The sequence below is a fragment of the Magallana gigas genome, chromosome 8 (genome assembly GCF_963853765.1).
Source record: "Magallana gigas chromosome 8, xbMagGiga1.1, whole genome shotgun sequence".
NCBI lineage: Eukaryota > Metazoa > Mollusca > Bivalvia > Ostreida > Ostreidae > Magallana > Magallana gigas.
In genome coordinates, this window is record NC_088860.1 from 9,693,582 (window position 1) to 9,765,670 (window position 72,089).

The 72,089-nt window shown below is 33.4% G+C and overlaps 5 protein-coding genes and 1 long non-coding RNA gene across 21 annotated transcripts; 3 read left to right on the forward strand and 3 right to left on the reverse strand.

Annotated features, from left to right (window-relative positions):
• Window positions 1-2,615: 2,615 nt before the first annotated feature.
• Window positions 2,616-10,315, forward strand: LOC105333558 (asparagine-rich protein). Of its 2 annotated transcripts, XM_011436599.4 has the most exons (7): window positions 2,616-2,782; window positions 6,018-6,311; window positions 6,709-7,740; window positions 7,875-8,266; window positions 8,482-8,572; window positions 9,069-9,148; window positions 9,611-10,315. In XM_011436599.4, the coding sequence occupies exons 1-7, from the start codon at window positions 2,722-2,724 to the stop codon at window positions 9,683-9,685; spliced, it is 2,025 nt and encodes a 674-aa protein (XP_011434901.3). In that variant the 5' UTR covers window positions 2,616-2,721; the 3' UTR covers window positions 9,686-10,315. The 2 variants fall into 2 exon arrangements, with proteins under 2 accessions (XP_011434901.3, XP_011434902.3); XM_011436600.4 differs by lacking the exon at window positions 6,018-6,311 and having other exon boundaries at window positions 2,618-2,782.
• Window positions 10,316-12,079: 1,764 nt separating this feature from the next.
• On the reverse strand, window positions 12,080-16,012 carry LOC136270794 (uncharacterized). Its single transcript, XR_010708654.1, has 3 exons — window positions 15,698-16,012; window positions 15,318-15,486; window positions 12,080-12,222 (listed from the first exon to the last, which is right to left on the reverse strand). It is a non-coding gene; the product is annotated as an uncharacterized lncRNA (long non-coding RNA).
• Window positions 16,013-17,128: 1,116 nt separating this feature from the next.
• On the reverse strand, window positions 17,129-27,398 carry LOC105333557 (uncharacterized). 9 transcript variants are annotated; one of them, XM_034473330.2, is made up of 4 exons: window positions 27,250-27,384; window positions 26,521-26,697; window positions 26,293-26,329; window positions 17,129-18,583 (listed from the first exon to the last, which is right to left on the reverse strand). In XM_034473330.2, exon 4 carries the CDS (start codon window positions 18,076-18,078, stop codon window positions 17,287-17,289), a length of 792 nt encoding a protein of 263 aa, XP_034329221.2. In that variant the 5' UTR covers window positions 18,079-18,583; window positions 26,293-26,329; window positions 26,521-26,697; window positions 27,250-27,384; the 3' UTR covers window positions 17,129-17,286. The 9 variants fall into 9 exon arrangements, with proteins under 9 accessions (XP_034329221.2, XP_065924134.1, XP_011434896.3 ...); XM_066068062.1 differs by lacking the exon at window positions 26,293-26,329; XM_011436594.4 differs by lacking the exons at window positions 26,293-26,329; window positions 26,521-26,697 and having other exon boundaries at window positions 27,250-27,398.
• A 7,741-nt stretch (window positions 27,399-35,139) lies between these two features.
• LOC105333556 (uncharacterized) lies at window positions 35,140-36,942 on the forward strand. 6 transcript variants are annotated; one of them, XM_011436586.4, is made up of 2 exons: window positions 35,140-35,269; window positions 36,029-36,942. In XM_011436586.4, exon 2 carries the CDS (start codon window positions 36,047-36,049, stop codon window positions 36,812-36,814), a length of 768 nt encoding a protein of 255 aa, XP_011434888.3. In that variant the 5' UTR covers window positions 35,140-35,269; window positions 36,029-36,046; the 3' UTR covers window positions 36,815-36,942. The 6 variants fall into 6 exon arrangements, with proteins under 6 accessions (XP_011434888.3, XP_011434889.3, XP_011434890.3 ...); XM_011436587.4 differs by having other exon boundaries at window positions 35,167-35,269; window positions 36,032-36,942; XM_011436588.4 differs by lacking the exon at window positions 35,140-35,269 and adding an exon at window positions 35,376-35,454.
• A 142-nt stretch (window positions 36,943-37,084) lies between these two features.
• Window positions 37,085-43,976, reverse strand: LOC105333555 (protein FAM204A). Its single transcript, XM_011436585.4, has 7 exons — window positions 43,669-43,976; window positions 40,344-40,437; window positions 39,419-39,542; window positions 39,068-39,266; window positions 38,429-38,485; window positions 38,267-38,316; window positions 37,085-37,189 (listed from the first exon to the last, which is right to left on the reverse strand). The coding sequence occupies exons 1-7, from the start codon at window positions 43,819-43,821 to the stop codon at window positions 37,147-37,149; spliced, it is 720 nt and encodes a 239-aa protein (XP_011434887.3). The 5' UTR covers window positions 43,822-43,976; the 3' UTR covers window positions 37,085-37,146.
• Window positions 43,977-44,101: 125 nt separating this feature from the next.
• Window positions 44,102-56,023, forward strand: LOC105333554 (tRNA (34-2'-O)-methyltransferase regulator WDR6). Of its 2 annotated transcripts, XM_066068067.1 has the most exons (24): window positions 44,102-44,316; window positions 44,757-44,852; window positions 45,358-45,557; window positions 45,837-45,946; window positions 46,526-46,673; window positions 47,849-48,088; window positions 48,425-48,487; window positions 48,601-48,648; window positions 48,857-48,967; window positions 49,073-49,140; window positions 49,346-49,503; window positions 49,758-49,870; window positions 50,224-50,391; window positions 50,896-51,132; window positions 51,570-51,749; window positions 52,169-52,223; window positions 52,353-52,412; window positions 52,546-52,936; window positions 53,857-54,416; window positions 54,699-54,830; window positions 55,123-55,217; window positions 55,338-55,408; window positions 55,600-55,655; window positions 55,967-56,023. In XM_066068067.1, exons 1-24 carry the CDS (start codon window positions 44,196-44,198, stop codon window positions 55,972-55,974), a joined length of 3,489 nt encoding a protein of 1,162 aa, XP_065924139.1. In that variant the 5' UTR covers window positions 44,102-44,195; the 3' UTR covers window positions 55,975-56,023. The 2 variants fall into 2 exon arrangements, with proteins under 2 accessions (XP_065924139.1, XP_065924138.1); XM_066068066.1 differs by lacking the exon at window positions 55,967-56,023 and having other exon boundaries at window positions 55,600-55,940.
• The last annotated feature ends 16,066 nt before the right edge of the window (window positions 56,024-72,089 follow it).

The following is a 72,089-nucleotide window of genomic DNA, read 5'->3' on the forward strand; positions in this document are numbered from 1 at the left end:
TAAGATGTTACTCCATCATGTCGATAAAAGGAGGATAAATAAAAAGAGGGAGAAAAAAAAAAAATGGCATTTAAAAAAAAAAGAAAGAAGATTTTAATGTATATTAATTTTGTACTAAAGTCTATGATGCCAACAAGACCTTGCTGTATGCACTTTCCCTAGATGTACATGTATGAATTAAATTCGACTTGGCTTTATGCGCATTTTTCTGTACGCTGGTGAATTTTTTACTCAAAAGTTTAATATACTGGTTAATTACAACTGCGTAAATATCTTTTTTTTAAAATCCAAACAAGCAAACCAAACACAGCGTTGTATACCTTGTATGGAGTTTTTACATACAATGCAGACCTCCAGCCTTTTGCAATACATTAAATTTGCAACTGTTTCTGGAAAATAGAAATCATATCGCTTTTGTTGTATATATATGAAAAGCATTGAGAAACTAGCATTTTTGAGTTTGTTCGCCGAATCATTTAAATCAAGGCATAACTATTTAAATGAAATTTAAATGAAAAATTGTCATTAATATTACTGCCGGTTTCGTGAAATTGAATTATGCGCATTTTTTGTTTCAGATTAATTCTCTCGGGGCTAAAGAGTATTGACACTCAGTGGTTTTGAGTTTAATTTTCGTTGGTTATTAATGATAATTTATTTAATTTTGTCATTATGTTTCACGTAATGACTACTGCAAGTTGATGCACGACTGACTATATGTGTTACATTGTGGCCATTGGTTTTTGTAATATACATGCGCGGATCCAAAACATTATCCGAAGGGGGTGGGGGGGGGGGGGGGGGTCCAAGGGATATTTGTGATGATGGGAGAGGGAGGGGGTGCGAGGCCTATTTCCAATAACTTTGCTTTGGAAATTGACATTTTATTTTTATGGGGAGGGGTGTACCCAGATCCTCGAATGTGAATAGAAGTCGACGATAATACGTGGCAATGTAGACTTTAAACCGCGTTGAAAAAATCTGTGTTGCGAAAGATAGATGTATAATAAATCCATTGTAAACCTAGCCATGCCTGTTAAAGTGTCATTATTATAGGTGGAACATAAGACAGGCTCCTTAACGTGATAATGACGATTATAAGCTGGAAATAGACGGAGAATTTACGGCAACTCTTCAACGAAAGACATAAAATATAAAGCAAAAATACCTTTCTATTTAACGCTTACTAATGGCAAAGGAGTATTGGACAGACATAAATCTTGCACAAAATGCATTAGTTTTAATGCCAACTATGACTTAACTTTTAGAATGGCAACTGAGATCTGTCAGGTTTCTTGTAGTTTTTTTTTACTTCAGAAAAACAATTTACGCGTTTTAAACATGAGCCGAATATATTATCGATATAAATTAACATATCTACTGAACTTTCCTCACCAGACATGACAATGTTTCATTAGCAATTCGACTGTTTTTGTACAACTATTTTTTATGCTGTAAAAAAAATTACGATCTTAGTAGTTTTAAGTAAACTTGCCCGTGTTTGAATACATGTATTTCGTGAACTTAAAAAAAGTTTTGTACAAAACCGATAAACGGTGGAACGAGAGTATCTTGTGTTTGAAAATAGGTACATGTATACTTACATGTACATACATGTTTATGTAATAGTTTCTAACTTTTACATCAATGTCTGTTATGACCGCCTTTAGTGATTATTTGAATAGAAAATTTCATTTGACGATGAAAATATATCGGACAATGTAGACAATAATAAAATGAGTAAAATTGTGTAAAACTTGTAGATTATAAGGAATATAAATTTACAAAATTATAACAGCCGTGCACACGTGAATGCTATTTTTAGACCTTTATCTAAAGATATAGTAAAATACCCGAATTTAAAATGTAAAATTTATTTATTTTTCCTTACTTAATAATAGTTTATAGCTGAACAAATCATACTTTAGAATTTAGTATAATGAATTAAGGTAGATCTGATGGTTAATTTGTTGACCATACAGCCAGTAACTTTCTATGGTACACGCAATCGGAAATCACTGTGACAAAAAAATCTATCTATTGTTGATGCTGGGTTTGTTTCTTTTTTATCATTTCGTCAACCTATATCGACTGTTAGTCTCATTAAACTCTTTTTACGTATATCAATCTCTTTGTTTTCCTTTTTGCTGAATATATTAATGAATACACGTAAGAATTGTCTCATTCATAAAATTAAAAAAACAAAATAAGACTATTTCTTATAGGGGCGGCAGTGGCCCAAACATCCTTGAATCTGTTTATTTATCCTACACAGTATGTAAATATACCTATAACATGTCATCGAAATCCTGTTGAGGTCGATGACAATTTGACTATTTGTTGCAAAAAAGTTAGAAATGACGCTGTGACAGGAAACCTCAAAGACAAGTTACATGTTCCGTACGAACACCCCAATCACCACGCATTTAGTACGCATTACAGCGAATAATTAGCATGCGTCTTAATCAACTTTATTAAGTTGTCGGCAAAGAATTACCATTGTTTTAAGATGGTTATCATATTATTCAAATGCAAATCTCTGAACACGCCCTATGGTTGAATTTTAAGCACCTTGTCACTGCTAGAATGACACGATCTAAATTACTTATATTTTGAGGCCGCTAGTCGGTCATTCACAACGCAAGAGACTCGAGCCGTCTCTACAGGTCTGTTGTCAGCGGAGAATATCTCAGGAATCGGACTCTACTCCTTTAACCAAAGATGAAGCGAGGGATACTCCTAGTTCTGTTTTGCGGATTTTTATCATACTCCTATGGACAAGGTAATTCAATAAATGCTTAAATTATTGACGAGCTTTAAAGCTCGTAATCGTTCTCTAAGGTTCAAATTTTTAAATATTTTTCTTCTAGGGAAAAAGTTGTTTTAATGATTTTTTGTTCTAAAATGTTAAATATTTTCATTCGTAATTCATATTGATGGTAAAAGATTGGGTTTTTTTAACACTGTATGTTTAGTCTCTAAATAATAAATCAAAACGGCCTTTTGGAAAAAAGCCACTCGTGTCATTTTTCAAAATGTATGACTTTATTTGTTGATTACTCATTTACGTTTTACATCGAGGAATAATCCTTGATTATTAATTGTTAATTTATTGTTTGGTTTAAATTTGTGTGATACTTAATATCTTACTTCAAATGATAATATTGTATGTTATATGTTTTCATCTCCAATTCCCCATTGTAATACATAGATAACTAAGAATCAAGACAAGATTCGCCATTATTCAAAGTACTTTCTTATATTATATTTCCTGTGGGGAAAAATGAAACATTACGCCTGTGATAGCACAAAATGTAAATTAAAAACATAATATAGAAAGCTATGTGGTCAGATGATCAAAATTGACAATATATCTATTTGAATTAAAAATTTGTTAACAGTTCCGCTCAAAAGATTCATTATATATGCAAATTTAATTTGACCCTGTGGGATGTTTACGTTTTCAAGCTCAAGGAACGATTTGCGTTTTTAAAAAAGTAGACATTTATTTCACTATTTTTTTACCTATTGACTTTAAAAGTTCAAGGCCATATCATCTTTCTGTATAACCGATAATTTAAAAGGGTATTCAAGAAGTTGTATATATACATGTAGTGTATATACACATACGTTTGAAAATACACGTACACACATAGCAGCACGCATACACATGCATATATAAACGCATTACACACCGAAATAGTTTCTCACGCATTGCTATTCACTAAGTGTGCTAAATTAAACATTTTTTCATTGTTTAGACTTAAGTGAAAAAAAATATGAGTATTAATTCTTGGAAAGAACAGGTGCAGTTAATCATTAAGGACAGTCGCGAAAAATTACAAACTTAACTTTCATAAGTTTGAATAATAATTTTTTTTTCTGGAAAACGACAATGAGTGCAATATACCTTCTAACATCTTAAGACAAAGAGGCAGGGCATGTAATAAATAAAAGATGTATTCAAATTGCCTTTGCCACAATACCACTCTGTGTCTTGCGGCGTAATTAATAAAAGATGCAAAACAATCGTTCGCTTGATTATTACAGAAACCATTAGTTTTTTTCTCTCATAAGTTTGACACATTTTATAGAATTTTGACAGACTTTGACACACATGAAAACGATTGACAAGTGAAGACATCTGCCCCTGATTCGATAGATATATTGCATTTATGACAATACCTTCAGATCAATCCGTAATTTTAATTGCCTAATTTGAATAATACTAATTAGGAACAATAAGGTTTCAATAAATCACTGTAACTGAAGGTCTCCAACGCCTGTCACGTTTAACAATACATTACTGAGGGAACAAAACGCTTTATAAGACAACTTCTCTATGTTTTCACTTTTTTCCCTGTAGGGAGCGATAAACGCATATTATTTCATTTTCTGATACAATAAATAAATGAAAGAGAACAATGAAACAACAAGAAATCTAAAAAAAAAAGAACACTCTTATTAAAACGCAATTCATGTACAAGTGTTAAAAAAAAATATTCAAAACTTTAGCGCATGAACATTAACAAATAGCCAAATAACAACACGACTTATAATGTGACTGGAATAATTAACGAATTTTAATACAAAGAGGCTATATGAGAGGCTTGTCATTTTATAAAGTATGTTTCAATTTTAATAACAAATAAATCACAATGTCAGTGTTCTCTCTTTAACTACCGAGTAATTTAAAACATTCGTGACATGAAATTTTGACCCCCTCCTCACGACAGTGAACACGTGATGTAATTTTGGAACATCTAGACTTGTCTATTCCAATCAGGCCATGATGACGTCATTAGACAATACAGGATTGACTTTATACCAACACTGTTTACTTGTATTATTTAATTAAGTCAAATTTCAACTTCCTCGAGATAGTACTGTAACATCGACCCAAATAAGACTCATTCATTGCCCGATTAAACTAATAACCCATATGTTTTAGCGACCTGAATCAGACATTACTAGTATTAGAATTTTGTTACACATCTGCACTGTTCTTTGCTATCAATACACATCCCTGTTTCAGGACCGGAAGGCACACAAGTTGTGCAGGTTCCAGCGGGCACATTCTACGCTCTCGTTTGCCCTGTCCCATCGAATGTGGGAGACAGAGTCACGTGGTATAAAAATGGCGACATTATATCCGATGCGACCTTTTCTAATTTGATTATATACGATGATTTTATCGGATTTCCAAGTATTAGCGAGTCTGATAGTGGGGAATACACATGTGCAGTTAATGATGACTTTACGACTGCGCAATCAACTATTATAAACGTTATTGGCACCCAAGGTCCGGGCTCTGCTGGCCCCGGTCAAGGTAACACTGCACTGTGGTGAAAGAGCTTGAAGGAGCGTTCGAACAGACATTCTTGCTTAGAATTCTACGGTTTCAAGAGAACAATGAAACAACAAGAAATCTAAAAAAAACCACTCTTATTAAAACGCAATTCATGTACAAGTGTTAAAAAAATATTCAAAACTTTAGCGCATGAACATTAACAAATAGCCAAATAACAACACGACTTATAATGTGACTGGAATAATTAACGAATTTTAATACAAAGAGGCTATATGAGAGGCTTGTCATTTTATAAAGTATGTTTCAATTTTAATAACAAATAAATCACAATGTCAGTGTTCTCTCTTTAACTACCGAGTAATTTAAAACATTCGTGACATGAAATTTTGACCCCCTCCTCACGACAGTGAACACGTGATGTAATTTTGGAACATCTAGACTTGTCTATTCCATACAGGCCATGATGACGTCATTAGACAATACAGGATTGACTTTATACCTACACTGTTTACTTGTATTATTTAATTAAGTCAAATTTCAACTTCCTCGAGATTGTACTGTAACATCGACCCAAATAAGACTCATTCATTGCCCGATTAAACTAATAACCCATATGTTTTAGCGACCTGAATCAGACATTACTAGTATTAGAATTTTGTTACACATCTGCACTGTTCTTTGCTATCAATACACATCCCTGTTTCAGGACCGGAAGGCACACAAGTTGTGCAGGTTCCAGCGGGCACACTCTACGATCTCGTTTGCCCTGTCCCATGGAATGTGGGAGACAGAGTCACGTGGTATAAAAATGGCGACATTATATCCGATGCGACCTTTTCTAATTTGATTATATACGATAATTTTATCGGATTTCCAAGTATTAGCGAGTCTGATAGTGGGGAATACACATGTGCAGTTAATGATGACTTTACGACTGCGCAATCAACTATTATAAACGTTATTGGCACCCAAGGTCCGGGCTCTGCTGGCCCCGGTCAAGGTAACACTGCACTGTGGTGAAAGAGCTTGAAGGAGCGTTCGAACAGACATTCTTGCTTAGAATTCTACGGTTTCAGAGAATATTATGTTTCAGTTTGCACCTTAGATGTGACTTTTTTGAAAGCAATTACTAGTATTTGCACAAAAAGAGGAAAAATCCTTAGCTGTTTCGAAAAGTCTTTGTTTCAGAACACCAGCGCATATCACCGGGGTTTTAACTACTAACCAATTTTGTCTAATATAACATGTATATGGAGTTGGATTCTCTAGCTTGTTATCAACATTGCACTTATTATTCCATCGCATTTTCAAGTTTTGAGTGATTGCCTATAAATACTTTGATTATCGTTTATTATCTATTTATTTTCTTAATCTTGTTCTCTCTTCTTCATTTTAAGGGGGAAATTTTGACAACATGGCAAACGATCCATCTTTACTGATGGAACCAAATCCATCCGGAGGACTTTTACCCCCCAACCCCCCGCCAAAGCCCAAGAAGAGGAAGCAGGGTCTTCTGGACATGGTTGATACTCCTCCAAGGCCGGTGGACGTGTTGAATAACGAACCACCAGTCGATCTAATCGAGCAACCCATAGGATTACAGGAACAACCCATAGGATTACAGGAACAACCAATCGGATTTCTGGATCAGCCCATGGAGATCCCAAACCAACCTATGGGACCAACTAATCAAGAAATGGCAGCGATAGACCAATCTATGGGACCAGCAATCCAAGATACTATGGGACAAATGGAGATCCCTGTGGAGCCAGTAGAACAGATTGGCGGATTTCTAGATCCACCACCGGCAGTTCAAAGAGGAAGTAACCCCCAGTTTTCATTGGCTGGATCGGAAGTTGTTAAAGAATGGCTTCCTTCTAATTTTGCTGATAACATACCTTCCTTCGACTCAAACCGAATGGTAGAACCCGCACCTGGTACCCAGTCTAAATCAGTAAATCAAATTTTCAACTCTAATTTGGGCTCTGTTCAGGTTGGCGATGCTGGCATGGGAAATGTCCCCTCAATGGGAATGTCTATCCCAAGACAACCGATAGTTGACTCGCAGTTCCGGGTGCCTGACAATATGAATATGGACCCTATGGATAATGCTGGTGTTCTAGATTTCCAGGAGTTTGGAAACGCTATTGACCTCAAATCAACGGCTGACAAAGGCGCGGAAATGCTTGATATGGCAATGGGCATAGTAGATAGAGATCCCAATGTAATTCCAGGGAGCCAAAGAAACGAGAAAGAATATACATTTTTTCACGAAACTCAGTGCCGCATGAGAGCCCATTTTACAGCCGCAGGAAAATTGGACGAAACAACGTATGAAGAATACCTTAATGGAAAGTGGGAACAAAGGCTCTGTGCTCCTGGTTCCGGTTACAACGTCACAACTTGCGGCTGCACCAATATGCTGCCAGGTAATACATAAAATGATACACATATATTTCTTAAAAAGCCGTATTTTATAAGATCCTCGTGCAAATCAAAGTTTACTTGTCATTTGACCATAAACTTCTGTAACAAGGCTGTAAATTCCCATCTTTTGTTGTAGTTGGATATAATGCGGGCAGAATGAGGGACGGAGTCTGTACACCAGACATCTCTCTTAAGTTCCAAGGGGGCGTGCGTGACACTTCCGGTAACGGGGCCGCGGTCGATTACTACGGTGTTGACGTAGCCGATGGCACGGCGTACTTTGACGGAAGCAACCGTTTGTACATTTGGAGATACCAAAGTTACGACTACAGGGATAAGTTACAGATCAGCTTTAAATTCAAGCCCAAGCCTGGCCCCAGAGCAGAGCCCTACACACTGGTCAGCAACTGTGAGGGGGAAGATGAACCATCATATGGCATTGTTCTGAACAGCTTCTCCAACATCACGACCATCTTCTTAAAGACATACGAAATTGAAAGTCAACGTTTCATGACCTTTGACATTAACGTACGTATTTATTTTTACAGGTATATCAGTAATTGAAAATGAATGGAATATAATCATATCTACGAATGTCTGCCAGTAATGAATCGTATGAATAAAGATATTTAATTCAAATGGTAAATTTATACTGCGAGATAATGGATATGATTTTTAAAATTCTGAACACGCTGTAGTGCAAGGTTCTAGTCACTGCAGTAACTATTTAATCTCTTTTGCAGCCCACCCAATGGAACGATGTATATTTTAGGTACGAAAATGGTACAATGATAGGACGAGTGAACAATGAAATCAAAAGCAGACCTCTGACAGGTAAGTGGCTAAAAACGTGTCTCTCTTAAAATACAGGAAATGGCGCCAGAATCTCAAAAGTTTTGATTATTTGGGGGTGGGGGGTTGGTTGGTCATGAATGGCTTTTTATTGTTTACGCTATAAATACAGCGAGTCGTTACAATGAATAATAACGTCTTTGTATGTATGTGAATTTATTTGAATGGATCACTTATATTATTCATTTATCTTGGTTGTATTTGACCATTGTTATCACTGATTCTTTTAATCTGTGGGGGTTTTTCATTTTGTTTGTCTCTTTGAATTTCTTTGTCGTAGGGGTGATTATTATAGGGAAATACAGTACATTATAACATACAGTGTATTAAAAAATAGGCATTCTTAGAATTCGTATAATTGATACAACCCTGATTCATTTTTCAAAATCTATGGAATAAAGTAAGTGATTTTTGCAAACATTTAAATTAATTCAAAAAACTCTCCAAAGCTTACAACTGTATTTCTTATGATCTATAGGAATCATCCAGAAAAGACCGGATGCCATGGTGTTTGCCAATTGTAAGCGATATGGAAATTTCAAAGGACAGCTAAAAGATGTGAGTAAAAGATTATGTGAAATATTTAGCAACGTTTTATTATAGGAGAAGGCTGGGTTGTCTACAGATTAACCTTTAAATCTACCTTAGAGATGTAGGCGTGGTTTCTTTAGCCGTAACATTATTTAGTGAAGAAAAAAACCCTTATTTTTTAGATTTAAAAAATGAATACTTTTCTATATCTTCATACAAAGATCTTTTTCTAAGAAGATCAGTATAGTCCAATAATGACCACGACTGTACACCCCTTCTGGTTAAGTTGACTAAGAATTAATTTTTTTATCAAAAATCTGAAAAAGAAAAAAAAACCAACTCAGTTCCATCTGATCATTTTGGCTTAAGATATGATATATGTAGTTTAAGTCATTTTTTAAATTAGAAGCATATCTCTGATTACTTGCAATTGTTTATGATTGAAAAAAGGCTACTCATTTTTAATATGGATATTTTTTTATATTTCAGATCGTAGTTTACACAAAATGTTTACCTCGTTATGAAAGACCAGTAGAAAGATACCTAAGTGGGGCGGGGCTTTAATTGACCACCATTAAATCTTAATAAAGACTATTGGATGACAGTTTTTCAGTTTTTGTGCGATTGTTGTGCAATGGAAAATAAGAAATACAATCCAGAAGTAGACATTAGAATTAAACTTGAGTCGAATAATTTCAGTTTTAAAGACGAAGTATACTTGATATAAAGATTAATTGTACTGACAAAAGTTTAAGCATTAATTGCCTTCCTCGGACGAACTTATAATAAGTTTTGCCAATTTAAGTGAAACATTTCCTTTTTGGTCCCTAATACGCACGCGTAATATGTTAATTAATGTCTTTCGTTAATGTCGCTGTCACAAAAACCCTCTGTATTCTGTGTGTATTGTATTCTACCACACTCTCTGAATTGCATCACAATCACCTCATTCTAGCGAATAACATTATTGTAACAGTAACTTATCATTATTTCTTTGATTATTTCTTTGTCATTTTTTTTTGTATGCATGGTTTACGAGTTTTTATATAACGATATCGTTGCATCAACAGTTCATGAAATGTCCAATGCAGTATCGCCTTGGTAACGACGCCAAGGGTTATTTTAACTAAGGTGTAACTCATGTGATGTTTTGTACATATATTTATTGAAAAATAAACTAAATGAACAATGTTATACATGTGTATAGTGTTGGTTTTTTATATTGATATAAATGTCATATGGTTTTAGTAACAGTATATACACGTATTTTGAAAAATGAGGTATATGTCACATCAAGTGCGCTAAAAGGGCAAGTGTAAATATTACAAGTGCATTCTTTGCTTTAAGCAGTTATTTTTATAATAAATTTGAAAACTGAACTATATGACTGGAGGTTAAAACCTACTTGATAACTTATCATTTACATTCAGATAGACGATAACACTGTTGATTTCAGACAGAGCTAGTATAAAACTGTTTGAAAATCTGAGTTTTGCTTACTACAAGAAATTTACTTTTATTTTCATTGTCTATCTACATTCTATAGAGGGGAAAACAAAAACACAGAAGAAGTTTTCATACCTGGCACATTTAGTTGTCTACAAGACGTTGCAATGGGTTATATATCTCTTTTGCGATGGAGTGGCTTACCTTTTAGAAATAACGCGAAAGAAAAATTTGTCATTTGTCAATGTTTCAGATACATGTACAGTATCGTGTTACAGTACTTAGCATACTCATTGCATTTTATTACAATTCCGTCCTAGAAACTGATTACCAAATTTCAATTAACAATTCTATTACAGAGTTTTTGTGAAGGTTTTAACTTTAATGTCTTCGTGCAGTAGACACTTATAGCCATTAGCATGTTTAATTCATGAAAAGCATATCTCTATATTTAAAACAAAATATGCTTGAAAACGAACATCTGCTTTCTGATTTTTTTTTCTAAATTATAAACCTGGTCCTTGTCACAGATAAGATAAATTACTGTTTAAACTAGATGCTGCTCATTTATAACTAGGCTGGTAAAAAGTATCTATGATGAGTTTTATTGCAAAAATTATTAGCATATTTCTTACTAATTATTACCCCCCCCCCCCCCATATAGGACAAGGTGCTTTGTTTAGTGTATGCGTATTCTTTAAGAGAACAACAGACACTTTCTTGCCTAATGCAATCTAAGTAGATAAATCAGTCAGCCAAGTGTTAACAATTTTGAAAAATCCAATAATTCTGATATTTCTCATTGTGTGAAAATGATCAAGATATCATTTTGTTTACTATACTTTAAAATGACATCGTAAAAAAATGCACAAAATCAATTTAGTGTCAATGTGATAATATGGACTGCTGATTAAATACCGGGATTAAAACTATGGTACATGTATTAAAGAAAATCTTATTTTAAAAATAAAGCGCGGGGAAGCATTTTATTGTTTGGTTCAACACATGAATAATGATTTAATGATTTAAACAAGAAGTGAGAGACCATTGTCTGAATTCAGAGGTACAAGATAGAAAAAAAAACAAAAACAAAAACAAAAAAACTCAAACAAACAAAACAAAAACACAAAAAAGGAACCCCCCCCCCAAAAAAAAACAAAAACAAAACAAAAACAAACTTAAAAAAGGGCAACCCTGGAGAGAGTATTTTACCGATACATGTATTGATTTTTGCTTGTTTATAGGAAGTGGCGTGAAAAGGGGAATAGGGAATTGAAGGTATATGGATACAGGAACTTGGAATTTCTTGTCATCATGTATGAGAAAAAAATATTCATTTATCCCCCATTATCACGGCTATAATGCATTTGAAGAAACTGTATTGAAAATAGATTATGAACCATATAGAAATCAATATCTTTTAACGGTTTTTTTTTAATAATTGCAGTCAAGAGGATAAAAATGTTAACACCCCCCCCCCTCCCCCCCGCAAAAAAAAAACTCAACGTGATATCTTATTTATTTACTTTTGACCATCTACATTTTTCAAAAGTCCATATTGTATTTCGAAATTGGAAGTAAAATCTACGTGAATGAGTGGTTGGTTCTATCCATCGATGTCACTTTCAGGTCCACCATACCTATAACTGGTATAACTGTTGAAAAAAAATTACTATTTTTATTTGAGAAATTATGTGGTTTTCGGTATCTGTATTCTAAACATGATCAAATTAAAACGTTTTTGTTTATGTTTCATTTTTAGATTATCATTCCTCTGAAAGTAATAAAAAGTACATCATAATAATAGAATACTTTCTCGAAACCTATGCATTAGGAAACCAAGTGCAACTCTTTTGCAAAGGTAATTTTGGAATATTTCCAAATGCTATTTATACACAATTGCAGTCTTCCACTAGCAGTTTAAACAAAAATACAGACTATTTGAATATTATAACTATATATGACCAAGTGCTATTGTTTTGCAAAAGTATTTTTGGAATGGTTCTAGATGCTATCTATAATTTTTTAATGGAGTATTTTGGGCTATACCTATTCGCACTGGATAAAAAAAGATCTTTGCAAAAATAACTTGAGATATTAATGAAATCTAAATGTGTCTGGATTTTATACACGAGAACCTCTACATAGAATAAATTTGTATTAGTAAAAAAACATAATGCATCGCGTGTACTTCAGACTTCTATTTCAAACGTCAATAGTTAGTTTCAAACGTAAAGAATGGTTCAAAAGAGGTGCAAAATTTGGACTAATGCCAATATTTTGAAAACTGTTTTGTTATCATTTTATTTGGTACTGATAATTTACAAATGTACCTAAAACTGGCGAAAAAGCAATGTATTTCTCTCTTTTGCACTTTTAAAAAGTCATCCATAATTCAACGTGAACTGCAAGTAGCTTATCAATTGATTAAAAGTATCATTTGCTGAATTATTCATAGATTTTAACAAAAATGCCTCTGTGAAATGGAGATAAAATAGTTAATTATGCGAAATCAATAATCGCCTTTTTGTCGATATTGAATTTTAAAATTCACATAGCTTGCACTTTCATTGCCGTTTCTTCATCGCAGTGATGGAAACAAAGCGAATCCTGTATATAGTGGCTAAAATAAGGTCCTACAGTTCACAAAGAACACACTATTTATTTTCAAACGATATTCTACAATAAATTCAGTGAATAGTGTTTATACTGACTGAACAAAGACACACTGATTGCTTCCCGTCGTTGTAGGGAGACTATCCTAGCATCTCGTTACCCTCACAATCCCAGCCATTACAGCAGATTCACAGTCTTTCTTTTGGTGCCGGTTTTTCTACCGTGATTTTTTTTTTTTACACTTTTCGTTACAGTTTTCATAAAACTATGTCTTAACTGTATTTATGGTGCCCTTAACATTCCCTTTACCGTAAAAGTTACCACAAATTTCACTTTTGGTTACTTTGTAAAGGAACTATAATTAAATGCCTCGTCTTTAGAATAAAAAAAACCTCTCCTTCAAGATCCATTTTTTATCATTGGACTCTCCTTCTCTTCCTAAAATAATCCTGAACTCACCAGTAAGTTTAATTATGTTGCTTATTGATTAAGGTATAGAAGCCAAAATGTCTAAAATGTATGTACTAAGCTCACTTTGGGTTTATAGCGAAGGTTTTTAATACTTATGCAAACGTCAATATTAGAAATGATTGTTTTAGAAATAAAACAATGTATCTCTTTCGAAATAAATTCTAACAAATTATATTGGTCAGATATGATATTATGATAACGCAATTTCATTCGTTTTTAACTAACAATGAAAAACTAATCAAACAATTTTATGTGCACAACATGCAGATGACTGTACGTTTCCATTAAAAAACGTAGAATCATTAAAAGATGCCATAAAAATAAAGAAAATTTTGGAAGAATGTCCGGTTCTAAATTGAATATAGAAAAAACAGAAGGTAGCCTTTTGGGGCCACTGAAAAACTCGTTACAATATGTAGATGATATTAAAATGACAAACAATCCAGTTAAATCACTTGAAATTTTCTTAGGACATGACAAAGAAGCTAACGGTGAGAAAAATTGGTTGAATAAACTTAAAGAATTCGAAAAAATCCTAGACTCCTGGCGAATTAGAAAGTTAACGTTATTTGGAAAATGCAGAGTTATAAATTCTCTAATAGTATCTAAACTATTGTTCTGGAAACCCCAAATATTGAATTCATAAACCTGAAAACTAAATATAATTATATATAACTTTTTATGGGGTAAGAGAGAGGATTAAACGCAAATCACTTGTAAGATCAATAAATGAAGGTGGTCTTGGCCTTATAGATGTGGAGTGCAAATTAAAAAGTGTAAAAGCGGGATGGATCGAAAGACTCTATAATAAGAAAAGTTCTCTTAGAAGATATATAGAAGACATATTGAAAATTAACGGAATAGATTTTGAATATTTGATGAGAAGCAATATCGTTAAACCAAATGATCTAAATGTTCTAAAAAATTCCCAAAATTTTACAAAGAAATTATCTGTAGTTTTAATGAATGTAAATCCCCCACATGTATCACGAAATCAGCTCAATGCAAACTTGTGGTTAGATAATTTTATTAAATGTAAGGAGAAAATACTTTTCCTAGAATCGTGGATAAAAAGTGGTATCCTGCATGTTAAAGATATGTTTACAATAGATGGTATAAAGGATTTAAATAATATCACAGAAAATCTATTTTCTGTATTTTCAATTCCAGTTGAAAACAAACCTATGCAAGAAGCTTGGCAATATATCATTGGTATTTTTGTGAGATTTGAAAAGTTTACCTTTTTCAACATGTCGTTCTTTGTAAAACCATGACAAGCGGTACGCCATGGTATACTTCTTGAAGAATTACATCACATTCCAGAAAATAATTACATTTTAATATTTTTACCGCAGGGGTCAGATGAGAGTCAGACCGAATTTCGTGAACGTGAGACATTATTTTGAACATTAATTTACAGTCATGAATATTCTTGTGTTTAGTTGTTGGTATTATGAAGCGATTTAAGTCCGTGATTTTGTGTAGAAATACAGACCATATACTGTGACACAATTGCTCTAGTTTCATAATCAAAATGTGAAATATTTGAGTAAAAAATAATATTTAAGCAGAAAAAGTTTAATGTATATAAATCAAATATGAACAAAAATGTGTTCTATTGTATTTCATTTGACTAAAAACCCAGCGGTAAAATTTTGGTTACCCATCGTATCCAAATCAATTTTCGACATTCCACGACAATTTCTCGCAGTCGCTTGAATGTTGATGACTCCGTGTAAGCTAAGCCGGTTTTGTACATTTGTTGACGAATGACCATCCATGTGATTTAAATTGTTTTATGGTTTTCTGGTTGTTTTGGTACAAGTTATGTCCTGCAATGTCGTAGTGGTGAGTACTTTATAAACAATGCAACGCCTTATCGTCACACATATTTCAGCAAAGGTTACCAGTACTGCACTCCAGACTTGTAAATAGCTACGCCTTTACACAAAAATCAGATTCTTTAAAATCTAAATTTGTACATGACAGGTTTTTTGATGATGTAATATAAATCAAGGTAAATCTGCCTGTGATTGCACCCACCTGAAATCTCTTACATTCACAGGTACATGTATAACTGCATTGACGTTCAAGTGCCATACTGTCAAAGGTGTAAAAATACAATTTACGAGTTGTCATGATATGTTAGTTTTGTATCTACATCCATAACATAGTTCAAAATCCAGTTTGGTATAAGGTAGAACGGAACATTCTTTACCTGTCGTTGCATACCTTTGCTCTTGCAAAATTCCGATTAAAAAGAGTGTTTTTTTATGTGATATTTATGAATAATTAATAAGTAATACTGTTCTAGGATATCAAAACAGTTATTTAATACATCAGAGATATTAGTCATATAAAAAAAGACGCCAGCTGTGTGTGTGTGTGTGTGTGTGTGTGTGAGAGAGAGAGAGAGAGAGAGAGAGAGAGAGAGAGAGAGCTGACACCACCAGGTAACCTCGGGATTCCCTCCCTTATTACGTTCAGGCAAATTAACTTCTATTCTTTCAGAATTAAAAAAAACCCTTTACTACTGATGGTTAAGCTATGATTGAGGATACGGACATTGCTTGGATTGGTTTGGTTTGGTAATATTTGTTGCAAATATTCCCCTGGTACTACAGAATAAGTAAATGATACATCTCCTATGTATATTTAATACATTTCGCAACAAAAATGACACGCTATATAGAAGTGTTAGATATTGATTTCATTTAGCATTAATCAACCACACAAATTGATCTCAGTCACGCATTACTGTCTGACCGGCACATACAGTATACCAGGTTTTTGGGCCCAATCTGCTGGCTAGGTACCAAGCAAAACTAAAGTTCTTTCACAAACGTAACAGACAATTACATGTAGTAAATGATCAAGTATAAATCAATGTGGGAGAAAGGTTTAGAACATACATGCATGCATTCATTGTCGTTTTGAAAAAAGAAACGCTGGGTAAAAACTAAATATTTAAACCTGGCATTTACTTGAGCCTTTTTATTATTCAGTGTTAGTATATTGTACTTGGGCCTTTTTATTATTCAGTGTTAGTATATTGTACTTGAGCCTTTTTATTATTCAGTGTTAGTATATTGTAAAAAATAGTTTTAAAGAGTATTATTTTCCTGCATAACCAGGAAAAATAAAATGTGTGTTTAGCAAATGCAGATCCGGTTTCATTTCATATTGATAAGATACCTGTATATCAGGCCGCGTCACATTACAGCAAATCCTGTAGAAACTTAACAAGTATTTTGAATAAAATGGCTCAGCAGATTGTCACTAGGTAACTAAAAGACAGGCTTACCCGTTTCCAATATTTCAACACCTTTGCTATGATAGTATACATCGTATATTTGTAATAAAAAATCTGTATGAAATATGTTATTGAACTTGAATGACACACTAGGCATAGCCAAATAATGTACTAGTATTACCGTATATCACTGTATGCTAAATAATACGATTAAAAAGAACATATTTGTCTAAAATTCTTTATATATTCATATATACCATTGTTTTTGTAACTTAGAACAGAAGAAATCGTATACAGTACGTGCACACATGTAAGATGTACACATTACATCTCTGTTTTGGCATATCACCGGTGGCTGCAATATCTTGGACCCTAAGCATCATAGAGGTGGCAGCTGTATATGACTTCGGGACTTAATCTTGTCTCCCTGCGATATATTTAGAGTCTGGAGCCACATCTCACATTTGCTGTGTAATTCACCGTCATTTTGACCTTGACCCTGAGGAGAAATAGCCTTGACATGATGAGGTTTATCACAGACTAAACCGGCTTGTAAGGCTTCGTAATACTTAGTGTCCTCTTTACTCACGTTCTGCTGGGGATTCAACGACAAACGGTCGTGTTTCTGTAAGTTTTCGCAAATAAGTGGCGAATGTAGATCAATTTTGACATTCGGAACAACTTGCTCGTCATCCAAGGACTCAGTGGAGGAGCCGCGACTTATGTTTGCTCTCCACGAGTAGCTACCTCTCCTGATTTTTGGTGTTGTTATCGGAGAGCTGTTCTGTACGGGCGTTGAAGGCGTGTCTTTCTGAGACAGACAACTCCTTTGACTTCCGGGAGAAGAAGGGGGCGTTGGTGTAGCCGACCCGGGGGTTACACAGGTCGGCTCGAACTGGAACCCCTGGACGACCATCGGTGATCGCGGCGAACGACAATCCTGTATCATTGGCGCGCTCACATTATCGTCCACGATGTTCTCAAACGACTGTTTGATGTGTCGGCCATCTTGCTCCTCCAATAATTGGGGACAGGATCGCACTCTCGATAAGGACACATTCGATCCGCGTCTATTCATATCGCAAAAATCATCTTCCTCGTCACTGTGAAAATCAGCTACATCTAAATTACGTTTCTTTAACTGTTTCGGTACATTTCTTTTCGATGCCATAATAATCCAAGAAACGATTTTCTTTAAAAAAAAAACAACACTGCAAAATCAACACAGGGGTTACTTTGTATCCCAACACGTTCTACATCCAAAAAGAACTCAGGGTTTACTTTGTATCCCCAATCAAAATTTTTCCGCTGGTGTAATTAAAAAATAGAATACAACTTAAATGGGATCCAAGAATGAATCAATAGGTTGGTGTTTAAGTTTGCCACAGCCTGCGCCAGTGTTTGGCCAACCCTTCTGACCACAAGAACCCTTGTTTGTACTTCTGCTGTCACGGTGGTAAAAGATCAATACACACTATATAACTTCACTTTTTCACTCCTTTGATTCAAAAGTATGCATCCTGCTTTCACTATTTTTTTCTCTGAAGAGCTTCAAGTCAATGCTGTACTCTCTGTTCCTCTGTACACGCACTGTGTCAACACCTCCGGTTTCGTGTAACGAAAATCATCCAAAGGTAAAATATGTTTACAGCCATCCTTGTAACAACGGCTATTTCCTGCAAAAAATAGAAGAGTTATGCTTTAGATAAATATCTTATTTCCGGCGTTTATTGATCCCAAGAGAAGGGAAAATTTCCTAAACAACCGTTTGAGAAGTTACAGTCTTAGTTAAATGTGTAAATAGGTCTTCTGAAACGGACACATTGTCAGGCAAACAATAAAGAAAAAGGAAGCACCGGACTAATGCTATTTTGATTGACTTGCACGCCCTCTATCGATTTAATCCGGGAGGATAGAGCGTGATTTGCGCACACTGAGTCCCTTAAGTCAAAGTACGCAGATACCAGAACTGTTGATCTCGAAGGGTGACAGACAGTGTGGTTTAAGGGTTTTTTCTCTCAACCATTCCACTACACCCTAGATCTTTTTCCGATCATTACAAATCGTCTATTTACATTTAAATATTGAACAGTTTATTATTAGCTGATTTTTTACTATCAGATTTGGTGCGCTAACCGAATTTGGATGTCACGCTTCAGTTCGCTGCATTAAAACGGCGATTTATCATGAAAAGACATCAGTGGACTTGAGACTATATTGCAATAACAATCTTAAGAATATTGATGTGGCTTATAATTGCTGCCCAATTCGATGACGACGAAATTTGTTAATGATTACGAGTTGAGCTGAAAAGAGACCTTTGTTTGCTAATGTATTCGAAACATAAAACGTTCAATACTCGACATTTGCAGTTTCTCTGTACTTTCTTACAAACCTCTTGTACATGACAGTGTTATACATAACTTTATAAACAATTCTCATTTTTTTCTGGTTTCAAGTCATTAGCCCTCGTTTCTTATATAAGTTGTTTTTAGTTAGCTGTCACAGACACTGAAATAAATTAAACGAGCATCACTGTTACTTTAAAATATTGAGGAGACTTAATTATTACTGTTTTTATTTTGTTGCAAATTGAAACTTTTCCCGTTATAAATAAAAACGATTTTAGACCTTTTTCATACGTGTGTATGAATTATTATGGAACTAAAATATACTGGTGCATTTTAAAAATAAACTGATTAAGAAAAAAAAACTTTTAGAGAATACGATGATGTGAATAAATACGCGAATTCTAAGTGCGCGTGACAATTAAATCTATTCATAGATATTTTGATAGCAATGATAATAATTCAAAATGTTTACGCACAATTGTTTAAACAGCAATTAAAAATATGATAAATTAAACCAATATAACCCAGACGAAAGTCGGTATGCGCAGTTTAATATTTCTTCGTGAATCATGAATGATGACGTAAGCAGAAGATATAATTTACTAATTGATTGTACAGCAAGTGGATTTGTGTTTAAATGACAACATCGTTAATAAAATCCCGAGAAATACTACCCTATCTAAAATATGAATCGATTCAATGAAATTAGTTAAAGATGATTATAGTTACCAATAAATCAGATGGTCAGTCGATCCGTTTGAATATCTGAGGGCTCAGAACAGGCGTTGGAAGCGAATGGATTGTTTTATGAGTTGGCATACACTCACATTAAACATCCAATATGTTTATAGTACTTGACGGACCGTTTTAACAAGAGCAGATGATCGATAAACTGTAACAGGAAGGAGATGTTTTATAATCGCGATTTTCCGAGGACCCTATTTTCGTCGCTCCGGGATCTCTACTTCCGCGTATTGCGTCGACAGAAATATAGAACCGTTTATATGCCTTGGCAGGTAACACTGGTTTGTAAACTAAAACGATGTAAGGAAAAGGGAGAACTATTGGGTCTCATTTATCTTGCGACTTGCCAGGTGTTCTGTTTGTAGAAAGAACAGGGGTTTGATTTTTTTTTGTTTCGTTGCACCACCGCAAGCTCGTCAAGAACTGGATACATTGAGTAATGCAGTGACTGGCCATTATTGATAGACCCATGTTCTGTAGGCGAACGTCGGTGAATGCAGAACCTTATTGATAGCAGCAGAAAACATGTCGCCGAATTAAACGTTGGTCCACTTAGACTGTCCTTAGTTAAAGTCTGATTTAAAGATTGTGTATGTTGAGAAGTACAAGTGACGGTTAACAGTTGACAGGCAGCGGAGTAACCGATATTTTAACAACTTAATTTTTCGTTCATTAGATAAAGTATATAGATATTAATTTCGTGAAAAAAAAGAACGAAAAGTTTTTTGCTGAAAAATTAATTAGCTTTTAATTAAATTTATTCTTGCGTAATAAACTGCAAGTAAGCATGCAGTGTTTGTTTGAAAATATTTAATTGATAAACAGTGATAACAAAACATAACGTGTAGTGATTGTCACAATGCCCATTTAATTGTTCAAACACACAAATTTTAAATTACATAACGTTTATTCTTCTCATGAAACATGTCAACACGCACACAATTCAAATTACATAATTTTTGTTCTCATAAAATGACATGTTAATATATTCCATTTAAATTCCCACTTATAAAAGTTGCCTAAAGTACCATAACAATGAACTAAATTGATATTCGAACTGTTGAGTGAAATATCTGGGATTGTTTTGTTCGTAAATGGCTAGAATTTTACACCGTATGGGCGTATTTATATTTGATCTTACCTGCGTTCTCACGTAAACTTGTTACGTCAAAAACACTTGACTTTTTTGATCCATGCACTGATCTCTTTGAATAAAATGCAACCGAAGTGATTTCATGTTAACCCACCTACGTAAGAGACTTTACATCCTTAATCTCGTCCTATAACGTTTGCTTGTTGATGGAAGGATTTTTTCATAGACTGTTTTGTCCAATTTCGTGCAATATGTGTTTGTGCGTAGGCTACTAAACACGATCTGTGAGTTATCACATGCATGCAGATGCCATAATTTGCTGCCAAGGGTGCAGGCATTTGAATCATCAAGCAATATTACAAGGACATTAGATTATGTTATTCCTAGAAATGGACAATAGGTTTGGGGATTTTTTTTTAATGAAACAATGCATGTTTTGGAAATGTGCTGTACATGAAAGACAGTTTCTTTCTAGGGTTAACCTTTCTGCCTATTTTGGTTTAAAAAAATGATTCATAAAGAAATCAGTTAAATGGACCCCAAAACATGGATGACTACTTTTCATAAAAATATAATTCAAAATGCACGGAGTTTTCCTGCTTCGATCAACAATTGCATTGACTCAACTGTCCAGCAAGAAGTGACTTCAATATAATTTTTATTTCATTTCTTTACATCATTTTCCCTTTTCTCTATTTCATTATAAGCAATCAAAGAAGCAAACAACTATATATACAATCAAGCAAACAGACGACAGATCAAACAAACAAACAAACAAACAACGAAGCAATCAAAACAAAAACTATGGATTCCAAATGTAATACAGTAATTTGTGTAGGACATGGTATTTCCCACAAATAACAATACCCCGATACTCTACTTTCGGTGAAACCTTTACTCAAACATTGCGACAAACATTATTGTCTTCTTCAGATTTCCTAGGAACTTGGTATCATTTTATTTCTGTTAATTGCCCCGATCTTCAATCAGGAAACTTACAAGAAACTTTTCTTAAAATTTAGAATTTTTATAAATTACATCTTATAGTAAAAAATAGACCACGTTATATTGTTTGTACCGTGATATCAGTTTCGTTTTGACATAATTAAGAGACATTCTTAATTAATTATGTTTTTTGTTAATATATCTTCGTGTTTCAGAAATGTTTGCCATGCCCGTAGCTGTGTTTATTTTGTAATTTAAACAAGGAAGAAAGAACGGATATCAAATTACATGAATCTATCAAAATGGATATTCCTGACTACACAATAAACTATAATTATAAAATAATGATAACAGGAACCACACAAGTATTACTGTGTAAGGGCACTCAACAGAAAGGGAAATAGAATAGATGCACACATGTATAGTAGCCTCCAAAACATTGCATTGTCCAGTAAAAGTATTGTCTGACAGATAGACGGATAGACAAGGGAGCATGGTATGATTTGGTAATCAATAACAATTAAACTTCCATCACACATGTCAAACTTGCTTATATTTCTCCCTCAGGCATAAGTATCCCCCGTTGAGAACTTACCCTTTCTGGAAACAAAGCTACACATTGTAGTTTGCATATATGAAGTCTAAATTAGAATTGATTTTGTCCGGACATTGGTAAAGTTCATGCAATTAGCCAGCTCTGTTTCACACATCAAATATAAATATTGATTAAAATGTTTCAAACCCCTTAAAGGGGCATGGTCACGATTTTGGTCAAAAATTATTTTTTCGATTTTAATGTTTACAATGCTTCAGTAAGGCATTTTTAATAGACAACAAAATATTTGAGAGTCATTCGGTGAGTTATTATCTAGTTACAGAGCTTACAATTCTTCGCTATGTAAACAAAACTTTTGTTAACATTTTGAATGTTGAAGTGAAAATTCCAGTTTTAGACCTAAAATGAGTGTGTTAATCGTTAGGAACTGTTTATTTATGCTTAAAATGAATGATAAGATTTACAAACCAGCTTTAAAAAGATTTTTTTCTGGTATATTGAACCTATGTAAACAAAAACAGGGCACGAGCCTTGTTTACATGACGAAGAATTGTAAGCCCTTTATCTTGCTTAAATTCAACGACTGGCACCCAAATTTCATTTGATCGTTAGAAATGCATTCCTAAAGCATTGCAAATAATAAAAACAGAAAAATAAAATTTGACCAAAATCGTGACCAAACCCCTTAACATTTAAACCAAAGTAACTATGTGGTATTTGGTGCGTCAGTAGTCTATTCAGATTCTCATTTACACCGCCGAGCATGTGCATTGCTCGAGATTCATGTGAAAGTGTTGTACAATATTTTCATTACTATATACCTCTCAATCAACTTAAGTTTTTATAAGGTAGGAGTTTTGTTAGCCTTGAATGGTCCATCACTAAAATATCTTAGTCAATTTTTGAATTTGGCACTAACCTTATAAAACTTTTTTTGTTACAAGTGTGTTGCTTTGTCTGGTTAAACTTCTTCATTTTAAAAGTTTTCTTGATTTAAGGAAACTTTGCAACTCTCTTTACTTTTATAAAAATACATGACTAAACAGAAACCCTAACAAACAAGTAAGATACAAAGCAATATGTGTTACCAACGTATAATTTCTCAAATATCGAATCAGCTCTGACATCATAATGCAATGCTTAAGTATTTACTAAATACTGCTCTTTGCATAATAAACAAGGTTCGTTGTTTTCATCGGACAATTACGTGACGAATGTTTCGTTGTCTTCGAGTTATCCGGTTAAAAATCGATAGGAAAAAACGGCTAATGACGATAATACCACTGAATGTTTGCATAATTGCATAAAACTACGATAATGGGCTTAACCTCTCTAATCTGGTTTGCAATCCCTGCAAACAATGTATTTTTCGTAAACTTGGTAGGGACACCTGATTGGGTTATCGTGTGTATTAAAGCATCTCGTGTATAATTTTGCATCATTTATTTTTTTTTAGTCTTGAAATTATGATTTAATACAATAATTATGACTTTTTCAGTACGATGTTAATATAATCTTCATTAAATGTGTTTCCATGAGTTGCGAATTGCGAATTTGTATGATATCATTGGTATTTGGACTTGGAAGTGGATTTAAATACAGTATGGTCGATTCTTTTTTTTTTAATTTAATACAAATGAACTGCATGTACTATACTGTTTGTACTTTGAAAAGTTGTTGATCATTTTTAGATTGAGGTACACATTGGAGCGACATCGCATAAAATTGATATAGGTCATCTGGCCACTTAAATACAATAACCTAATAACACAAGATTTGGTTTTAATGTCTTTTCACAACCAATCCTTGTATATGAAAATAATGAAGGAAAGAAAACACGACATGCTTGTATCCTCAGTCAATTTGAAGAATATTGATCAGTTTGCATAAGACGTCATATTCGCTTCCAAACTGGGACAGTCTAAGCCGATGCAAATCTTTGCTATCAGAAGGTTGCAAATATAAGATTATTCAATGAATTAAAAAATAGACAGAAAATAAAAAGCAATCAATGAATAAAACAGAAAGTCACTCCAGAAATTCAGGGGGACAAAGGGCTTTGAATTGACGGATTAATCTAACCTGGAAGGGTTAATTGTGGTGTCGTCTGACTCTCTGACAAATTCATTTAAATCTAGCACAGGTGCATGTTAGCAATCGAAAAATCTATCAATTGAAGACACAGTTCATTTGGTTTTGTTAATGTTTTACTGATATTTCGACCTACAGAGAAACAGTAATGTACATACATTGAGTATTAATTACATACCATCTTTGTTAGTCAATGATCATACATTGAATATTAATTACATACCATCTTTGTTAGTCAATGATTATACATTGAATATTAATCATATACCATCTTTGTTAGTCAATGATCATACATTGAATATTAATTACATACCATCTTTGTTAGTCAATGATTATACATTGAATATTAATCATATACCATCTTTGTTAGTCAATGATCATACATTGAATATTAATTACATACCATCTTTGTTAGTCAATGATTTACGCTCCACTATACGCTCCCCACCTTTGCTGGCCAAGGGTTATCGGTTCACTCGGGGGGAGCGGAAAAGGCCGAAAATCCTTTGCTAGCGAAGACCTACTGATGTGATTGAAAAAACCAACCAGGTTCTGCGGCCCATGCCTGATATTGCTACAAGTGTCTATGAAATCCAACAAGGATCGGTATGGTAGTATTTATGTAGGGGTTTTATTGTGTATGAATGGTGGATATGTTTTAACATGGAAATCAATAGCCAGTAAATTACGTCAGGTTAACCAAGGGATAAAGAAGTGACGGTGGTGTAAATTTATACATGTACTTACGCTTAGCACTCTGAATCAATATACAACTATTTCAAAGCTCTTAAACACAACATGCTCTGCATATATATAAAATGGATCCCCTAACCGATACATTTTTATTTGATTTTTATGGCATCTCTCTCTCTCTCCCTCTCTCTCTCTCTCTCCTCTCTCTCTCTCTCTCTCTCTCTCTCTCTCTCTCTCTCTCTCTCTCTCTCTCTCTCTCTCTCTCTCTCTCTCTCTCTCTCTTTAGAATTGATTTGATGTGCGACAAAAACTAGTAATTAGCCATGACCTTATATCGACAATTCCCGTAGGTGTTTGAATCAGCTGATTTGCTGTATACATGTATATAGTATCGTATTACGTAGTCGCTACGACCAGTAACACAATACTATTCATAATTTTAGATTGAGTATACTATTTTTGAACGATGAAATCAATTTTTTATAACTGGTAACCAATAGCAATAACACTAAGAATGAACAATATAATCATCTGCATTCCAAACAGAAGTAAATATTAACGGAGTATACAGTATGTGGCTTTTGACAAATATTTAGATTCTTAATAATAATAATAATAATATACAAGCGTATTTGTAATTGTAAAAATTTTGATTATCAAGGATCATATTTTTAAAAAAAAGACATATAAAATGATTCTTTGCCAAGATCATTTTTTTTTTGTAAAATATATGTTTTTAGTTTTATTTATATTTTTTAATGAAACACCGCTCTCTGTATTACAAAGTACAGCCGCACTTTGAAAAGAAACGGGATCCAAAGAGTATTCACTCTGTATTGAACTTCAGATCAAAAAATTAAAAATGACACGCTCTGTGATAAAGGTTTGATGTGCATATAATTGTTTACTTACTTGATGAGCTTCTGTTCAAATCCTACGTATTAGCAACCTTGTGAAGTAATGAAATAGTATAAATATTCCAATTTACGTACACAGGTATTTTTTTTCGAAATTTGAAATCTTCGCAAGAAAACCTATGGCTCTTGCATCAGTAACATGGTTTTATAATCAAACCATTACTTTCCCAATAACAAAAATTCTGTCTGTATTGATTACGCTAAAGATTAAATAAAACTCTACCTTTCCGTAATGGATAAAAATAATTTCCTTTTGAAAACACAAAGATAGGCTTATGTAATCAGCGCGATTCGCGACAGGCTGGGTTTGTGTTTGCACGCGATACCATCTCCTTGGATATGCCTTTGAACATTTCAATACTCGCCCTCGAAACTGGCGCTTTGTTCGTCGATCTTGTTACTGGGACATGAAGAGAAGAAAAAATTAAAAGCTAGCAAAAATCAATATCAAGATCTGAAAATACGGCGCTTAATTCCAGATTTCAGTGCTAATTGACCGTCAAAAATATTTGATCAAGACCCCCTGTAATGTTACTTGGTGATGAACGTCATATTCTAGTGTACGATGTAACGAGAGACGAGAGAAGTTGAAAGGGACGCCCCTCTGTAACATCCAACTAGAAAAGTGAACTTATATAACAGGAATATGGCATCAGTTGGTTTTAATAAAATTCACCAGCAAGTTTGGTTTTCAATGTATATTCTTGTTCAGATATCACATAACAGTTACAAACTCCATTCTTCAACATTCAATTAGAAACGTGCAGTTATATAGCAGGTGTATGGCATAGGTTGATCTTAATAAAATTAATCAGAAATTTTGATTTAAACGTCAGCTATAAAGATATGTTCTTGTTCAGAAATCAAATAACGTTGGTGAATCAATAACGACTGTTAATTTATTTTGAAACTAGGAAGCATATCTATATAATTATTATTTTTTAATACTTACGCGCTGCGCGTATAAATATCTTCTTTCATCTAACAGCAAATATTCACATTATGAAGTAAAACCCCCAAGCTGTGCAGGAAATATCTCAAGCTCATCATCCGCAGACAGCTGAAGCAGACGAGAATAACCTTTAAATACCCTTTCCTTGCAGTCAACGGTTTCATCATTCGAAGCCAGACAACTGAAACAATCGATTGTTTTATTGTTCTCGTTGTTAATTGGACACTCAAACCTATACATGCTATTCATAAATTAAAAAAAAAATATCATTTAATATCTGCTTACATACTTAAAAATACACGTTTTCGTCCTTCTATGATTTGCATTTTGGTTATCAGAGGTGCTAGTCCGCACATATCTAGTCTAAGAATATTTTCACCCCCTCCCCTATTCTTAGACTCGTAGTTGAGATTTTTTTCTTTTTTTGAGAGTTCTCAACTTTAAATGGGGGAGGAGCCTAGAAAAAACGTAAGCCATTACGTGTAGCGTATGAGGACGTGATCGGCGTAAAGCTCGCCAAAGAAAGGCTTATAAGGAAAACTTTATATAACTGTTTTATAATACCATTTGATCGCTTGGCGTTTGTCGTATGCGGAATCCAATATGCAGCAAACTGAAAATTCTTTTTCCAAAGTTTACCTAACCTGTAGTTAAGTGCAGAACATTTAATTTTTTATGATTTACGCCCTTCCGTGTAACTATGACATCCCTTGCACACCAATCTTAGTGCAGCAATTCTATCTATGCGATGAACGTTTCCTAAAATTTGATATTTATTTTGATTTTCCTTATTAGTATTTGTTCTAGCGATACAAATGACAGTGCCTCTCCACAGAGCTGAGATCAACCTTTAGCGGTTATTCTGTAAGCACTGGAGCAGGCATTGGTTTGTGAATAGCATGAAAAATTGAAAAATAACACAAAACCTTGTTACAGAAGTGTCTGGCGGTGTACGAGTGTGTAGAGTCTGAGAACGTGGTAATGTTTGGTCAAAATGAACAAAAGACGAATTGAAGTGTTCCTCTTATCAACCTGATTTTCCTCATAATGTTTTTTTTTCGCGGACAAAACGCGTTTTATACATTTCGAATGTGGTTTGTGTGGTCCAATGTCTGTGTTTCCTGTCAAAATTTGATTTAAAAAAAGGTGACTTTACAAAAACAATATAGTGGCAGTCACCTACAATACAGAATTTGTGGGGGTTTTTGCGTCACTCAGGTGACCCAGTTGCTATTGTTATTCGTCCGTCTTGGTGCGTCTCTTTTAAAACTACAAGGCCAATTGCTACATTATTTTTATGTTTGATAATTTTATTAATACGAGGAATCAAAAAATCCAAATTGTGAAATTTTTTAAGACCTTAAAGACCCTCCCCCTCCCCAACTCGGGCTTCTTGTTTTCTGCCAAATATTAAAAAAATATGTGATATAAAAAAGAGTTAAAAGATTTTCAAAAAATCTTTTTCTCGACTAAAAAGAAAACCTTTATAAAAATGGTGATGCCCTGTACCAAAACTGTAATATTTCATAGTCCCTAGGTCAAGGGTTAGTTCAAGCACTAGAGCGGGACCATGCTGGTCATATGGTAAAAATGTAGTTGATTTGATATCTTAATACATAATCTTAAACTAACTCGTAACAATGTATTTCTAATTTGAAATATTACAAAGATGATATGATATATATTTAATTAGGAAAAGGCAAGTCATTTAGTTAAACTAAAATGTTGACTTCCTGAAAGGCAGTTGCACTGATTTTGATGACGTCATTCATACATGTAGTAATCTGCAAACACAATACTCTTGGGGAAAAAAACCTGAAACAAAACTACGCTATATGCTAATAAATGTGTGCAAAGATTTAAGCCACTATTTACCGGCGTGTGCGTATCTTGTTACGAGCTTATTCTAAACTCGGGTAACCGATAAGGCCTGTGGGCATCTTGTTATTTTGTACAAAACGGATGTTAAACCCTCCACGTTTAATACATATAGGCATACAAGTTACTGATTACAAAGCTTATTAACCAGGGCAGGCAACTGTACGTGGTCCACATCGCGCAATTGATGTCCATATAATTAAGTAAGATGATCAAATATTCTCCAATTATCCTAACCGTTTATGGTAGCCGGGGAGTTACATCGCGCACATTAACTCTCCTAATTCTCAAATATTCATCGTCTAGTTTTGTTTCATGATCCCCTGCAACACGTATTGGGATTGTGGGATAATACTTAGGCTGTACAAAACTAATTCCATGTTTAATGTACCCACGCGCGTAGGTTTCATAGGCGTCGGAACCGGGGGGGGGGGGGCAAAGTTATACCTAACCATTAGAAACATAGCATGATAGAGGGTTCAGCCCCCCCCCCCCCCCCCCCCCCACTTTTTATCGCAGGAAATATTATTGTTCCCAAATTTACCTTGAAAGATTGAGAAGTTGGATTCAAAAGCATACTAGCCTAAAAAATTAATTTTCTCGAAAATATGTCAACCAGACGCTACAAAAGTGTAAACTTGATCTCTAGTTTGACATTTTGAAGCTGTTCAGCAAATTTCATATTATTCCTCAAACGCATAAAGAAAAAAAGTGTGGAAAACTGAAGTGGGACAGACAGACGGACGGACAGACGGACTGAAGGACGCAGTGGAAAGCTATAGTCCCCTCCGGTGAAAACCGGTAGGAAACTAATAAACAAACAAACTTTATTTTTTCCAGTTTTATTTTTTTTCTGCACAAAATTCTGCAACTTGTGAAAATACAGGTTTTTTTTTTTGGAGGGGGGGGGGTGCACATTCAGAATAATACATCGGATACATCATGAGATTGTCTTTAAAACTGACAGGAAAGATTATTAAACAGTTAGTTTTACACGTGTAGCTTAAATGCTTACTACATTTGTATTAAACGTCAGGTGCCTGCGAGTCCAACATACAGATATTGCATGATTGTATATTTATAAAAATTTCTAACGCCCCACTTTTATTTGTTTATTATTTTGCAAAATTTAACATGGTTTTTAAGTCGTTGCCACTATTAACTGCTGTTTATAATGCTCCACTGTTAATGTCCAAAAAATTGTTATTTGGTAAACAATTACTCGAACATGACAAATTTTGTGAAATAGCGCAGAGTGCGTGTTCGTTTAGTTTCTCGGATGAGTTTTTCAAAACGAACTCGATTTAATCGATTCCCTGCCCTTTACTGCTTATAAAAAACATAAAACCAATTGGGTAGATTTCGGCGCATGTCTTCCCAGGAATACCTTCAATATCAGTTGGCGTGGTCCAAGCACAGTGCGGTTTAAGATATGTTTGTTTCCTATTACAAGTTTTCTTTCTTTTTTGTTTTGTTTACTTTTAACCTTTCAAAATGATGTTTTAAACAATAAAACAGCTATTCTAAATTCATAATATTCATTGCAGATCTCTAGATTTTTTAACAAACACCACAAAATCATTCTAAGGCTTGACCGGAAATCCGATGCAACCGGAAGTGTTGAAGACCTACGATGAAGGCCAAAACGTCATGTAATGACACGTCAATATGACCGCTACGTTAGGGTAATCCACCTTTATGATAAACACCACACAGTAATTGCAAACTGCACGGCACATTTTATAACACATCAATGGCTTTATATGGATGGGATGAGATAAATTCAAGATTAAGACAGTTCCTCAGCATTCGAATTTCGCAGAACTAGCCCCGTAAACAAATTGCTTTACATGTACCTTCCATGAAGGTTTTTTTTATTCAATTGTGGGATCTCTATGAGATGCTGTTAATAGTGCAAATGGGGGAACGCACGAGGTATTAATGTGGTGATTTTTATTTTGTCGGGTTCCAGCTGTATCTTCTTGATTTTTTCATGAAGCCCTTAAGTAAATTTTGAATGAGTTTTTTATTGGTTCATGTAAAATTAATGGTTTTGGATATACATATTTCTTTTCTTTTGAACATAATCTTTGTAGGTTTTAAGTCCGTGGCAGCATTCCTAATGGTGTACTAGTATTCGTAAAGAGCTTCTATTTAATTCTGATTAATTATTTGGAATGAATAGATATATATGCATTTAATGCATTTACTCTGATAAAAGCTTTCTTGGTTACATAGATTAAGAGAAAATGGCTCAGGGGTGAATTTTTTTTCTTATTCTATACTTGCTATAATATAAAGTAAGTAAACATTCATTACAGTTAAACCTGACAAACGTTAGAATAATCGATCATGGTTAAATAGAGAGAGAGAGAGAGAGGGAGAGAGAGAGAGAGAGAGAGAGAGAGACAGACAGAGAGAGACAGAGATTCACGTATTCATAGAGAAATAAATTAAATCAGATGCCAAACACTAATCCCAAATCCCTGATACCGATTATAACGACCGACGCAGACATACTCATGTAACTTGGGATTTTCTAAGACATTTGGTTGGGTTTTTTTAGATGCATTGTCTGATTTTTTTTTAACATTTGAAACCCAGAAATTATGGCTTCATAGGTGGCCTAAAGATACAAGAAAATAAATAAAGTAAAGAAGAGAGCATGCGCAAAGTCTGAGGCGTTTGACACAATAATCCACTGCTTTTGTAAAAGTCTGCTTCCATTCAAAATAACATGACAAAAGAGAAAAAAATAACTATTAACTACGGAAGCGCATTATCGCCATATTGTACATTTTTCCCTTCTTTCATCCGGGGTTTCCAAATTGATATTATTGCATTTATGACCTTACTTCTCTAGATTTGCCTCCTTCGAAATCCTAGTGAGGTCCAGAGGGCGATGCCCCCTGTATGGCACGTCAAATTCACCAAAAATGAGTTAAACATAGTTTCACTGTCGATAAGCAGGGTTCATCGGTTATAAACTGCAGTTTAGGGACATAAAACTATAGTTTAAGATCGCGTTTATCTATATTTCATATCTGCAAACCATAGTTAATACGATCATTTATGTTTCAGGGGTGTAAACTATATTCATCCCTAAAAACAACCATTTGCAATCACAAAATTTAGTTTATCTGATAAACATAATTTACAACCATTAAATATGATTGACAGATGAAAACTATTATAATAAAGAATCGTAAACTATTGTTTATAGTTCGTAAACTATTGTGAACAGTTAACTATATGGCTCGTAAACTAAAGTTATCAGGCGATAAACCTTGTTTATCATCTGTGAAACTATAGTTAACCCCGTTCATCTACTTAGTAGGTTTCAAATCTGTAAACCATAGTTAACGCCATTCTCTTTATTTCAGAAGTTTACACTTTAATTAACACTAAAAACAGCATTTGCGATTGCAAAACATAGTTTATCTGATATATAGAAATAGTTTCATGATTGTGAAAATATCATTAACAATTGCAATTCTTAATTATATTTAACTAATGTAAATTATAGTTTAAAGATGTGAATCTATATTTATGAGCAAAATATATTGTTAACGTTTATTTAAAGACAGAAAAACTTAGATTAGCACTCCTAAACTATAGTTTACAACCGTTAAATGTGGTTTTACAGATGACAACTAAAGTTAACGATTATTTAACTGTAGTTTAGGATTCGTAAAGTATATAGTCAACAGGTTTATTAACTGTGAAACTATGTTAGCTGTGAATTTGGCGTGACATATAAACCCTGGAAGCAATTGGCCTCAGTATATTTTTTTTGTTCTCGTTACAGTGAAAATCTAAAAATCAACAATTGTGCAATTATTTTGTAAAAAGGTTTTAATATAAAATGTATTTATATAAGGGCATTTGAGTTAAAGAGTATTTGCTGTGCGAGCGATGAAGATGATTAGATTAATTTATTTCAATAAACTTGTATTTGGTAAGTTATCATAAATATGATTCCAAAAACGAATATTGTATCTTATACACTATTTGTTCATGACTCTCACCTCTGTAGTTTTAGATAAATATGTAGATTCCGATCTGAAAAGATTCGGAAGGGCGACTTAGGTTCTACATTTCGTTAAAAATGTTAAAAAGTTGCAATTGACGCACTAAATTAACTTCCCTAGTGCTGGGCTGATTGATCTCATTTTTGCACTAATTATGTGGAGTAAATTGTACTATTGAATTCTTCAAATTACTACTGATATATCGTCACTTTAGTTGTTTCATATGCTAACCGACAACGGAAAATGAAGGATTTTAAATAATTTCACATGAAGATCGAAAGTCGCCAATTTGATTTGTTATACTTTCATGTTAAATACTGAAATCTGATTGGTTTAGACGCAGTTCATAATCTGTTCTATTACCCTCAGCGTTAGCAACGCACTTAGCAACGGGTAACATTATATAAATAGTGCCTGTTTGGGAGGGTAACAGTTGAAATTGACACCCCGAGAAACCATTGTGACAATGGTTTTCGAGGAGTGTCAATTTCAACTGTTATCCTCCCAAACAGGCACTATTTATTTTATTATACTGAATGTCTTAATTTTTAAGAAAATTTTACTGCTTTTATATAGGCATAACGTGAATTCTACAGCGAACCGTACGCGCATACTTTTCGCGCATGTAACAATTTTTAATGTTACCCGTTGCTAAGTGCGTTGCTAACGCTGAGGGTAATATAGAACGGATTATGAACTGCGTCTTAACCAATCAGATTTCAGTATTTAACATGAAAGTATAACAATACGAATTGTTACATGCGCGAAAATCATGCGCGTACGGTTCGCCTTAGAATTCACGTTATTCCTATCTAAAAGCAGTGATGTTTTCTTTAAAATTAAGACATTCAGTATAACAAAATAAATAGTGCCTGTTTGGGAGGATAACAGTATATAAATAGTGCCTGTTTGGGAGGGTAACAGTTGAAATTGACACCCCGAGAAAACCATTGTCAACCGACGCGAAGCGGAGGTTGACAATGGTTTTCGAGTTATCCTCCCTAACAGGCACTATTTATTTTGTTATACTGAATGTCTTTTTTAAAGTTTTTAAAAAAATTTTACTGCTTTTATATAGGAATAACGTGAATTCTACAGCGAACCGTATGCGCATAATTTTCGCGCATGTAACATTTTTTAATATTACCCGTTGCCAAGTGCGTTGCTAACGCTGAGGGTAATAGTAAATATTATTAACTGCGTCTTAACCAATCAGATTTCAGTATTTAACATGAAGGTATAACAATTGTAATTGACACCCTTCGAAAACCATTGTCAACCTCCGCTTCGCGTCGGTTGAAAATGGTTTTCTCTGGGTGCCAACCCTCCGAAACAGGCACTATTTATATATTGTAAAAAATATGCACTTGTCTACTCAATTTACGAGGCTGCTGTTGATGTTTCAAAGAATATCAGAGGATTTTGGGGATCCAATATTTGTACAGAATGTGTTCAGAAATAAGAAATCAAAGATCAGTCCGAAACTAGCGCAATTTTTTGGTGCGTAGTAAATTGCAACTTTTTAACACGTACGGAATTCGACTGTAGCCCCAAGGTCGTTCATAAGAATTTTTTTAGACATGGAGCTACAGACCAGCAGCTAATAAATGTTTTACGAAACTGTTTATGGAGTGTATGAACTGTACATTAGTAGCTCTCTGGAAAAATATAAGAACAGATCGTACACAGTTTTTTCATATATATTGCCAAAAAAAAAATGCTTAGTTTTTATGATCTCATAACCTATCATTTTAATTGTTATACGAAAAAATTCTTAAGATTTTTCATTTCATTACAAATGAGTTCACCTAATCACTTGCCTCCATCAACCTCAAAAAAGTGAAGTTTGTCATAATAAAATTCTTGCAAATAACGACTCGAATTTTCTCCAAGTTTACTGACTTTGTTTTGCTTACTAGATGATTAAGAAGATATGGGCCATATCTTATATATAATTCAACAAAGTTATTTTCTAGAGGTGTTGAAAATTTGTTATTTCTAGAGCGAAAACGGCGCACACCTGAAATGTCTTGGTAACGAATTTATAAGGACCCGGAAGTAGTACCGTTGTAAACACACTTGACGTGTGACAGCTATCCAACAGTGCACAGGTAAGTTGTGTAGTAATCTAAGTAGAGTCTGTTACGTCAGAAGTGTTTTTTTTTAAAAGATAAAATACATAGTGTAATACCTTATTCTGATACATACACGTTTTAGCACAGGGACATTTCCACCCAACAGCCCAAGACACGAACATTGATACTGCTAATGTAAACAGCTGGTAAATAATAATACAGTACGTAGGCCTAATGACGTAATTATTTAAAGTACAATTAAATGAAAGTGAATATTTTAATGAATGTGAAGAGTGACAGACACATACATGCAGTAGCAAGTTTTCATCCTTTGAGGGGGTACACGTAAGTCAAAATCTTATATACAGAGGCACATCCCCCCTTATTTAAACTACTTTTTAAAATACAAAATGGGTAATATATATACAACTCTATTGTCATATGTTTCATTTAGAAGTAAATTCATCCCATTTCTCATTTGTTCAGATCTTTGCATGGGATGTTTTAGAGGAAGTGTCTTAATTTTCTTTATACTCATATCTGAATGTTGGGTTCTGTTGAGATTTTTCCATATCAGCCATATAAATACTTTAACTTATATGGTTACTACATGTACATGAATAAATCTTGATTTGAATGTTTTTAAAAAGATCAATCAGGTTTTGTTTTGTATATTTTTTAAAATCAAAATGGAGAAGAGTTGAAACAGAAACATGCATTTATATATATACATGTATAACTTACAGAAAACTGAGAAAAGGGTTATGTATACAAAATTTCGGTCATTTTTTTTAGCAGTCGAAAGAAAAAGTGATGGACCTGTTAACCTTGATCAAGAAGAAGTCATCGCCCCTTAAAAAGCTGGAAATTGCCATTGAAGAGAACAACATCAAGGAACTCAAAGAAGTGCTAGAAAGTGGTGAGGTGGATCCAAACACCGAAATACAGAAACACGGAGGGAACTGTGCTGTACACATTGCCGCGCATAAAGGCTTATTTCTCTGTGTAGAAACTTTGTTGGAGTATGGTGCAGACCCTGACAAAACCAACCATTTCAACCTAACACCCCTTTACATTGCACTCAGGAGAAACTATGCAAAATGTGTGGAGATTCTTTTACGAGTAAACCGAGTGCTTATGAGTATAGACCCGGTTTGGATGCAGATGGATAATGCTCAGAGAGTATGGAATGATGCTAAAGATATCATGATTTGTGTCTTGGTAAAAGCCACACCAAACTTAATGAGATGCAGGAGTAACACAAGGAGTAATTTATTCTTTCTGTGTAAAAACAAAAGTATGTACGGTAGCCTGCGTGCTATGACAATTGCTGGATATAAATTTAGTGATGAAGAAAAAACCCACTTTATGAAGTCATCTGTTGAAGGAGACAAGTCTTTTTATGAATGGTTAGACAATTATCAAAAACGGCCTCAACAATTAATGCATTACTGTAGATTAACAATACGCCATAGTTTTTGTGGCAATTGTAATGTGTTCTATGGTGTTGAGCAGTTAAAAATCCCTCCCCTTCTTAAGAACTATATTAAAATACAGGATATCAATGAAATTGATGAATGAATGAAAAGCAGGAAAGAGTGTCTGTGAACATCATCAATGTCTTAATTTTATCTTGAAAAATATTGTTACACATTTTTTTCGTACTACAGCTGTATTTCATAAAATCATGCATATTAAAATCTGACATATTTTATAAATTGTGTCTTTGTTATTTATTAGTATATGATAATAATAATACATGTACCTGCACATGTATAAAGTTGTAAAGAAGAGCATATTTAATTGAAAGATTGAAAAAAAAAAAATAAGTTATCTAGGATGTTTGACTTAAATTTATTATTTAAAGTACATGTATTAAAAAAAAATAAATTTACAAGTTGAAAAGACTGGAGTTACATGGCCGATTTTGTTTCCCATCTCTGTTTATGTTCAAACCTGAAAAAAAGGATGTTGAATTATAATATGGGGGTATACATAACAAAAAACTATGGTATCTGAAATCAGAAATTTTAAACATTGTCATATGAACTTCACAAAACATTAAAGGATGACTATAGAAACAAAGCTACAATTGTAGAGATTAATGATTACTAGTATTCTTATATGAACAAATAGAATTTTAAATGTACTTGTATCTCCACTACAAGATGTGGACAAAATATCAAACACTACCAATGTATATCAATTCAATTAGACCACAGCTTTGCTAACCAAGTGTTTTCACTCCCCTCCCCATAAACCTTTGGCAGATTTCATTATGAAAACTTGGTGATGCGGTGGTGTTATCTAGCGAATAAATAAAGTTGCGCCCCTTGCAACTTCACATTTTAATCCAATGAGCATGTTTTATACACTCTACAGAATAAATAATTTATAACATGACACATATTGACTGGCGGATATCAGAAAAGAAATTTCGTACAATTGAATACAAATTAAGATATAATCTATAGTATTCTAGAGAAAGCAATAAATGTTTTATTAAAACTATCGTAATGTTTGTAGAGATCCTGGCAGTAAAATTTCGCTGATGACATGAAAGCATTCATGTCATAAAACCAGGTACACATCATCTAAGTGAATATTGTGGGTACATGAAATTTTGAAAAATACACAATTTATTGAACTTCGTAACTACCTAAGCAAACACATGGGAGAGGCACAGTTATCACTGTGTCGACTTGTTAATAGCACCGAACATTTTACCACTCGTGTTGTTCACACTACAGACTCTACATATTTACAAATCATGTGTTTTAAACGTTGCAATTGGATCAGCTACTCTGAGCTGCAGACAATCATAAAACAGAGCTTGTCACTGAATTTTTGACTTTTTGTAATGAGATCTGCCAAGGGTTCATGGGGAGTGGAGTGGACCAAAAATCCTTGGCTGGTGAAGGTGATAAGACCACTGCATGTCAGTACTATACATGTAGTTGACACTTCTTGATGAGACAGTACTGAACCCTAGAATGTCATGTAGAGTACAATAATACATGTATTGCTACTAACCCCCAGGCTAACTTCTTTTTCTTCTTTTCTTTACTGGATTCCATTTTCTCCTGTACATGTGGAAATATGTGCATTATCAGGATAACAGATAAGGACACTGCATATAAATCTGTGGTGTATATAAGTATTCTTAAAATTGTTGAAATTTGAATGATTATTTACCTCTGACTGCTCACTGAACTTTTTAGCATCTATAGCATCTGCTATCTTTTTACCAAACTACAACATAAAAGAAAGATTGGTTTTAGGGCTGACAAACAAAATTACACGTGACAAATCTAGTAAGAATGGTAACAATTTTGTTCTTGTGAGTATTTCAAACAGCACCACAAACAAACTGCCATATACATGTAGCAGTTTTTTTAAAAATGCATTGCAATGCATTTTTTTAAATGCATGTACATATACACTGTGAAATAACCCAAATTAGCAAAATAATGGACATCTTCGCTAGCCAAGGGTGACGATCCACGGTGTTTCTCTATTCACACTACGACTCAATATAATGTGAATAGAGAAACACCGTGGATCATCACCCTTGGCTAGCGAAGATGAATAATGGATTATTTGCTGGTTTTTATATTCAAGTTTCATGGTCCAAAATATCAGTAAAATAAACTTAAAATATTTAGTCAATGTTGTACCAGCTGCATCATTGACTGAATACATGTAAATAACAATTAATTCAGAATTATTTGTTGCAAGTGTTAATTTTTGCCATAACTTCATTATACTATAATAAGCATTTCAAAAGATTTTATCATAGTATAGATACCCGTGTCTTGGCAGCAGGATACATACCTCTCTCGTTGACATATAATCACTTAGTTTTTCAGCTCTTTCAAAATCTCCCTCAGTGATAGATTTATCTATCTTTAGTTCCAGTGAGGTTTTGGGAGCATACTTTCCAGGATCTGTTCCCTTTAAATGATCATTCACATTAAGAAATCCTTTAATGTTCTTCCATTCATTGTTGTTCTTTGGTTCTTCATCTTTCTCTCTATAAAATTACCAGAAAGGAAACAGTTCAGAACCTTTTGATGCACTGACTTTTCTTTTGAGGTGACCGAAACCAAATTTTGTTAGGGAATGTTAGTTAAAAATTGCATGTACCTGTATGATACCTTTATGCAAGTACAGTTCATAACACACCTGTTATTTTCATGATGCTTTCTCTTTCTGGGAGGACAGCTATTATCATTTACAGGGGGTCCAAACTTCACATCATGTTGGCGCAATATGTCTTTGTCCTCTTCATTGGTTATCTCATCTTGAACTAAATGAATTTATGATACTTTTATTTAGATACAAATATTTAATTAATATTAGTAAATTGATTTATTCAGACAAAAACAACAACAACAAAAAAACTGAACCCCAAAAACCTACCTGCAGAAATATTAATTTTAGCATTAAAAAATGTGTTGGTATTTTCTTTAAAATTGTGGGAGATGTAAAGAATCATTGTGTCTTATTTAACTGAATATTGCTTCATAGTGAAGTTGTGATAAAGATTGAGTATGATCAAAGACCGATATCAATATATGACATCGTATATATATATACACCCATTTCTAATCATAACATTGTATGTGTTGCAAATTGAAATAAATCCCAGTTCAAAATTTTCCCAATTTTTTACCTCTTCCTGCACCCCTTTATTCTGTTTATTTAACTGCATCAATTTATCAATTGAAAAATTTCACGTTAAAGCACATTTTCAAAACAGTACATGTATATCACACGTAGCTAAAAGTTTGGTGGTTTTATGGCACATATATCTGTACATGTAATTTATAGTCTGTTCTTAGTTTTTTCTATTGAAAAACATAAAATTTAATCAAATTCATTTATTTTTACATGTACATGCAAACTTAAATATTTGGGACCTTAAAACACATGAAGGCTAACATGAGTTTAATGGTAAAAGATGGTTGATGTCAGTTAAATTAGCATGTCAGTTGGAGATGTCTGTTTTCCAACATTTATAATATTATCTTACATGAAAATTCCTTTTTTGTTTCTTTATTAAAGTTATTTACTCTTTAACATGTTTAACACAATATATAATAATTACCTTTTTGCATCAAAGTTTTTTTGAGATGTTTTATTCTTTTCTCTGTTGATCTTCTTGTAACGTCATCTGTCTTTTTCTCAAGTGCCTTGAATTTCTAAAATATATAACATGTACATGTCTGTCACCTGTTTGTAGCTGACAAACAAAATTGAATACCCAATTATTTTAACATTCAATTCTTTATAATTTTCTCTTGGAATGTAAAAAATTAAAACATCCCAAATTCAATGGTTTAAACATTTAAAACAAGCTACTAATGATATCACCAGAGTACATATATACTTCTCTCACATTATGGTCCTCTTATCTCGGCGAGATTTGTCTAGCGAAACTGAAAATTTTTTGACTGACGTCTTTTCGTGGACTCGTCAAGACTGAAAAAATTTTGACTGGCGTATCTTCAGAAGAGACCTCTGTCAAAACTTTTCAGTGTCGACAAATCTCGCTGAAATTGACTTTATTTTTATTACATTGTTACTGACATCAAGTTCATCAGTCTTATAGACATCTTATAGACATCCTAACTAACTGCTTAACATTTGACTCACATATTAAGAGTTATTTAGTTTTGTTATATAAATCTGGACATAGGCTTGACCCTAGCAATTACAGAGGTATATCAACTACCTCAAATCTTGGAAAACTTTTCAATAGAATAATACATACTAGGTTACTTGAATTTGTAAAGTCCATGTCACTTATAAGTGAAAATCAAATTGGCTTCAAAGAAAACTGTAGAACATCAGACCACGTGTTCTCTATAAAAACTATCATTGACCATTATAAAAGTAAAAAAGTATATGCTGCTTTCATTGACCTTAGAAAAGCATTTGACACTGTATAGAGAGAAGGTTTATTTTATAAGCTCCTTAACTCCAATATTTCTCAAAAATTATTTAATATTCTTTTTTCCATGTACAGCAACACAACCAGTAGGATAAAATTTTCTGATGGGTTATAGGTAAAATATTTAACTCTGAATGTGGTGTCAAACAAGGGGATGTTCTTAGCCCTACACTTTTCAATATATTTATTGATGGTATTGTCAGTGACTTGAAACAAAATGTAAAATGTGAACCTGTACATGTAAATAATCTCAATGTAAACTGTCTGCTTTATGCTGATGATATTGTTATTTTATCAGAAAGCAAAAGTGGTTTACAAACTAGTTTAGATATTCTTTATAACTATTGTTCAAATTGGAAATTACAAGTCAATGTTGATAAATCTAAAATCATGATTTTTAACTCAAATAGTAAACATCAAAGCATCAATTTCACTTTCAATGGAAATAATATGCAAGTTGTATCAAAATACTGTTATTTGGGTATTGTATTGAAAAGTAATGGGAAGTTTAATTTAGCAACATCTGTGCTTGTTGAAAAGGCCAGAAAAGCATATTTTAAAATGAAAAAAAATTGGTATTGATTATCCATGTAAGCTCTTAGAAAAACTTTTTGATTCTATTGTACTTCCTGTACTTCTTTATTGTTGTGAAATATGGGGAGTGGATCTCTCATTGAAAGATATTTCAGTTATCGAAAAATTTCATGTAAAATTTCTTAGATATACTTGGATTACATTGCAAAGCATCTAATGCTGGTTGTTTGGCAGAATTAAACAGGTTACCACTTTGGTCTAAAATCTCATTCTCAAGCATTAAATATTGGAATCACTTGATAACGTCTAATTCTTTGGCATTTAAATTATATCAGGGAACGATCAATTCCAATTCCTGGACTAAGAAAATTTATGGCATCCTAGACAATTTGGGATTCTCAAACATTAGTAATTATAAAAGCACAATTCAACACTTTTTACCAAACATAAAGCAAAGAATCATTGACCAATGTATCCAAGAGCAATCATCAAAAATTTTTAGTTCAGAAAAACTTTCATTTTTTCAAAAATTATATATGAGAAAAAGAAGTCCTTATGTTGATATACTTAGGAAAAGATCTGAGAGATCCTCTATTAGTAGAATAAGATTAAGTGCACATAAACTTGCAATAGAAAGTGGTAGATATATATAATGCCACAATTAGGAATGAAAGATATTGTAATGCTTGTAAAACTGGTGCAATTGAAGATGAAACTCATTTTCTTTTTCAATGTAAAGCCTATTCTCATCTAAGGAACAGCTATTTCAGTAATTTTTATAAGATAAGTAAAATAAATATTGCCAATAACTTGGACAAAGAAAGATACATTTTACATGTATGTTTAAATAGTGAAATACATACTATTTTAAGGAGGCCGACTTTAGTTTGCATTGTGCATGTTTTTGCGCATTCTAATATAATACAGTTGATTTATACTTCTTATGAATTTTTTTCGATATCATTTATAAAATTGAACACAATAAACAAAATACAGATAAAAATATTTAGATTGTTAAAGGAAATTTTTATTTTTAACACGATTTTTACGTTGTGCGGTAGGGGAGTATTGCCATTGCGCTTTTATGACGTTATGATAAAATGAAGCTTTGTAGGAGTACGTTATAAGAAATAACATAAAAGAAAAAGTAAAAATTGTACGCTGTTGAAATTTTATATACAGAATGATGCTATCCTCGAGGACATTTTTGGAATGAATCCATTATACCAATCATCATTCGTGATGATCCAAATATATAGCAAAATTTGGTGCATTTTAATATTTTGAGATGGCCCCCACTAAAAACCAGATGGTAGAATTTTGTGTTTTTTACACATAAGGTAGGAAAAGCTATTACTTATCATATATAACAATTTGAAAAAAAAAGCTATTGTAGTATTTTTTAAAAACTGCTTTGATGTGCGGAAAATGCAGTTTCCTATATATTCCTATAGTAAATGTACCTCTATTTTGAGATGGTCCCTAAAAAGAACCAGACGGTCGATTTTCATGAACCTTCGCAAATAAAATAGAGTTGGTTTAAATAATATATGGTTAAAAAATAAAGAGTTATGCTATTGTAGTTTTTCCGCAAAAAAACCCAAATCGGCCTCCTTAAATATTACTGTTAAATTCATTAATGACTGCTTTGAACACAGATGTCAATTAGTCTAAGGAAATGTTAAACTGATCTATATAGATCAGTAAAAATATATATACTGTCCATGCAATTATTGTAGACATACAATGATGTTCTTATATATCCATTGGGCCTTTGCCAATTATTGTAATTGTGTTTGTGCCAATAAAATATTTGTATATGTATTTGTATCAATTCACAACTTCAATTTTACAGCCTTCGATATAAATCAAAGACTGTCATATTTATGTATATTCAAGTGTATGTATACAGTTGTAAACAGTTACAAATGAAATGAAGTCTTACATCCCATAGGTCAGATCTGATATTTTTTGGTTTCTTGGGGATAGAACTGCCTGTCATCTCGTTTGAATCTGGGTTTTCTGTTCCTGTTTGCTCACGTTCTTCTGAGGCAATTTCATCCAATGCAGAAGGAATTGGTGGGACACGGCTGAACATTGTTGCTCACAAGAATCTACTTTCAGTTTTACAGAAAGTCGGTGTAGAATCTACGCTTGTATTTTGGTAGCAAGTCAAATCGCCCCTTGGCCAGATAACAACCCCTCCCCATTTAAACAACGATGATTGTGAATCGACTTCGACTGAAAGATTCAGTACATAAACGACTGTTTCAAGGCAATGCCATCCTATAGTTATATACCGGAATATATTTTTTCAAACTGCTTTTAAACAAAAATTATTTTTCGGGAATTCACATTCCCGTCTTATATTACCTAAACTTTATACATGACCTGTTGTCGTAATCAATATAACGCTTTGAAAACATGTGGAGATGACAATAACAAACTTATGTTGGTCCTGATGGAGCATGAATGATTGTGAAGCTTACAACAAGTGACCCGATCATGGAACAAAAGAATGCCATCCAGGGCGATTTTATGACTGGTCCTGTAACCGCTTTACAAACTGTCGGAGACAATATCGTGTTGGCAGGTACATGTCAGGCCAGCTGATATTCTCTTTTGAGACGTGGATGTAGACTATGCCTGTCCACTTCCCAAAAGAGAATAGCCAGCTGATATTGGGGATTTCCAAATCAATCTGCATTTCTTGTTAATTTCTATCACTGTACCATAAACCATTATATATTGATAAATAAGCAATATGTGATGTGAGGATAACTTTGGGCAGAGTATAATTTTTGTAACATATGATCATGAATTTGTTGATCTGAAAAAATGTAACAATAGTCAACATTCATTAATGTTTTGTTTGCAATTTGTTTCTAGGAATGTTTGCATGATAGTGATTCCCAATAGTATTTTTTTTCTCTATTTTTATTGAGATATATGTTAAAGCCAGGGACACACATACATGTATCCCATATTGAAACAAGCATTTCAATTATTATCAAATTTTCTCTCTGACTTTAGGAATTGGAAGCTATCTTCATTCTTTTGTTATTTCGGAACAGAAGAGCAATAGCTGTCTGTTAGTTTTGCCATGTCGCTGTATTCATGGAATAAGAGGTTTGTTATTTTTTTGCCAAAAAAGCAGATATGGTTACAAAATCAAATAAGAAATTTAATGGTTTTTTTTACCATGAATTATAAAGGTATATATAAAATTTTGTATTTTGATAAACATGTTCAAGAGTATACTATAAACATGTTGACACATTCACACAAATATAAATATAACATACACTCTTCAATGTCATTGTTGGAAACACACCTTGAGGTAAGAGAAGCAAGACCGAAAGTGGGTTCCTGACGATGATTCTTCAATGTTAATTAACTTAACATTAATGTCGTGCTTCTGATATTGGAATGCATATTGTATAAGATTGGATTATCTATTCTTCTCTCTCCAAAGAAAGTTAGACTTTTTGGTCAAATAATGAAGTTATTATGTACTCTTTATCAAAGCCTCTCTCAAATGCCCACTCTCAACATAATTGTAAACAATAGTTTGACACATGGAATCTTTTATTCTACATGATCATCATTCTGATCTTGTTTTTTTTCCCCTTAGAATTTACTAATGAGACAGATGTTCATACTTTTGCTGTGTTTGGTGAAAAGTGTGTCACCATTGTGGACTACCATTCAGCAGCACAAAGCGGTAAAAATGGAGGTCCTCTGGATCATAGTGACTATTCAATCACCATAACAACAAGAGCACAAATGACCGAGTTTGAAGACTGGATTTGGGATGCTGTGTTTTTAAAACCTGTGAGATTTTTGTCTTGTTTCTGATTATATTTTCTGGACATTTCTTGCAGAAAGTTTTATGATTGAAATGCATGGTTATTAGAATAAAAATATGGTTTTATATACATAAGTGCTGTATTAAGTACCAGTATGCCCAGTGTACATGTATATACCTGTATATGGTAGACTGTACATGTATATTTACTACAGCTACATCTATCAGTAAATTACAAGGAGGCACACAACTACTTATTTTTAATTTTTGTCTTTATTGTACATGTAGATGTATTTGTTTTACAGAAAGATAGCTGTCATTTGGCCTTGGCTCTGGGACATAACTCTGTGATTTTATGGGACTGGAAGCATGCACGGCTGGTGGAGAAAGTCTCGTGTGTGGAGTCCTGTATACTGTATCCTCTTCTACAGATTCAAATAAAAATATGTCAGATACTGATCATATTATTACTTGTTAAGTCATGAAAAAAAAACCTGATAAGTGTTTTCATCTGTCAAGGACCAAATGTATCTGTTTTAAGAAAGATGTTACAGCCTCCATGTTGCCGTCTATAATTTGCTACTCTCCATCTATAAAATATAGACAGCAATGAACTAAAGTGTTTAATCCAATTAATGCTATTGTGCATATAGACAGTCTTGTTTCCACTATGGAGTACTTGCAGTGTGTAAGCCAGAAGAAAGTTTTAGCATAAATATTTACCTGCATGTATTCTTACGTGTACTAACATACATAACATTATCATTAAAATATTTACCAAATGTTTGAGTTCAGTTCTTTCCGCTTCCATTTTTTGTTACATTTGGGGCCCAGGACTATTTCACTGTAAGTGAAAAAAAAAATGGTTCAACATTTTTTTAGGAGGTGGAGATTAGATTAGATTAATGAAAATAATTTGTTAGGATGTTTTTGTCAAGTGATTCATAATCAAGATTAGTGTATGCATTTGACAGTCCTTATCTTGTGTAATCAGATACTGTGCCAAGTTTATTAACACACAATGGGACAGTCTAATTTTGGCTGCAGGAACTGTGTTCAATGAGATATTGCTATGGTCACCAATAGGTCAAAGGTCCCAGTCTGGTCATGTGAATGTGATAAAAAGTCTAAAGGGACACCAGGTTTGTTGCGCTTATTTCTGTGTCGTATAATTACCTTATGACCATGCAGATTCTATGTCTTTAAAGTTGAGATCACCAACTTTCAATAGGACTAAGGTGACAATCACAACAAGTATATTAACTAGAGCAAAGCTCGTTGCAAAGCAACGAGTGGGTCTTCCGTTAATGTCGGAAGTAAAGCTGGGAGTTCCTGTAGGAAGCAGAGCTCTTAAACCAATAACAAGAGTAACTTAAATAAAAAGATGAAAAAATCGAATTATTCCTGGTACGACTTAACAAAATCCGAATGATTTTTAGTACGACTTAACAAACACCTTTCCGATTTTAAGAACGACTTAACAAAAAAATTTCCGAATGTGTTCAAGTACGACTTAACAATTATTTTTGGTACGAGTTAACTTTACTTTGAACATTACGCTATTTTTTAAACCAAGGACGCGGAATCAAAATTTCCGGAAAAATCGATTTTCAAACCCCGATATCTCTGTAATGCATCGTCCGATTTTAAAACGGCTTTCAGTGTTAGATTCAGCTAAATAAGCTCTACAAATCACATATTCATTTTTGATTTGATCAGAAAATTCATTTTTTCGAAAAATTTGTTTCACTTCCGGTTTGGACCGGAAGTGATAGATTTTCATTTCGAGCCTTATTACAGAGGTAAATCGACCAAATCATAACCATTGAAAATTTCAAGCCTCTATCTTAAAGCGTTTTCGAGAAAAGTCCGGGACAAAATGACTTTTTGAAATTTTTAAAATTGACGTCACGTCAAAACGGACGTGACGTTGTCTTTAAAATTTTAATACTTTTGAGGGACGCCAACTTGCAAAAATCTCTGAAAATTTCATCAAAATCGGTTAAAAACCTTTTGAGTTATGAAGCAAAAAAGGAGTCAGAAGAAAAGAAAAAGAATAATAATAATAATAATAAAAAGAAACCGAAGAATAACAAGAGGGTCTTCCGTTGAAAACGGAAGACCCTAATTATAACTTTTGCCTAATGGGTTCGCTCACATGCACGGAAAGTTATTTTCAATTCACTGCAAGGAAATGCATGTATTTGCCTCAATTTTATTGTCTAATTAGCTTTATAGCACCCTCTTTATTTTAATCACAAGTCACCAGATTATTTTAGAACTCCCCATAAACTAATGCATAAACTTTTCATTTCAGGGTGTCATTTTTTCTGTGGACTTCTCTCACCAGAAGCGGATGATGTGCTCTGCCTCGGATGATCGCAGCATTCGACTTTGGCAGTTTTCATTTGATAACCATTCTAATCTTAATGAAACTGAAATTCCTCTGGAATCATGGGAGAACAGTAGCTGTACTTGTGTGCATGTGTTGTATGGACACTCAGCCCGGGTCTGGGACGTCAGACTACTGACCTGTACACTGGTCAGTGTGGGAGAGGTAAGACATGTACCTCATTATTCCAGTGGTTGGTGTGGATTTATATAAGTTCTCTTTTGTGTTCTATCTTATAACTCATTTCAATTTGAATGGCTTTTTGTATAGTCTGATAAATTGAATTTTTGTTCCTATGCATGATACGCACCCCCCACTTTTGATCAGATTTGAAAAAAGGTGCATAGTATGCACCAGATTATATGGTACCTTAGATGTACTGTGCACTCAAAATTATGAATACTTCTGTAATGACATTGCTTACTTACATTTCCCATTTTTTATTTGGTATTTCTTTTGATATTTATGATATTTTGAGTTTAGATTTATATTTGATTTTAGGATTCTACATGCTGTGTTTGGAATTATGAAGGAGATGTTCTACAAAAGTTCAAAGGTCATAGGGTCAGTTCTCAGGGAATCCCATATTAGAAGTTGAATTTCACAATAAATCCACATGTTAGCTTTTCATTGGATTTGTTAAACAATTATAGTAAAAGGGGAAATTGTCTTTGCAGGGAAAAAGTATTTGGAGTTTATCTGTGGATGAGAAGGAAAGATATGTGGTAGGATTTAAAAAAAAAAACTCTTTCTCTCTCTTTTTTAATTTTCATACATTTGATACATGTTCATTATAAAATTGATTATGATAATTAATGATTTTTAACACGTATAATTGAAATATATTTGTCTCTTCGAAAATATGATGCAGGATCTTTCTAATAGTGAGAGTGGTATTAACATCTTATTTTTGACTGTTTTGTATATTGGCAGGTGACTGGTGGGGGAGACACCAGTGTACGCCTCTGGTACTTATCCTCAAGGTCAGAGAGGTCAAATTACATCACACAGTCTCTGCAGCTACAGCAGACTTCATCGGAGAAGGTACAATTATATAAGGTCAAAAAGCAGTTGACAATTTTATACCATCTGTAGAAGAAAAATTGGGAAATATAAATTTGATCAGTTAAAAGAAAAATTTTGTTTTAGGAAGATGACTACCCACGTTCAGTGAGTCTGCTGAGTTACAATGAAATCATCATCATCACCAATAAAGGGTATTAAGTTGAAGTATTCTGAATGTACCATTATAGAATGCATTGCTTGCAGGTCATTAATCTCTTGTTGCCAGTTGTATCACTACTTTCTAATTTCCTACACTGTTTAGATATAACTCTGATTTTGTTACTGGTTGAGTTTCAAGTGTTTTTTCAGTTTCTTTTGCAAAACATAACTTTTTTTTACATTTTGTTTTTGTGACAGGTTTCTTTACCTGCATGACATTGAAAAAGAAAGATGGCTGACATTAATGAATGATCCAGAATACAGGTCATATACAGTGATGTCTGTAGCTCCAGCACAGCAGAGCTGTGTAGTGCTGGGAAATATCCATGGAAAGCTCAGAATTTTCCTAGCAGAGGGTAAATTGCAGATAATCAGTGTATACCTATTTTATACATCATGTTAGTTTTAACAATGACTGATTAGTCCTTTCATTGTGCTTTGAAACATAAGTTTTGTGTATGAGTGGAACTGTAAGATTTCAATTTGTAGTCCCAATTTTTTCTGAAGAACTACAGATCGCTAGCATCATTTAAATCAAGGAGTGACATTTTAATGCAAGGAGCAATATGTAAACCATTAAGCAATTTGTCACCATGTTGTGTTATCGTAGGTTCTCAGCCTGTTTGGAAAAGGAAGGACTGGGACATCTATGATGGGAAAATAATGAGCATCCATTGGTTGTCTGGTACCCGGCTCCTGACCACAGGGCCAGAGGGGGGCATTGTAAGTCAAGGTCAGATAAAGGACTAGCAGTGGATTAACTTGCAATGCATATTGCAGTTCTAATCTTATTACTCTGAAATCAAGTGCATAGGCTTAACGTTTGAGAAATTAATAAAGAACATATGAAATAAAAGAAAAGGGGTTTCGAAGTGATCATTTGTACAAAAAAATATACGTTTATTAAAATAGGTTCAATTAACTTGTTTTTGTATTCACCAATATCATTGTAGTTGAATATCATCCCTAATTTGTCAAATTACAGTTGTTATAAACCTTACAATTAAATTCTATCTGTTTGAGTCTCGGTGGATGCTAGTATTAGTGACTGAATGTCAGTGATGATTGTTTTTTAGAAATTATGGAATTTTGATGCTGATACATTGAACTTAGGGCTTGATGAACAGTACATATTACCAGAATGTAAGCAGCGATGGGTGTCGGCAGCTTCTGTCAGTCACGGCTCATTGATTTGTGGAGACAGAGGTGGAACCATTCATGTATATCAACTAGGAAGTGAATTTGTAAGTACATTCAATAAAGGTTGAGTATCGACCAAATAACATCAATACCATATGATACTTTAGAAGATTATCTACAATATTAATGCCTTTTTATTACAAGCTATTAGCCAATTGCTGGTAGAATTGAGAGTTCTCTTATGAAAAGTCAAATGTGTGAAAATTTACATGTACCATTTTTAGGATCTTTAACTTAATGGGAGATAGCTAATAGTGACTCAAGTATTCACTATTCTGAGACCTTTTCAGCAGAGTAGGGGATAGTGGGTGTATTATACGAGTGTGCTGGAAGGCTACCTCTACTGAACAGGTCTTAGGACAGCTGTATATAATCTTGATGTATATTTGAATTAATTTTTTTCTTCAAAAAACTCATTGTTGGTAAAAAATTCATTAACATTTTTTGTTGTTGATTAAACCGACTTCTAACAAATAAGTCATTAAAAGCTTCCACCTATAAAGTTTTACCTATTGCTATTGCATGTATTTTGCAATTCGTTTTCACAGAGGAACCCATCTCAAAGTTTTCCAAAAATTCATGGAAAGACTGGAGTGACGAACATTATCTGTCACAAAGATAATGTGTACACGAGTGGGAGGGACGGCTGCTACCGGGTGTTCAGTCACGATGACGGTCACATGACCCTCCTAAACACTCATCGGGTTTACAAAGGATTCGAGTGGATTGACAAGCTGCAAATAGCTGATGATGGAGCTGATTATCATATATTCGGATTTCAGTCTGTAAGTTAAAAAATGTAATTTTCATCTAACAAGATGTCACTTTCTTCTACTAGTAAATAGATATGATAATACCGGTAGTCGAAATAAGAATTATACCATTTATTGTTGAACATTTGATTCTTATGAGCTATTAATCATGGATTGTCAACATTGTAATGGTTAAAGGGAATATAATTTCTTGAATTTATATCTTTACAAATATTAAATAAAGACTGTTTAATAGTTCATTGTGAATGTTACATCTAAGATGGGAAATCAGTGAATGTTACATCTAAGATGGGAAATCATGAAAATTGAACCTCCACAAACTCAAAATTTTTGAACAGTAAACTTTAAATGCTGATGCATTATGATATATATAATTATGTCCTTATTGCAGTGATTTTTTAAAAAAAATCATTTAATGTCCGAGTTGTTGATGCTATTGTTATCTACAGAGTGAGTTTGTGCTGTGGAGCGTGAACAGGAACCAGAAACTCCTTCAGATTCCATGTGGAGGTGGGCACAGGTCATGGGACTGCTCCGTCAGGGGAGATCACTTCAGATTCGTCTATCAGAAAACACGAGAAGTTGTGGTGTGTGACACCAGACTGGAGCAGAATCAGCTCAAGTTAAAGGTGAGGAGAGATGAAACTCAGTAAAAAACTGTAGTTTGTATCTTTATAAAGAGGATATGTCAGTTTTAGGAAAGTAAGGTTAATGTGTGTGTTTAATGAACAATACTATAGCCTATATGTAAGCATACATGCAATTGAACTTCAATATCTCGAACACTGATATCTCAATTACTATGGATTTTTAAGTTTTTTATCCTTAATACCAGGAATACTTGTATATTTCAAAGTTTTTAAACAGTCCAGTCTTGTTTGAGATAACGAAGTTAGACTGTATGTTTACTTTCATATTTGTTTCAAATAAATGGCTAAAAAAAAATAACACTGTTATCAAACACATGATACAGTATGTAGTAAGTGTTTAAACTATGTACACAAGTATTTTTTGTGTTCGTTGAATAACTCTTTTTATTTAAACCTAGAATGCTCTCCATGGAAGGGAGATTACTTGTGTTAAATTACTGGATGCAAACACTGGTGAGTAGAACTTAACTTTCTTATTCTGTGAAATCTATCATGATTTTTTGCTTACATGTATTTTTTCATATTCAGGAGTTTTAGAAGTAAGAGTTAATCATAATCCGAGGTTTTCTATTTTTATTTCAGAGGGATGCATTGTTGCTACAGGGAGTGAAGACACCAGTGTCCAGATATCAGCAATCAGATGTATCCTTAGTCTAGTAATTTACTGGTCACATGCTAAGTTTTGATCTCTGTTGTGAAATAGTGAAAATCAAATTGTCCAGTGCTACCATATTGAAAATTGAACATGAAAAAGGTTTTCTTAATATATGACAAGATAATGAATTTGGAGTGAAGGAAATGGTTTGCCTAGAAAATTTGAGTGGACACATCTCTAGTGTGCGGGCACTCAGTTTATGTCCGTCCTCCAAAGACTCAATCAGCAAGAAGTCTACACTGATGTTCTCTGCGGGCGGTCGCGCCCAGTTGTTGGTCTGGAGACTGACCATTCAAGACTCTACCTCCGTGGTAACAGAGAATCTATGCATGCATATGATTGGCCAAACACAAAGAAAGGGGAAGACCAGGATGTGGAAACTACAACAGATCAAACTGAACCCAGAAACCAGGTTCATGGACTTGAGCAGTGTTCAGCTTTCTAGTGTATGGTGTGACTTTCCAGCTCATTTGCACCTCCTGGCTTCTGCTTGCTCAGATGCCTTCGTTAGGTAAGTTAGTGTTAAAGGAACTTGGACACGATTTGAGATCAAATGATTGACCAAAATTTTGAATGTTAAAGTCAAGTTACAAGCGAGATACAGAGGTAAGAATTGGTTGTTTTGTAAACAAAGCTTGAGTCTTATAGTTGTTTACAAAAATGTAATGTAGAGAATTACCATTTCGTAGACAAAATGACATGTAAAAGTAATTTATACTAATTCAATATCTTCATAAATACTTTTATCAACAAAAGAAAGATACATTTGATGAAAACTTACACCACTACAACACATATGTAAAAAATGACAATATTCAAGCTTTGTTTACAAAACAAAGAATTATGAACTCTGTTTCTTGCTTATAACTTGATATTTGACTTTCAGATTTTGACATATCATTATAAACTTCTATATTTATCAGTATAAACATTGAAAATGAAAAAATGAAATTTTAAGTCAAATCGTGTCCAAGTCCCTTTAAGAGCTATTTGAACATGACCTTTGATTTTGGGTAGTTTGTATCAAACAGCAATGTGATGTAGGCCTATCTACCTGTGTAAGTCATTCAGTCATGGCTGAATGAAATTTAACAGATTTGATCCTGTAAGCAGTGCATATGTAATCTGTGCTTTTTTCACTTGCCAGCATCAGTTTTAAATTCTTTTGATGGATGAATGAGACATTTATATCATACTGAAATTCCAGTCAAAACCTGGTTAAAATTAGCTCTAATGACCCAGTACTGAATTAGTAATGTGACAGTCAGATGAGTTTGAATACCTGCGTCAGATAGCTCAGTTGGTAGAGCACCTGACTAGAGATTTAGGGGGCCCGCCAGTCAATATTTCTCCCATCCTGTTACAGTTGTTTAGTATTTGTTATTGATTTGACAAATATTTGTAATTAACAACACTGTTTGATATTTTCAGGTTTTATATTTTTAATGAGGAAAAAACAGAGTTGATACCATTTCTGGAATCCTCCCTTCATGAACACTGTGTGTTAAAGGTCTGTTGTCTAAAGAGACAGTGCGGGTCAGATTCTGTAATATACATTCTATCAGCAGCAACTGACGGATGTATAGCTTTCTGGAAAGTAAACAAAAAGGATATACATGAAACTGTTCAAAAATTCTCACAACCAAATCTTGATAATAGGATATTTGAAACATGCTCTTTTGTGAAATGTGACATACATGAATCTTCAGCAAATAATTTCAATCTCAGGGAAGACTTACTGGATAAGGAGTCTGTGTGGGGTGTATTGCCCTCAAATCATAAACAACATATACTTAAAAGTGACGATAGAAATGACTCGCAGTGCAGTGATGAAGGCCAAGTCAGCAATAAAGAACACGATAGTGGAATGTCCGTAACCAATATGGAGTCCAATTCATCAAAGGAGAACAGTATCCAAAGAACAAAGCATGTGTATTTCATGAAACATCATCAGTCTGGTGTGAATGGGTTCGATTATATACATCTACAAGGTAAGGTAAAATGCCCCATCTAGTAAATTAGTTTACAGTGTCATTTCATATGATATACTTTCAAGTATTGGAAAAATTGAAATCTAGTCATGATCTTACCAAATGCTATATATATATGAATTATGTTAAACTGTTAAGTATTGGAAAAACTGATAGTCATGGTCTTGCCAAATGCTTTATATATGAATTATGTCAAAATGCATTAAATAACTACAATGTATTTCCTTATAGACTTTTCATTTTTGTCATAATTTTGACTGCACAGTTGTGTTTTATGTTTAGATGATGATTACCTGATAGCTAGCGGTGGAGATGACAATGCCCTCGTAGTTACATCAGTCAGGATCAACAGTGAAGGCGTAAAGGTCATCACAACAGGCTCGTGTTTATGTGCTCATTCAACAGAAATTACAGGTCCATGTAAATAATGAATGTTGAATATATACACATGAAATGCAAAATATATTCAGACAGGAAAATGAAAATTTTATGCACAAAAAAAAGCAGAATATAAAGAAATGCAGGTTAAATGTATATAAAATGTTTTAAAATGTTTTAACTATAGTAAATATAGATATACTTGTTGATGAAAAGAAGGTTAATCAGTGAAAGCTTAATATTAACTGTGGTAAACATCAAAACAAATTAAATGTACACCATACATGTATGTAATGTATGTGGTTCTGATAAGACACAAATGTTACAGGTGTGAAGTTCTTGTCGCCCTCCAAACTGATTTCGGTATCCATCGACCAAAGACTGATACTGTGGAGCGTTAACATTACAGAGAGTCGCATACAGGTGAAAGTCAAACTCGAACCATTTATGTACAGTGTTATTAATTAATTTAAAAATGAGATTTATCTTTATAAATAATTTCTCTATATGTAATGAATGTTGATGTTTTATTTTTTAATATAGCTACAGCAGATGAGCTGTAAATTTGTGTGTGTTGCTGATATATCAAACATAGACTGTCAGAAATTAAACAAGTAAGCAAATTCAGATCAAAATTTGGTTATACAAAGTATTTGACCATTTATCAAAAATTCTTGTTTATCATGAAAGAATACTGGGGGAATTTTGAAGAGAATTTGAAATTATTATTATGCCAACAATTATAGTTTTTTGTGTATTCATGATATCTTTAACATATAATTTATTTGTATTTATTTTTCCATAGTGACCTATTTACAGTTGTTATATCTGGAGAGGGCTTAGCAACCTGTCAAATTCATGGTATGTGTATCGTTGTTGTAAATTAAAAAGAAAGAGTTCATCAATCAACATGGCAGATAAAAAGCAATATTGTGCTTTCATCAATATTCATTGCAATTGGCATCAATTTTAGTGGATTTAATATAAAATAAAAGATGACACATGTCATACTTGGTTTGAATTTTACCAGATTAGATTGCCAAAATGATGGATCATTAACTGTGTTGTAATATACATATCATACACAGGTTAAGGTCGTTGATTGTTCATTTTTGATTGCATATTTTTTTAAAAAGTTGATTTCTGAATCTTATTTTTTGTTATTTTTCCAGGAATTTAACCCAATTTTTAGGTAAAACGAATAAAACTGATAAACAAAAATTTGTGTTTTGTATTTTTCATAATATCATACTGATAAATTTACTTTGGAGTGGTTCTTAGAAACGAATCATTCTAATGTCCTAATTCTAAAGATACACGCTGTCGCCGGGTGGCTTTGCGGCTCCAAAATAATAGCTCTCAGTAAGTTTACAAGGCTTTTAATCAGGTGTTAATTGACAAATACATGTAGATAGTCAACCTTTCCATAGACTCCAAATAAAAGGTACAAAAAGGGATCTGAAATACAAATGAAATGATAAATACACAGATAACAATATTTTACTTATATTTGCATTTTACTACTCATTACTTTACTCAATACATTTTTCTGTATTTACACTTATATTTGCACATTTTGTTGTACATAACTTTACTACTTCACTACATATACTTTACTTTACACAATCACTAGACTCGTACACGTACTTCCCTTTCATATACTTGTGTACTACATAAATACAATTTATTACTAGTATACGGCAACTACTGCGCACCTTAATCTGTCAATGCATACAGCATGTGTTAAACTTTACATTACAACAATACACACGCTTTTCCTTTATACTGAACAGTTTTCATATGAGCAAATACTCATTATCACACTTTACTTCCAGTTAGTTCTAAATAACTACTAAATATAAAACAAGGTTATCTGGCCATTTTAGGAATAAATACGGCGTTAAATCCGTCTCAATAAAAATGAAAACAAACCTACCCAGAAAAGTTGGACTCTGGTCAGTAATACTTGTATGTTACATGAAGAAATGCCTTACATGAAATGAGGGAGCTTGTTGAAACGTCTCTCCAATTGCTACTGTTTCATAACTGTCGTAATTATCTTGAGGAGGGATGCCTCTACCAAAATTTTGAAAATTGTTCAAATGTTGTGGTGTTATGGTTGGAATCAAGCTGATCCCATGCATCCTAGTGACTTAAAAAAATCTCGACTAAAGCAGGCAACATATGTGCATGGTTACGGTGAGCAAGGGTGCCTGGGTCAGGGGCTAAGGGAGGGAGGGGGGGGGGCATAGACATGTAGTGAAAGTACATTGATTTTTGCTGTCTGAAATATCTGACGTTTTTGATATTTTTTTTTTGAGACGTGTAAAATATCATCATAAATATCAAAATCATAAAAAAATTCCTGGAAATCGGCAGATATTTCGGACAAGGATTCACGTAACATCTAGTCGGCAAAGAGAGTCCATATTATGAAATTTGTGACACTAGATCGGCGTTTTGTGTTTTATGTTGGCGCAGGGTGGGTATGGGGGTCCGTTGTTCAAATTGTAAGAATAAAATGTTTCTTTATTATCAATGATTCAGTTGCTTGAGAATTTGAACGATTATGAACCCAGGGTTCAGATATACTTGTACTTTAATTTGATAATTGACAATTCAGTCTGGAATTACACATCATTCACCGAATTTCACACGAATGTCGGTATTTCAATTTTTAAACGAATTTAATCTACTTTGAGATGAGTTATTCCCTTCTGGCTATCAGTATTCTCGTATGATACATGTAATTTCAATGATGCGTCATTTGAAGAAAGGAATTTTTAAGAAATTTTAAGTTGATGCTTGAAACAAAAATGATTAAGTCACAGGCACCTGAATTTATTTTTCTCATAAAAACAATACATACCTTCTACCTAATAATACACATAAATATTATATTATTAAGTATAAATTTTAAATAGTATTAAACGTTTGAATATATGCATATGTGCAGTCGACTATATACCATATTTTTAGCATACATATTAATGTAAAAGTAATTGCTTTCATATTCATTAGATTTGACTGTGGCTGTTCATTGTTGTACATATATTCAGATTCAGTAGTAGTTAAACTAAAAGTGGTTTATCTTTCTTTGATTACCTAACCTATTTGGCCTACTTCGTCCAATATTTTCAACCACGTGCTTCAAATAAACAATTTTGGTAGTACATGTAACAAGTTTTTGTGCGTGGTGTCATTGGGTGAATCAAATGATTGTATAATCCCCGTACACCAACAGTAGATCTATATCTAGCACAGCTAATTAATATCAAAATAACTTCAAATGTTAATGTTAGATAACATCATACATAAAAACAATTTGCTTAATCTCGGTTTCCTTTTGTTTCTATTTAAATCTGGTGGTGCTCTTCTTACACAATCCTGAACGTGCGTTGGACATAAGGGTCAATTAGTTTATGTTTATTGATGCGCCAAAGTCATCCAATCAGAAATCTCGTTGAAGCTTTTCATTTGTTGTTGTTAGTGTTATCAACCGTAGCCACAATTAATTCACATGTCACGTTGTAAATTTTGAGTTTACTGGGTGGCAGTAAATACAAAATTTACGTGACACATATATTAATTCTACATACTTAATATTTTCCGATATATACTTCAAGTAATAGGCTACGAAACACATCAAGCAACTGAAATCAAACAATATTTTTAGATACAGTGTATAATATTAATTAAGATTCAAAACCGTAAAATTCACATCATATAAGAATTAAATATTCTATTAAATCTTTTCTTTAAGTAATTGTAGATAAGTATATAACATGATTATAAATAATATGTAGTATAAATCTTGAAAGGATCTTGATATTAACTACTTTCATCTTTGGTATATTTATTTGCAAGTAACAAATAAAATTGTATTTTGTACAAAGTAAGATGCAGATGTAGAAATCAAAGAATACAAGAAAATCAAAGAATAAATATATTTGCATGTATTGTTCTTTCATTTTATTAAAAAAAGAATACAAAATTTTCTGTATCCTACAATGCCATTTATTTTAGATTGATTCCGAAGGTCTAGTCTACGGCCTGTTGTATTGTTTATGTGTATTGGATGTATATATTGGAATTTTAAAGGAGTATGTTGAGAAGACGCCCATTTTTTCTTTAAAAAAAACCTTACTTTTAATTCTAGTGGCATCCGTATATTTAAAAAATGAATTTTTGTGTACTGGTCTACTGAATGTGATAGTGTATATATACCGTTTGCTAAAACTACACACGGGACAAAACCAATTGGTATAGACGAGAGCTGATGAAAGGAGAGAAGTTTGATTATTGTAAATAGGAGGTGATTAATACAACCAGACCCGACTCATCAATTTGTTAGAGAATCGGCCATGTCGCTCAGAACCCATTAATTGACACCAAGTCACCCAGCTATCGTCTATACAGAACTCTCAGAGCAAAACCACTCAAGAATCAAGTGGATGCTATTGGATTATGAAGGGGCTCTAACTGCTAAAGTTGGTCAGCTACAGCAGAATTGATGGTGAATAAAACCAAATGTATTGGAATAGTATGCCGATAAAAAAATACAGCTTCGATTAGGATCCATAAAGTCGGAGTGATTTGAATTCAATTTATAAACATTAGTTTACTTTCCAGGAAATTACCACTGGCTTTTGCATTTTGTTAAAATATCAATTAAGCCGTGAAAATGGCTTTTTGTGGTTCACAAGCAATCTAAATAATCACATGCATTTCCAGAAAATAGTGTCACGTCTACGGATATTATTGACCTTCAAAGTAACCATTCACAGGGCTTCAAACTTTAAGGACCTTTCTTACATGTATACACTTTATTTTAAGCGTCTAACATTAGATACAATTAACAGTGCCTCAATAGTATAATATATCTTAATTAAAATACTAGTATATTTTGCAGGTTGGGACTAATTGCCCAAATGGGCTGTAATAGCCTGTTTTGGATATGATATCCCAATCAAGGTGTTTACAGTGCAAAAAGTTAAATATTTTTTTTATTTTGCAAAAATATTATAAATTGGCATCGAAAAACATCAAAATAAGAAACCTTTGGTTAACAAAATTTCCCGTAACCCCACTGTTGCAAAGATTGATCTCTCAGAAAATGCCAATCTTCTTGTGGATCATGAATTCTCACAAACAGTAGGTTTACAGAAAAACTTGCCTACCAAAACTGTTGCATTTATTGTATATTGATACAGATTTATCACAAATATTGCCATTTTAAAAAAATTTATTAATTTTTGCACTGAAAATATATACCCTAATTATATAAATGGGATATTATATTCCAAAACGGGCTATTATAGCCCATTTGGGCGATTGGTCCCAACCTGTTTGCTCTATTCAGTGAGGCATACATGTATTGAAAAGGGATTGACAGTCATATTAGATGTACATTTCGGATGTCAGTTCTTGTGTGTGTGTGTGTGGGGGGGGGGGGTTATTTTCTGCAATGACAAATTGAGGGCGCTCAGTTACGTCTAAGTGACCGGAAAAACGTATGAAACGACACCTAGTGGCTAAAATGCTCCTCTTTCTTCTGATAGAAAACCAGACTATCACAAAACCGGAAATGACACACGCATACACGCGCACACATATTGTGCTTATAAATATGTGGTTTCTGTTCTATTCCTCGGGAAATCAACATGCTCGATTAATTACAACACAGACTGGATGCTGATCACTTTTTGAGGAAAGAGGTAATTAAAGGAGCTCGACATCGGAGCACCTCCGCCACGATGATTTATGGGTTTTCTTTGTTATAATGAAAGAATGGCATGCTTTCAAATCGTTGAGTTGTAGCACATTGCAGTATGATCTTCTAAATAATGAAAACAATCCCTTGTTAAGAACATACATTACATAATTGTGACCTTCACGTGGTTTTTTTATAGCTTTAGGATGATTTTGCTTTTCTTCTTTTTGTTATTTTTTTTTTTTTTTTGGTTAACGAACCTGATATTAAGACCTCTTGCTGTATCATACTGAACTTATTTGTTTTCATATAATGATGTGAAACATGTGAAGAAACATGTAAAAATATGAACAAAACAAATTGTATATTGTCAAGTTTGATAATGTTAACGGTTTAATGATAACCGAGATTTGTCGTTGGTGCGTTCTGATAGAAGGCACTCTAAAATCAATTTTACATAATATAGTCATTTTCGGTTACATCACACCGTTATTTTAGAGTAAGTACTGCATTATTTTTTGAACGTCTTCCTGTCAAAAAATATGTTCACATATAAATACATAGAACCATTTTAACAAGAGCTTGGCCTTTCGGTAGTTGTCAAACGACAATACGTAGGCCTGTCTATTTCACTGCTGGCCACTCAGCCATGGTTCTTTGAAATCAACAAGATTTGTCTGGCTTTTGAGCCAAGACTACAAAATCGGTGTATATTTCGTTTGAAACCATCATCATTTTAACTTGTTTTGACACATGAAATAGATAGTTACGTCCTACTGAAAGTCCAAGGCCTTTTTAAAACGGTTCTTATATGAGGTTCTGAAAAAAGAGGCAAAAACGGTTTTCTTTGAGTAACGTAATTATATTTTACCTTTTTTAAAAATATAAAGTAACTGTATAAAAAATCAATATATATCTCAATCATTCTTTTAATCTTGATGTCGCTTCTTTCAAATATCTGTAATACATTTTTTGCTTATTGATTAGATGAAAAATATTCTTATAGTTCTTTGCAGTGCGTTTTGATAACAAAAAATATCTTCATTTATATAATATAAGCTATTTTAAAGCTATCTCTTATGAATTCACTCGACAATTGTCTAGCGTGCCTTGAACGTTAAGAAAACCATTACAGCTCGTGAACCCTGTCTTCTGTGCGTGGATTAACACATTCCAACTGCTGTACTAATGGACCAATTAAATCCGATCATATTTGTCGAGACATTAAGATATCTTTTTGCACACTTTTGAAATGTAAGACATGTTGCGTTTACGATAAATCTGTTGTCCCGCTGTTAAATATCGTTCTAAGTGTTACTAAATAAAATCGATGGGTAAACGTTTTGACTTTATGAAACGTTGGTTTCCTCCATTAAGCAGCGGAAGGCCAATCGTAATGTAGGTCAAGGATTTTAAATTATATACATATGATTTATTTATATAATTATATAAGAATATATAGCTTTGTGTTCAATGTTTGGTAAATAAAAAAAAAAGATTTGCAGACACTCATTTTATGCAATTGTGAGATTTTTCTCAAACTCAAATTTGAAATGATATGATTGTATGCATGGTTATTACGCAGTTTTCGTTTGCTAAAATATACATGCATGAATAAACAAATAAAATCAATCAAAAGCACGGAAATTAATACTTTCATTATTTCTTGATACCTTATTGAGAATATTTATCAAAAAATTAGAAAACAAAGAGCTTACTAATAAATTTATTCTAAAAATTCTAGCAGCAACGAAGAATATCAAAAGCAACGACAATTTAGGACACATGTTTAGCCAAGCTAAAAAAATGATTCGGAGTATGCATCTGATCTCAAACGTCAAGGTATTCGTGTCTTCAAACATTCAGGTATTCATGAATGTGTTCAGACATTCAGGTATTTGTGTCTTAAAAAATTCGGGTATTCGTTTCTTCAAAAATTCAGGTATTCGTGTCTTCAAAAATTCAGGTATTAGTGTCTTAAAAGTTTCAGGTATTTGAGCCTGTTTTCAAACGTTCGGGTATTCCTGTCTTTCTTCAGACATTCAGGCATTTGTGTCTTCAAACATTCAGGCCTGGGTATAACTAGTTGTGCCTATTTTCAAACGTTCAGGTATTCAGGCCTGTCTTCAGACATTCACGTTTACTTGCCTGTTTACAAGCGATTTCTCGATCCCACGTGTACTTGACATAATCATTAGTAATGTAAAAATAACAGCATCACATCGATGTTGCATGTCACAAGAAAAGAATGAAAATATCTGGGTTTAAATTCTATAGTTATTGATGTTTTACGGGGCATTCAAAACTGTGACAATTTCTCTCTCCGTAAACAAGAGCGTCTAGCACGTTGCTTGAAGTGTCAGAATTAAGCCTGCTATAGCGAATATTTGCATTTGATATAATGAAATTTCCGTCGAGTTTGAGTAATAATGCAATATCATTTAGCTTTTGTCAATTTTGGCAAACTCCTTGAATAATAAGGCAAAGCCTGGACGATTAGGCCTCTTTCATGGAACGCCTGAAGTATCCAATATTCTGGGAATGCCGTCCTTTTTCTCATTGGTGGTTATATATTAGCTTGCCAATAAAAATGAATGGTTCCCGAGTTTTTCGCCTAAAAGAAAATCCAAGAGTACTATTGATTCAAGGTTATGAAAATCACAATATTATTCAGCGTTTAAGATCAGAAGAATATCATCTAGAAAATAATTACTGTCTAGCTTCGAGATCGTGCTCTATTAAACGCTTCGTTATTGCCAATAATATTGGCATGTGGTCAAACGCTGATAACAACTTTCGAAAATCCGGAATAGAGGCTCTCTGGATTACGGAAGTGATCTTTATATTTGTATTGGTAACTCTTTTCATGAGCTTGATATACGATAGGTCTTTTCATTTACTCGAAGGTTTGGATTTTGTCAGAAAAGGCAAAAGAAACCTCTGACTAATTTAGGTTAAAGTTACAGTTACAGAAAATTCTTTTGCAAAAAGTTTTGAAAAAATTCTTTTGCAAAAAGTGCTTGCCTCCTTTAACCTCTGTTTATGAACATAAAACTACGGTATAATAATTGACATTTTCCAGGAAATTGATTAAGCCTCATGCTTCCTTGAGCTTAATGCTTAGAACATTTTTTGCATCCTACGTAACAGTGAAGAAACTGATGCAAAATTATATCAAAACATGAACGGTGGTTTCTTGTGGCCACAATTGAAAGATAAGCTTTTACATCAATCAGTTGGAATCAGACCATGATATGAAACAGTTAGTGACTAGTGAACTATAAGCTCCTTACGCTAAACACCAGACCAGGAATGACATCTTGTTCAACAATATGACCAGACCTGAGTGTAATTATGAGTTTATCGACCACTGGGCCACATTGTAAATGTGTTTTTACCCCAGATTGAAACCCAAAAGTTATTAAAACAGTTTGTGCAACAACCAAACGACACAACCCTTTAAAAAAGTTTGTTGAACCACCAGACCAGACCGTGTAAAACTTTTTACCATTTGTTCAAACTGTTTAAAGTTCAGCAATCAGGCTATACTGTGCAAAAGAATGCTTAACTACTAAAACCAACAAAGTTAGGTGTTCTCAATTACTCGACCCAACAGCGTAGAACCGTTTCTCACCCTAGACCCAACTATATAAAATATTGCTCAACCACCAGACCACAATCTGTAAAAAATTGTTCAACCACAAGACAAAGAAGGTTCTATCACATGACCATACTGTGTGAAAGGTTGTTCTGCCATCGGACTATACCACGGTGTAAAAGGGTTTTAAACACTAGACCAACATTGTAAAGGTTTCTCTACCAAACTGTGCAAAGGGTTCCTAACCACTAGACCAAACCATGTTAGATTTATACAACCCAAAATCACATGTAACACCATCAAATTACGTATAAAATAGCATATCATAAGCACTCAGTTCGCCTCACCACCAGACTACGAAGTGTAACAGTTTGCTTAGCTACTATACCACGCAGTAAAACAGTTTGCCGAACCATCAGGAAAAAGCAACACTGCAAAAGTGTCGGTCTGTCTGTATCGATTGACTTATGTTACTTCTCATGCCATAGAGTTACACTCTCAAATTGAATTAACAGATTTTTGGTAGCTATTGATGGTTTTCAAATCCCTTGCTGGATGTTAGACAGACACATCAACCTTAGTTTAACATTTTGTTATCGAATTACAGTAAAGATTCATTCATCTCTTGCACTGGAACTAATCTAATATCCCTGTGATATGTTTATAACAGCAATTTAACTTAATGCATGTCAATTCTGTTAAATTTGATTATTTTCTAATTGTTTGAGGAACTTTTTTACTTAATACCAAACGTGAATCTAAAATTCAATGATAATTGTATATAGAATCACTATTCCCTTCGAAATTATAATCCTACGTGCGATCTTGGTAAGAAAGGCTTCTAGGTTGGCAGTAATTTTTTAACTTGATTTTGGATTCTCTTTTCCTTAATTTTTATTAACTAAAATGGTAAATATTTTTTGTGGGTAATGATATAATGTCACTATCATTAAGTAAAATTTCAACGTCATTGCGACATTTGTCTTTCATACTAGAATTATTCTGATTTTTAAAAATCCATGTTCCAAACGCTCCATTTAAGATGATGTCGGAAAAAAGTAGTGTACAAATGTACGTCTTAATCTGTATAGATAAAATAATATGTGTCAAAATATAAATACCAAAATTATATTGTCCTGAATCAGTGATTTGACCAACAGATTTGTTTTAGTTGTTATGAGACATCAAACAATCAATTTATTTCAAATACTATCAAATATTTACTTTTCTGGTGTCATTGTATGTGATAATACTATGAATTGAATTTGTAACGTATAGTCCAATACATTTTATGTATGATGAAAATGACGCAAGTGGGGCACAAGCAGGGTTGGCATATTAACAAAATAAAAACTAAGTGTTTATGCCAATAATTTAATATTTATTCGTACAGTGCTGAAAATTGTATAAGGAATCATCCATTGAATATTATGAGATGATCTTTCATGAAGCCCAATCGGGCTTTCTTGGATTTGATCACGCCCCGACCAAAAGTATATCTCATAATGCTCAAAGACTGATTATTTATTCCTTAAATAAGCTTAAGGTCAATGTTTATATGTTATTTTATGTCAGTAGGCCCTGGCAATGAAACCTTTTTTATAGGATTAAGCAATCTCAAAACTAATCACAGTGCCTAAGGAGAAAAACCTTTTATTGCGTAACATTGAATCACTGAAAAAAATCAGCATCTTCTCTCTGAAACCATTAGATTGAAGAAATCCTTGAACATTGTCTTTAACTAATGATGTTTAGAGGGCAACAGCAACCATTATGTAGACAGATGGCACCGAATTTTGAATAATACAGCTTAATTATCTATAACGTCAACGTCCCACACATAACTACACTGAATAGCAAAAAATTGTCAACGAGCCATTACTTTTTAGACATCAAGGTCATATCAGCTTTGTGTAATTTTGAATGGAATTTTTATGGTGCTGAAACAGACAAAACTTACAAGAAATCTGGGCTAGAGGATGCACTCATACAAAATGTGTTAGCATAAGATTTAATCTTTTTCTTTTTTTTTTTATCTTTTTTGTGAAAATATTTACAAACTCAGATGTTATCTGCAGCAGGCGACGATATTTTGTGGAGTTGATTTGTGCGAGAACAGATGGAACAAACTAAAAAACAATTTGCATGCTGGCATCTAAAAAGAAATAAAAATCAAATACACATGCTTAAAACACCGCAGACAAAAAATACTTATTTAATATTTAAATAAAAATTCTGGCCAACTTTTACCAGTTCCTGAAACAAAGGAGATTGCCATAGGTCTGAGTGGTTTGCTTAGTTAAATTTTCTGATGGAAAAAACTACATTTTATAATTTCGAAGTCTTAGCAAAATATATAACAGGATTAATATCCTTTCAAGCTAAGGAAAGTGATGAGATAAAGGAGATAATTGTATGACCACCCCCCCCCCCCCAATGTGGTCAGCAACCAGAACATGAATGATTTTATACTAATTTTAACAAAGGCTTTAAGGATGTTTCACACATTATGTAACATTGAATGTGGTGATGGCCTCAAAGCACTTACGGAACGTGTATCGCAACATGATCTTCATTTCATTGGTAGGGTATACTATAGAATCATTTAAATTCTTGGAAGAAGGGGGGGGGGGGCAATGTTCGTTGACTGTGGTAACCACGAAAACCACGAAAATTGAGCCATCACGAACTCTATTGATTCCACACTATATGGTCCGAGGTGGAAATTGTTTCTTTTGAATAAACTAAGGGAAATATACTGAAAAGAATTTTTACTACTCCCATTATAATATCGGAAGGCTACCAAAACAACAGTTAAACAGATGAAACACTGAAACGAAACCACAAAATGATACAAGTTTTGCATGTAAGAATCTATGGGTAAATAGAAACATACATGATATTTAAATGTGTTTTATCTAGATTTTGCCTTTTCTTTTTAAAAAAGATCAGTACCAATAGCTACTTCCTGAAAAGACGATTTTAGAAATAGATGTACCAAAATATGATTTTCTGGCAATAAACGCCCTTGGATTGCCAAATAGGAATCCAATTTAGACCTCAACGAATTTCCCGAGCTTCTTAAAACATTCGTAATAAATCTAAATCCATCGATTCAGATCTTTGGAGTGAAATGCTTTTACGCACATGCAGTCCGGATTCTTGGTTTTCGAGTGGCGAAATAAAATAGTTTGATAAAATGGTATTTTGTATAAGATCTTCACTTACAACGACCAATACCCAAATGATCACTATTAAAAAAAATATTGGTTCTTCATATCTTATTGTAATGTAATTTGTGTTATTTATCAAATTTGATCCCTGTTTGCCAAGTTTACTTTTGGGGACATTATGTCGTGAGGCATTCTTTAGATAGAGAAACACAAAATGATGACTTAAGCAAAAAATTTGATTCACTCAGCTCCTTTGAGAACATGTGATACAGTATTAAAGTAGATAACTGGAAGTCGGGAACAGTTCATCGTCAAAGTGCGGTGTCTTGGATGACAATATGCCTCGATCTCGGCTTGTTTGGTTAGTTTTCTCCTGCTTTTTTACCCGTTGGTAAACGAGACAAGAGATAGACAAAATTATATACAATTATAGTTTTTATTTTTTCTTAGGGTCAATATCTGTCTTTTTTTTACCTTAACTTGGGACTATGTATCCGCATTACTGTTTTATTTTCTTTTGCCCTTCCCATGAATGTCTAGACTATGTTCATTATGAAACAACTTGTAACCACTAAAAAAAAACAACTGAACTTCGTGCAGAAAACCGATTCATATCCTTAGCATCACTCCTTGATATCTCGATTTAATTGATGCAATTCTGGTCTTTCAGCGATACAAAAATACATATACATAATCCTTAGGCGAAGACGGATTTTTTAAAAAATCTTTTATAGAAGTAAGTGGTAAAAATAAAATACAATAGTAAGAAAGAAAAATGAATTGCTGTCCTCACAGAAATATCGATGCAATGTTTTTTTTAACACCAGCATACTTTGAAAACAACATCTAAACCACCAAAGCTAACCCAGCCTTGCTAAAATCATGAATATAATTATATACCTGGTCTTTTTTTAAAGGCGGAAAGAGCACACTCTCATAAAAGCATTATAGTGTCAATTAATAACTAGTAATTTGCTGTACATGTACGTGAATCGTTGTCTTAAATCACATAAAATCCTGAAAAACCGAATAGAACACCGTCTCGGGGTTCCCCCTCACTATTTGCTTGATGATTTGAACAACAGACCTAAACAAATGAATCTTTTCTCAAGGACAGAGGCATTTTTCTTTTCAGGCTTGGTCTGTTTTACCCCCTTTACACCAATAAAGATTTTCTTAAAGTTACTTTGTTTAATTCACCTGATAATTAATTATCTTTATCATACACCATACTTCCGCCATTTTCATTATTTTTTTCTGAGAGATTCTCTCCCCCCCCCCCCCCCCCCCAAAAAAAATATGCGCTTTTGTAGAAATGTCAGTATACTATTCAGGTAATATAAACCAATATAAACTAGTTGTTGAATTTTGAAAATTGTGTTCTACTGTTAAGCAAAAAACATTTTTTCTTCGCCTCGTTCTTAAACGTGATACAAAGGTTATATTTACAGTTTCCATGTCTTTGTCTGTGATAACACTATGAGTCAAATTTGTAATGTATAGTTCAACACATTACATCAATGACGCATATGACGCACTGTTGGAAGTGACCGGGGTTAGCATAATTATACGAAATTAATGTAGCGTACAAATTTCAATAATTTAACATTTAGTCGAACATTCGCTGAAAATCATATAAATATACGATAAGTTTGAATATCAAGAGATGGACATTCCGGTCTGGCCGTGATCAATTCTATTGGAATTGGTCACGTGCCGAAAATAATGATCACCTCATAATACCCAAAGAATGGTTCCGTAATTATTTTTTTAAAGACCATTCCAAATTATAAGCAACGTTACTTGTTCGAAAAGAACATCTTTTGAGTTATCGAGGTATTTTTAAAGTCTTGAATTATAAACTAAAGAATTTTTAAAAAATATATATATAAGCAACAAATTCTTCTGATAACTGCATCCTTTGAACATCTTTTTTATCTTAATTTATTAAAATGTTTAAGTAGTTCAAATGCTGTAAAAAAAAAAGCAGAGAGACAAAGTATATGTACATTTCAGATTTCATCGTTCTACTAACGCCAGACATATGGTTTTAATGAAACGATAACGCGTTTTGAAAACATATATACCAACCCCAGGAAACCCGTTAGAATTGACAATAAAAATGTCATCGATAATAGCTCGCACTTCTGTAAATTAAACCGGTTATGAAATGTGTCTGTGTCATGCAATACGAGTTTCGCAACACGTTCAGAAGAAGATAAGAACCGAAATAATTAGTACACCGGAAGTGATTTATATTTGTTTGTTTAATTGGAAAGGGCTAGCTTGTTGTGATAAGATTTTATTGATTCGTTGCGTGTTTCAGATTCTGTCAGCGATTTGTCGTGATTTGAAATAATTCCATCGTTAATTAACGATTTCATAACGTCATTTAAGTTAGCGAAATCACTTTGCCTTTAATTAGGAAAGATTACCGTAGACTTTTAGATGTCAATCAGTCTACGTTAAATAGCAGACGTTAAAAATATCTGGGTCATGTGAAAAGTAAAGAAAAAAATCAGGTTGAAAATTCTATGCTTTTTTCTAATGCATTTCAATTTACCCCTAAATTGACCTGCATTATATACGACCCAAAACCCCACCCATCAAAGTCGGATGCCCAATGTTGGACATTTATGCCAAGGTACCGGTGCCAAAAAGGATTAAGGACCAGTATAAGAAGTGTATTAATTATGTTGCTTTATTCACAATGTTTCGCAATAAATCATTCGCTATGTTGACTTAGCAGTACGTCTCTAATTGAAGTTAAACATTACGTTTAGCTTTTTTATCGGTGCTTATTGGAAATGATATTTCGCGGGATTATGTTGTAGTTTTGGCAAGCTTGTTTATGTACATCTGCAATCTGACAGTTTTTCCGCGTTGTTTTAACAAGCTCCAACTCGCCAGGATCCTATGATTGCTTTCATTTGGCACTTTCCTGAAGTAAAACAAACCAATATCTCTTTCAGTTATGGCTCCTTTTTATATTTTTTTTTTGACTATGGTATGAATTCAATTAAACGTCCATTTATCATTTTATGTAACAACACCAACCATTGTCAATATCTCCATGTTCAGTGTGTTATCTCTTGAGTAAATGACAAAATGACAGGCAGTGACTATTGACATATTAAAAAACAGAGTCATGTTGAGACTATCATGTAAGAGCAAAGTATTGCCAAACTCTCTCTCTCTCTCTCTCTCTCTCTCTCTCTCTCTCTCTCTCTCTCTCTCTCTCTCTCTCAGTGAGACTGAAAATAATCTTTGAAACCATTCTTTTAATTCTTTTGTTTACATTATCTCTGAAATCATAATTTGTTCCTGTGTAACTGTTATGCCCTATGGTTGCTTTGTCGAACACTGCTTCAAACTTATTAGGAATCCATCATAGAATGTTGTCTTTGTTGTAACCTTTTTAACTCGCAATGGGATCTGCAATTGTGTAATCTACTTTTTTAATTTTTATCAGTATGATGTTTTTTTCACTTTTGCAATTGCTTTTGTCGAACGATGACAGATGAAAAAGAACCTTTTGACGGGTATTAGAAAAAATATAGCAGCACTCATTAAAAAGCTTTTTGTTTGCATAATAACACAGAAAATGGATTAACATTAGTATGTTCTAGTTCAACAAAGCAGAAACATGATAATTTCAAATAACTGTTCCAATTCGTGTAAACTTATATTTTGAGCATAAGATATGCATATAGTTGATGCAAACGCCAAAACCTTTAGGAATACTTTTTAAAAAACTTTGCAAATATATAAGGATAGTACTCTGCAATCATAATACCAACAACAATAAAACAGAATTCATGATCATATTTATCATGTAAACTATCGTATAATGGTGATTATTTCTAGACCATTAAATGTTTTATTTTCATCTTTTTATACAATTAGATATTTTATCCAATCACTAAACTGCTGATAGGTATAGATAAATCATTTTCCACAGATTAAAAGAAATATACAAAGCGGAACGAAGCGGTTTGGGTCTTTCTTTTTCTTACACTACTTTTTTCTTGGCGGGGATTTTCCTTGAGATTAAATGGACCTCGTTAAATGTGTTACAATCAATTTAGCTGGCAACTGTTTTTGTCATAAATGTCCATTACATAGTCCCGATAGAGACTGTTCAATTATAAAGCAAAACCATACACCATTTTCCAAGAGCATCTAAAGCCGAGTAATTTGGCCAAACCCAATCTTTGTGCTTGCGATATCCATCCAGAATAATCTTCTATTTGCTTTTCGATTTGAAGGTTTTTAGAATTTTAATTTAAAGTGATGAGATTCAAAGCAGTAACACTGAAAGACTCTCTTCTTGCTATTTCGTTTTTAAACTAATATTTATCGATGAGAATTGTGGACATCGTGCAAATTTTCTCTGTAAATCGCTGAATGGAATGGTGGTTGGACTATAGAAACTTGAAGTAAAGCTCACTGGAATGCATTTAGGATAGACAGAATAATGAATACATGTAAAATAGAAAAGAAAATACTATATCTCTACATGGTACACATGTATATGTCTGTCACTGTATGAAAAACTGTGTACTTTTGATTAAAACTCTTATCTGAACTTTAACAGGCAAAACTTCATGTGAGTATCATTCGTAAAATGATTCAAATAATTCAAAAATGGAATCATTAATCTTGTAGTTTAAAGTTTAAGTGTTCCCACCAGTGCAATCTTCTTTAATATATAAATATTACATCAATCATAGTTACGTCACTGCTGTGTTTAAACCTTCTGTCAGCACGGAAAGAGACCATTATCTGGTCGTTTTTTTTTTAGTTCGTGG

Bases quoted from the DNA above. Each gene is read 5' to 3' on its own strand.
- LOC105333558 (XM_011436599.4), top strand. From the start codon at position 2,722: ATGAAGCGAGGGATACTCCTAGTTCTGTTTTGCGGATTTTTATCATAC. The intron at 2,783-6,017 runs GTAATTCAATAA...TCCCTGTTTCAG, and splicing joins ATCATACTCCTATGGACAAG to GACCGGAAGGCACACAAGTT. The intron at 8,573-9,068 runs GTAAGTGGCTAA...TATGATCTATAG, and splicing joins CAAAAGCAGACCTCTGACAG to GAATCATCCAGAAAAGACCG.
- LOC105333557 (XM_011436594.4), bottom strand. From the start codon at position 18,078: ATGGCATCGAAAAGAAATGTACCGAAACAGTTAAAGAAACGTAATTTA.
- LOC105333556 (XM_011436586.4), top strand. From the start codon at position 36,047: ATGGACCTGTTAACCTTGATCAAGAAGAAGTCATCGCCCCTTAAAAAG.
- LOC105333555 (XM_011436585.4), bottom strand. From the start codon at position 43,821: ATGTTCAGCCGTGTCCCACCAATTCCTTCTGCATTGGATGAAATTGCC. The intron at 39,267-39,418 runs GTGTGTTATGAA...GTAATTTTATAG, and splicing joins AAGCATCATGAAAATAACAG to AGAGAAAGATGAAGAACCAA. The intron at 38,317-38,428 runs GTAAATAATCAT...CCACATGTACAG, and splicing joins AGTTCAGTGAGCAGTCAGAG to GAGAAAATGGAATCCAGTAA.
- LOC105333554 (XM_066068066.1), top strand. From the start codon at position 44,196: ATGATTGTGAAGCTTACAACAAGTGACCCGATCATGGAACAAAAGAAT. The intron at 44,853-45,357 runs GTTTGTTATTTT...TTTTCCCCTTAG, and splicing joins CTGTATTCATGGAATAAGAG to AATTTACTAATGAGACAGAT. The intron at 54,417-54,698 runs GTAAGGTAAAAT...TTTTATGTTTAG, and splicing joins CGATTATATACATCTACAAG to ATGATGATTACCTGATAGCT.